Genomic DNA, 72,089 nt, shown 5'->3' on the forward strand with positions numbered 1-72,089 from the left:
TGATGCCTAAATCTGCAGGCATCATCCTGGTATAACCACTCAAAGTCCAGCAACGTACCAGTACATTGCTGGTCCTTGTTTGGCATATAGGTTTTTTTTTTTTTCATGCAGCCTGTGGGCTGAACGGAAAAAAAGAGAACCTATCAGAAATCAGCACAGGAATAATGCGTAGTATTACTCATCATTAACCGCCCAAACAACCACCCACTGAATTTAATGATGGGTATACACGACACTATCCACGTATACCAAAATAGGATTTTAACTGCAGTGCTGAAATCAGAAAATCACCACAGCTGCTATCAGCAAAGGTATCCATATATGCTGAGCGCAAACGCTGTTTGTGTCAGAATATATAAAATCAATGCGTGGTAGCCGACGAGGGACCTGCAAGAGAAACAGGTCACAAAAGAATGAAAAAACAAACAAAGGACATTGAAAAAAAGTATAGTAGGAAGGAGTAGAAGGACATATAAAATGACTGACAACAACAGTTTTTGGATTTTCATCATTAACCGCCCAAACAACCACCCACTGAATTTAATGATGGGTATACACGACACTATCCACGTATACCAAAATAGGATTTTAACTGCAGTGCTGAAATCAGAAAATCACCACAGCTGCTATCAGCAAAGGTATCCATATATGCTGAGCGCAAACGCTGTTTGTGTCAGAATATATAAAATCAATGCGTGGTAGCCGACGAGGGACCTGCAAGAGAAACAGGTCACAAAAGAATGAAAAAACAAACAAAGGACATTGAAAAAAAGTATAGTAGGAAGGAGTAGAAGGACATATAAAATGACTGACAACAACAGTTTTTGGATTTTCATCATTAACCGCCCAAACAACCACCCACTGAATTTAATGATGGGTATACACGGCGCTATCCACGTATACCAAAATAGGATTTTAACTGCAGTGCTGAAATCAGAAAATCACCACAGCTGCTATCAGCAAAGGTATCCATATATGCTGAGCGCAAACGCTGTTTGTGTCAGAATATATAAAATCAATGCGTGGTAGCCGACGAGGGACCTGCAAGAGAAACAGGTCACAAAAGAATGAAAAAACAAACAAAGGACATTGAAAAAAAGTATAGTAGGAAGGAGTAGAAGGACATATAAAATTACTGACACCACAACAGTTTTTGGATCCTTTTATTTTTCTTTCTAACTGTTCCTTTACTTCTTGATTTGGGAGGGACTGCGATCATCTGCGATCTTCTCTTCCAGCTTGGGTCTCTCAAAATGTCGATGGACATCCAACATCCTTCGAGACCCTGTGTTTATGTGCCCTACACTGTGTCGTGCTGTACCCTACGCTAATAATCCACTAGTGTATGGTAGCGCTCGAAACATTCCCCGATGCAGAGACCAGGTTGGTCAGGACATTTGGGACAATAATAACGGGTGTCACGCCTAAATCCGCGCTTGCTACAGACACGACATCTTCTTTGGGGCCATCTTTGGGTAGGGGTACTCGGGAGGACATGTGAAAAATGCCTCTCATGCAGCCGGCTCACTGCATCTGGAAGGGGAAGTTGGGCAGGCATGCCTCCTGGGTACAGGTAGGCAAGGATGATCTCTTCCTGGAATTCCCGGAAAGATCCAGTTCGTCCTGACGCCCTGTATAGGACAAAGGCGTTCAGCATAGCCAATTGGTATAGGTAAACAGACACTTTTTTGTACCAGCGTCTGGCTTTACGGGCAACTAAATACGGCGCCAAAAGCTGGTCGTTAAGGTCCACCCCTCCCATGTTAAGGTTATATTCGTGGACACAGAGGGGTTTCTCCACAACGCCAGTTGGCGTAGGAATTTGGATCGTCGTGTCTGGGTGAAGGGAGGACAGAACATAAACATCCCGTGTATCCTTCCACTTCACCGCAAGTAATTTGTCCGTTTTCAAGCAGGCTCTCGCCCCCCGACTAAGACGGGAATCTACAAGCCGTTGGGGGAAGCCCCGGCGATTAGGTCGCACGGTGCCACATGCGCCAATTTGTAAATCAAGAAGGTGACTAAATAGTGGCACGCTTGTATAAAAGTTGTCCACGTACAAATGGTACCCCTTTCCGGATAAGGGTGACACCAAGTCCCAAACGATCTTACCGCTGCTCCCTATGTAGTCTGGGCAGTTGGGGGGCTCCACACAGCTATCTTTTCCCTCATAGACCCGGAAACTAACTGTATAGCCTGTGGCCCTGTCACACAATTTATACAGTTTGACCCCGTATCTGGCACGCTTGCTGGGGAGGTACTGTTTCATAGCAAGGCGGCCAGTAAATTTAATCAGGGACTCGTCAACGCAGACAACTTGTTCGGGGGTAAACAAGGCTGCAAACCGCTGATTGAAGTGGTCTATGAGGGGCCGAATTTTGTGGAGCCGATCGTATGCAGGGTCTCCCCGAGGACGACAGAGTTCATTGTCGCTGAAATGCATAAATCGCAGAATTTGCTCGTATCTCGTCCTGGACATAGAGGCAGAGTACATGCGCATATGGTGAACTGGGCTAGTGGACCAATATAGCCGCAATTCACTCTGTTTAGTTATGCCCATGTGGAGGGAAAGGCCCAGAAAGATCTTAAATTCGGAAACCGTTATAGGTTTCCAGCCGAATTGTCTGGCAAGGTGTGAATTTGGGTTGGCGGCGATGAACTGTTGTGCATACAAATTTGATTGATCCACAATAGATCTGTAAAGATCTTCCGTGAAGAACAGCTCAAAAAAGTTCAGGGGCGTAAAACCAGCTGTCTCCACGTGGATTCCAGGTTGGGCGGTGAATGGGGGAAGTACTGGCGCTGTAGTATCGGTGGGTTGCCAATTAGGAAATGCCAGCGCATCAGGGAGGGCACTATGGGCTCTACGGGCCTGTCTTCGAATACGCGGTGGCTGCGGGCCACTACTTGTGCTAGCCACCGCACCAGCTTCAACTGCACTTAGGGGACTCGCCACGTCACCAGGTCTTACTGCAGTGCTGGTTGTACTAGGTCCAGGTTGTACTAGGCCGCTGGCGCTTGCCAGGTCGCCAGAAGGATGAGCGGCACTAGTACCCACACTCTGCTCCATACGAGCACCCTGCGATTCCTGCATCACAACAACTTCAGAATGGGGTCGGGTACGCCTGGGTCTAACAGGGACCCATCTGTCGTCGGAGCTATCTGTCAGGGAGCCGCTGCCGTCATCAGGTTCATATACTGACACTAATTCGGTCATTGTAGCTTCCCCTTCGCTATCAGATGACTCGGTCAGCATATAACTGAGAAGCTCTTCATCCCTGTACGAACGTTTGGTCATTTTGGCAACTAAATTTACTCGTACAGTGATGCGACTCACAGGTAATAAAAGCACCTGGTTGTCGAAGACTATTTCAAGCGCTACAAAAAAAACTGCTAATGCTAGCAGGGATCAGGCCTGACTCTGCTAACACAGCGGTTTTGTGTCTTGTGTTTTTTTGCAAGTGACAGTAATCTATTGATTACTACACTTGCCTGGGTGAAAGGGTTAAACGCAGGTGCTGGCCGGAATCAGTACTGATCGTGCAAACACCGCGTTTTGGGAACCCTAAACTATGGGGGCGCTAGTATAGTTCTGATCAGATCAGATATTGATCTGTTCAAACACTATACTAGAAATGGAAGTGTAGGTGCGTGCGTGCGTGCGTGCGTGCGTGTGTGGCAATCAAGGGGTTACTTCTAAACTATGCGCTGGGGATCTGGGGGGGGTGGCGGGGACCCTAAACCTCCTTTGGGAAAGAAACTAGCTAGCTAGCGCAACCTCAAGTCACAATGACACCAATACAAAATACAGTAAAAACAGTATATTATGTGTGTATTAGTGCTAATGTGACAGAGGGTGTAGGGGTTAACGGGATGTGATCAGGGGGGGATCAGGGGTTTAAATCTTTATTGGAAGGGACTGGCGGGTATCCTAAGGATAAAAGGAACGGTGGCAAGCGCTAAACCTGGTCACAAGTCACACTTATACGGGTATATAGAAAATGCTATATACTGTATACAGTGTGCGTTGTGGCAGGGGGTGTAGGGGTGATCAGGAGGGGATCAGGGGATTAAATCTTTATTGGGCGGGTGGGGGGGACCCTAAACCTGCTTGGGACACAAACTTAGTCGCCTGCGCTAATTCTGATCACAATGACACTAATACAAAAATACAAAAACACAGTATATTACGTTTGTATTAGTGCTGATGTGACAGAGGGTGTAGGGGTTAACTAGCGGTGATCAGGGGGGGATCAGGTGGGATCAGGGGCTTAAATCTTTATTAGGGGGGGGTGGCGGGTAATTCAAGTGGAAAAAGGGGGGTCGCAAGCGCTAGACCTGACCACAAATCACACTTATACGGGTATATAGCAAAATGCTATATACTGTATACGGTGTGTGTTATGGCAGGGGGTGTAGGGGTGATCAGGGGGGGGTCAGGGGCTTAAATCTTTATTGGGCGGGTGGCGGGGACCCTAAACCTTCTTGGGACAGAAACTTAGTCGCCTGCGCTAATTCTGATCACAATGACACTAATACAAAAATACAATAACACCGTATATTGCGTTTGTATTAGTGCTGATGTGACAGAGGGTGTAGGGGTTAACGGCGGTGATCAGGGGGGGTTCAGGGGGGATCAGTGGGTTAAATCTTTATTAGGGGGGGGTGGGGGGTAATTTGAGTGGAAAAGGGGGGGTCGCAAGGGCTACACCTGTTCACAAATCACACTTATACAGGTATATAGGTATATGCTATATGCTGTATATAGTGTGTGTTGTGTCAGGTGCTGTAGGGGTTAATTGGGGGGGCGATCGGGGGTGAAATGTGCCTATCTAACTGTGTGTGGGTGTGCTTGGTGCAGTACTCACAGTAAGATGTGCTCTCCTCTCACGCTGGATCCAAAAAGACCGTTGTGGTGGGAGGGCACATCTCCTCTAAGCCTGTGTTTACATTTCACAGGCTTAGAGGATGATCTGATTGGGCAGGACCGATCAACAGGTCCAGACCAAAAATGATTGGCCTGGACCTGATGACTGATCGGTTCTGAACCCAATCGAGTCATCATCGGCGGCGGGGACGCGCGGGAGCGCGCACAGGGCCGGCAAATTGTGCTGACGTAGGCCTACGTCAGTTTGCCTGGCCGGGGCTGAGTGCCGACGTAGATCGTCGTGCGCCGGTCGTAAAGTGGTTAAACAGCACCCTGCAAAACCTTGCAGAAAAAGGAAGCATCCGCAGATACCAACACATCCACTTTTTTTAAAACTTTGTAAAAATGTGCACAGACAACCAGGTGGCCGCCCTACAAACCTGCGTCATTGATGCCTGATGGCGGAAGGCCCAGGAGGCACTAAGCACCCTAGTAGAGTGCACCTGGGCAGGGAAAGGAGGAACCTGACCCCTGATGAAATAGGCCTGAATAACTGTCTCTCAGCCGTCTAAAAATGGTTGCAGAGGAAGTGGACAACCCATTACGAAGGCCATCCCTGTGCACAAATAGAGAGTCTGACTTCCTGAAAGACTTTGTAGCTGCTAGGTACACCCTAATTGCCCGGACCACATCCAACCACATCCAAGGCTTGCAAAGCAATTTCCTTCGGGTGTTTAGGCCTAGGACACAGGGAAGCCAACACAAAGTCTATATTTAAATGAAAGGCAGAGACCACCTTAGGAAGGAATGACAAACAGGAGCGAAGCACCACCTTAACCCTGTGAATCACCAGATAAGGTAGGCAAGATTAAGCCGCCAGGGCCGACACCATGCGCGCAGAGGTGATAGCAGGGGAAACTCCCAAAGGTTCTCAAAGGGAGACTTCTGGAGAACCGAAAGTACCAAACTGAGGTCCCAATGCGGCAAAGGAGACCACACCGGAGGGACCAAGTGCTGAACACCCTAAAGAGAGGTACACACCAGAGATGTAGCCAAGGGTCGTTGGAAGAAAACGGCCAAGGCCGACACCTGGCCCTTGATAGTTCAAGGCCAACTTCTGTTCAACCCCCATTGAAGAAAGGTAAAGATCCGAGCCACTGAAAAAAAGAGCGAGGAGGAACCCCAAGGGATTCACACTGTACGTCTTTCACCTACGATGGTAGATCTTCCAAGAAGTAGATTTCCTAGCTTTTAACAGCATAGGAATCACTGATTCAAACAATCCCCTATCCTTCAGCACCTGGCTTTCAATAGCCAAGCTGTCAAAGCCAACGATTGTAAAGCGGGCTGGAAGATTGGTCCTTGGGACAGCAGATCTTCCCTGAGAGGAAGCCTTTAAGGAAATGTCGGTAACCAGCCGCACCAGGTCGGCGAACAAGGCCCGGCAGGGGCAGTCCGGGGCCACTAAAATGACCAGAATCCCTTCTGCCTCAATCCTGTAGAAGTCTTGGCAGAAGCTCGAGAGAAGGGAAGGCCTAAATCAGACGATACTGACCCACGGGACCATCAGCGCATCTGTGGCGTCCGCCAGAGGATTCCGTGACCGAGTCACGAACCTATGTACCTTACTGTCGAGCTGAGACGCCAACAGATCCACCTCAGGGGCGCTGGGAAGACAACTGATGAAACACTTCCGGATGAACGCCTGTCGATTGAGGTAATCCTCCTGCCAATGTTCCACTCCAGGAAAGTGAGCGGCGGGGAGGGCTGGAACAAAACATTCTCCCCACCTGAGAATATCGGCTACCTTCAGAGCCGCTAGGACACTTCTGTGGAGATGGACATAAGCAACGGCCGTGCCATGGTCTGATTGAATGCATACTGGACAGCCTTGTAGACAATCCATCCAATGTTCCAGGCACAGCCTGGTCGCACGTAATTAAGGACATTGATTGGTAGTCTGGATTCTTCCAAGGTCCAGATCCCCTGAGCAGAACTTCTTCTGAGGACGCCTCCCCACCTGAACAGGCTGGCATCCGTGGTGACCACTGTCCAATACAAGGGTAGGAAGGATTTTGCCCTGCCAGAGCGCCGAGAAACGAAGCCACCAAATCAGGGACTCTCTCTCCTACCCCGGGTCAGCTGGATTTGGTTCTCCAGAGACTGCGGATTCTCAATCCATGTGATGAGAATCTCCCGTTGCAGGGACCCTGTATGGAACTGCGCAAACCGGATCGCCACAAAAAGGTTGACACCATTAGGCTCAGTAACCGCATACAAGGAAGGACAACCATCTGCTGGTCAGCAGGAGACATACTGCAACCTGCAGTGTCTGAAGTTTGTCCGGAGGAAGAAATACTCTGGCTAAGGCCGAGTCCAGAGTCAGCCCCAGATAGTCTAGTGTCGTAGTAGGGACCAAGGCTGACTTCCGAAGATTCAGAACCCAGCCAAACTCCTTCAGAGATCGTACGGTGATCTCCAGGTTTTCCACCAGCGCAGCAGAAGACTTTGCTCACAGAAGGAGATCGTATAAATATTCCAGGACCGCGATACCCCGCTGGCGTAACAATGTCAATACTGAGGCCAACACTATAGTGAAGACCCCGGCAACAGGGGCAAGACCAAATGGTAATGCCCCAAACTGATAATGTTCCTCTCCCACTGCAAAACAGGGGAAGCGTTGGTGACCGACAGATGTTGGAATGTGAATCTTTGATGTCTATGGAGGCAAGAAAATCTCGCTGATGCAGAGAAGCCACCACTGTGCGAATGGACTCCATCCTTAACTTCTGAACCCGTTCAAAGCAGTTCAGCGCCTTGAGATCCAGGATTGAAAGCACCTTGCCCTCCTTCCTGGGACCTGCAAGGTTGAGTAAAAACCCCTGAAAACGTTCCGCAATCGGAACTGGGACAAATCACCCCTTGGAGCAAAAGATCTTGCACCGCCCAAAAGAGGGTATTGTAAGCGGACTGGGGACAGTCGCAAGATGGAAGGAAAGGACCTTTCTGTAGGGTGAGCACGAAACTCAATCTTGTATACAGATCGAATGACTTTGTGGACCCACTTGTCATGTACCAGGGAAATCCACGGGTCCAGGAACCAGCGAAGACATTCCCCCACCCCAGAAGGAGCCTTGCCTGTGGGTCTGGAGAAGCCCACTCTCAACCTGCCAGAACAAGTTCACTTGGATCCATCAGAGTCAGCCCTGAAAGGCTTCGATCCCTTGTCAGTCGATCCTGAAGGACGAAAAAAAAAAAAAAAAAACTTCTTATGAGCCGAAAAGGAGGACCCACTTCTGCAACGAGGGTCCTTTGCCTTAGTAGCCTGTGGAAGAAAGGTACTCTTCCCCCCTATGAAACATTTAATGATGTCATCCAGGGTAACACCAAACCTGTCTCCTTGAAAAGGAAGATCAGTCAGGGCCTTTTTAGAAGCCTGTTTCGCAGCCCAGCATTTGAGCCAAGAAATACGCAGAAGGACCACCGCTGAAACAGAGCCTAGCAAATAGGGGAGCCACATCCAAAGAGGCATCACAGATAAACTGCAGCCCCTGGACCAACTGGTCCACCAGCTCAGCAAAGGCAGGGGGAGCTGCTCCCCCTTCAGGTCACAGCATAAAAGCTAAGCCCACTCGGTCAGAGTTTGAGACACCAGTGCAATGGTAAATACCGACCTTAGTGCCGAACCAGTCACAGTGTACATATTGCAGGCCACAGCCTCCGCCTTCCTGTCAGCCGGGTCCTTAAAGGCCGGGGACTCTTCAACCGGAATCATGGTTGCCTTATTCAATCTGGAGACAGGAGGGTCCACCACCGGCGGAACAGTCCACTTCTTAATAAGGAACTCCTCATAGGGGTACCGCTCAGCAAATTACTTTGGGACCACAGGGGAACATTTTGGTCAATCCCACTCTTTAGCGACAAATCTGTCAAAAATAGGAGAGGAAAAGAAACACCTTTGCCGCTCTGGATGGCTTGTGAGTACCAAAGTGAACAGACGCCTCCGTCGCAGCTTCAGCTGCATCCTCCATTTTTAAGGTCTCATGCACAGATACAATCAGTGCATCTACCAGCGCCTTTTTGTGCGTGGCTACAGGAGTGGAGTAATCATCCTCACTATTTGAGAACTCAGGGTGCATGGTCACAGACCAAGCAGAGTGACCCACGTCCCACAAATCACATTCAGGATCTGAGGAGACAGATAAGGCAGGGAAAGGTGGGGGGTGCTTTTTGCTAGCCCGTCGCTCAAAAACCACCACCACCCGGGAAACAAAGGACTCCAGGACTGCCGTCAGTGCATCAATGGATGGTTGGGACTGGAGGGCCCTGCAGCCTCTGAGAGGGGATCAGGTGGTGAAATGAGTCATTAGGGGGACACCACAAAAAAGGTAAAAAAAAAAAAACACTGCTAAAAAGGGACATCCCCCACCGCTCTGGCAGCACCACCCGGTCGCCGATAACACAGTCCACCAGACTCACCACCCAGCAGAAACCAGGCACCGCAGCCACCAGGCAAATCTGCACTGCCCATGCGGCGATCAGGAAATGAAGATCTAGGAGTCAGCAAACCACTGCAAAATGGCCGCTGGACTACACAAACATGGCCGCTGTGCATTGAGCACACAGGCTACAAGAAAATGGCGACACTACGAGGCTCCCAGGAGGGATCCCTAGGCCTCAGAAAATGGCACAGGCAGGAAGGGGGGGGGCCCTGGCAGAAACCCCAAACCAGTACAGCCCCCATCATCAACACAACACCCTGCCCCCACCCCACAGCGTCAGCGAAGGTGGGGCCGAAGGGGGACAAGATGGCCCACAGGGACCACTAGACCAATGAGGGGGGTGCCTAACGGGAATGAGGGGTGCCCTTTTTTATAAAATGTCTGGTTTGCATCCTTCCCCCCTTTTTCCTTTCCTCATTCCCTCCTTCTCTCTTTTAATATTGGGTTTGGCCTAGTCCCAGTTGTTCCAATGAATTTTTTTAATCCCATGGTCACGTCTAGGTCTCAACTTATAGTTCTTGGACATATGATTTTGCCCATGTACAGTAAGATATTCATGCCATTTTACATGCAATCTCAGATCCTGCTTCATATGATATCATTAGTTTCAACTCAGTTTTAGTTTAGGCAGTCTAGTCCCCTGGTGATTAACCATTGTCCGCTATAGGCACTTCCTGGAACCTCTCCTGGTATATATATGGTATTTTTATTTTTTTTTTCCTCCCACGTTTGTTTCAACCGGAGCGGTTCTAGGGAGGTCTCTGGTAGCCATATGGTCTCTGCAAGTGACTTTCTAGAAACATCGTTACAGCTGTTTTTATAAAATGTATACCTTTTGATTTATTTTCATCTTTTATAATATTTTATATGTCATTTATTATTTTATTATTCAGCTGACCCATGACCTAATACAGGCTTTTTTGGTTGTGTTTACATGGCCCTTCAGGCCATGTATATGTTTTTCCTTTTTGGAGCAGCTGCGGCTATTGTGCTGTTTGGTCCGGCTCTTCGTCACTTCCGGGTTCCTGACCGAGTCGGATGCGACGTCAGCTGAGGCCGGAGGTGACGTGTCAGCCGGTGGAATGCGCACACATCGGAACTTCCGGGTTTCCGGTGCTAGCGTGCATCCCAAGGAGGCTTTGGCGAGGCCCAGGTGAGCAGCTTGAGCTTCTGCCACCACTCTCCGATTGGGCTGCCAGCTGAGGCTCCGTTTCCATTATGAAATCCACCCCTGAGCCCACTGAGGAGTTTTTTTTGCTGTGACTGACTTAAGGTCTGTGGTTTACGGGTCACTAATATGATTTTAAGTCCAAGTACATAATATATTTTATTACAATTTACCATTTGTATGTTAACGATGTCTGAGTGGCAGAGCCAACCTATGTGGGAGGTCCTGTCTGCTCTGCTGCACTATCTATATGTGTAGTAAGTCATTTGCGACCATGGCTCTGATGAAGAGGGTTCTTACTTGAAAAGCGTCAGCCCCATCAGTACAGATGCCTTATAGGCCTCCTGCAATACTGAAAAGTATCCCAGTCCTGATTGCAAAAGGAGTTTTTATATGCATATTTTCAGTATACATTTGTGAGTATAATGTATGGCATGCTTTTCTTTTTTCCAATAAATGTCCTATTATATTGCGCTAGATCGGTGCACCTTTCTTTTGTTTTTCTATGTTTCTAGTCCATGTGGGTACCCATCATCCTGAGAGGGCAGCAAGAGCTTAACCACTTCCATACCGAGTCATGTAAAATGACGTCGGCAAAGTGGTTGTCTAGATCCGGGCCGCCGTCATATGACGTCGGCCCGTTCTAGCTGCTACTGCGCGCCCCCGGCGGCGCGCAGCGGCGCGATCAGGGATGAGGCTCGTCCCTCGGACATAGCCCATCACTGATCAAGGTAAACAGCCAATAGAAATTGGCTGTTTACCACGTGATCGGCTGTGTCAATCACAGCCGATCACATGAGCGGCTCCTGCACGAGCCGCTCGTTCTCTCTGCAATGCGCGCCCCCGGGGGCGCGCAGAGCAGCGATCGGGGACGAGGCTCGTCCCTCGGACAGAGTCGATCCCCGATCTAGGTAAAGAGCCAATGAAATTGGCTCTTTACCACGTGACCGGCTGTGTCCAATCACAGCCGGTCACAAATGTCAACAGAGAACACGGTAACTAGCTGTCACCGTGTTCTCCTCCTCACACACTGATCCTGTGTGAGGAGGAGATTGTGGTAACAGCTAGTTACCAACTACAGTGCACCCTAAACACACTGATTGCCCCCCCCCCCAATAAAGAGCACCTGTCACTAGCCCATCAAAGTACCCGAGTACCTGTCATCAGGTACTCAGATGACAGGTACTCGGGTACTCTGATGGGCTGGTGACAGGTATTCGGGTACTCTGATGACGGATACTCTGATGACAGGTACTCGGGTACTCTGATGACAGGTACTCGGGTACTCTGACGGGTACTCGGGTACTCTGATGACAGGTACTCGGGTACTCTGATGACGGGTACTCGGGTACTCTGATGACGGGTACTCGGGTACTCTGATGACAGGTACTCGGATACTCTGATGACAGGTACTCGGATACTCTGATGACGGGTACTCGGGTACTCTGATGACGGGTACTCGGGTACTCTGACAGGTACTCGGGTACTCTGATGACAGGTACTCTGGTACTCTGATGTCGGGTACTCTGATGACAGGTACTCGGGTACTCTGACAGGTACTCGGGTACTCTGATGACAGGTACTCGGGTACTCTGATGACAGATACTCGGGTACTCTGATGACAGGTACTCGGGTACTTTGAGTACCTGTCAACGGAGTACCCGTCATCAGAGTACCTGAGTACCTGTCACCTACCCATCAGAGTACCCGAGTACCTTCCACCTGCTCATCAGAGTACCTGACGCCTGAAGTACCCAAGTACTTGCCGCCTGCTCATCAGTACCCATCACTACTCATCAGTACTCATCAGTACCTATCACGTATCAGTACTGATCATCAGTACCCCTCAGTATAGTATCACCTATCACCTATCAGTCAGTGAGTACTACTCATCAGTACCTATCACCTGCCTGTCACCTGCCCATCAGAGTACCCGAGTACCTGTCACCTGCCTATCGGAGTACCCGAGTACCTGCCACCTGCTCATCAGTACCAGAGTACTTGTCACCTGCCCAACAAAGCACCCGAGTACCTGTCACCCTTCATACAGCCACCATGTCCAAGTCCAAAAAGGTTTATATACGTCGTCCGTTTAAACCTAAATACCGGTGTTATGGCAGCAGATAGCTGCCATAACCCTGGTATTTTTTTAAACGGTGGACAGTTGGCCTTCCGATAAGGGTGGTCCCAGCGGCGGATTCGCCGTGGGATCACCCTTCCGGGATGGCGGAAGAGGCGCCCCCCCCCCTCCCGACGCGTTCCGGTCCTTTTCCCCGCTTACCGGACCCGCCGGCAGCGGGGAAAACGATCCGGTCCCGAATCCTCACAGACAGGATGTCGAGTGAGGGCAAGCTTGCCCTCACTTGACTCTATGGTCTTGGAGGACCGGAGCTACGGAAAATGTTGTTGCCTAGCAACCGGTTTAAAGGTCCTTTTTTTTTTTTTTTTTTCATTTTATATTATAATTATTTATTTTTTTTTTTTCTATCTTTTAGTGTACTTGTGAGATCTGAGGACTTTTTGACCCCAGATCTCACAAAAAAGAGGTCCTGTCGTGCCTATTTCTATTACGAGGAATATTTACATTTCTTTTAATAGAAATAAAAATGATCAATTTTTTTTTTTTTTTTTTAAACGGTGTAAAAATAAAAAATAATAAATAAAATAAATAGTAAAAAAAAAAAAAAAAAAAAAATTAAAGCGCCCTGTCCCCGTTAGCTCGCGCGCAGAAGCGAATGCATACAGAAACCCCGCCCACATATGTAAACGGTGTTCAAACCACACATGTGAGGTATCGCCGCGATCGTTAGAGCAAGGGGAATAATTTGAGCCCTAGACCTCCTCTGTATCTCAAAGATGGCAACCTGTAGAAATTTTTAAATTGTCGCCTATGGGGATTTTTAAGTACCAAAGTTTGTCACCATTCCGTGAGCGTGCGCAATTTTGAAACATGACATGTTGGATATCTATTTACTCGGCGTAACATTATCTTTCACATTATGGAAAAAAATTGGGCTAACTTTACTGGTTTCTTATTTTTTAATTAAAAAAAGTGAATTTTTTCCAAAAAAATTGCTTTGGAAGACCGCTACGCAAATACGGTGTGATAAAAAATATTGCAATAATCTCCATTTTATTCTCTAGGGTCTCTGCTAAAAAAAAATATATAATGTTTGGGGGTTCTAAGCAGTTTTCTAGCAAAACAACTGATTTTAGCTTGTAAACACCAAATGTCAAAAATAGGCCTAGGCAAGTGGCTAGGATGCATGATGATGCTCCTTGGATGTTAGGCCCCTCTATATGGCTAGGCTGTGAAAAAGTCTCACACATGCGGTATTGCCATACTCAGGAGGAGTGGCAGAATGTATTTTGGGGTGTCATTTTTGCTGTGTACATGCTATGTGTTAGGAATATCCTATAAATTGACAACTTTGTGTAAAAAAAAAAAGTTTTCATTTTTTTCCCACATTTTCCAAAAACCTGTGGAAAAAAATGATATGTTCAAACGACCCATAATGCCTCATAGAATATACGTTGGAGTGTTTGCTTTCCAAAATGGGGTCATTTTGTGGACTTTTCCATTGTATTGGTGCTCTAGGGCCTTGAAAAGTGTGATAGGTAGTAAGAAAGTTTTATGTGTATTTATGCTCCTAGAACGCCTGAATGTGCTTCTTGGACGTGGAGTCTCTTTTTGTGGCCGGGCTGTGTAAAAGTCTCACACATGTGGTATCGCCATACTCGGAAGGAGTAGCAGAATGTATTTTTGGGTGTAATTTTTGCTGTGTACATGCTATGTGTTAGAAATAGCTTATAAATTGACAACTTTGTGGGAAAAAAAAGAAAAAAAAATTTTTTTCTTCATTTTCCCAAGAATTGTGGGAAAAAATTACAACTTCAAAAAACTCACCATGCCTCTTACTAAATACCTTGGACTGTCTACTTTACAAAAAGGGGTCATTTGGTCGGTATTTGTACTGTCCTGACATTTCAGGGCCTCAAGAAAGGAGATAGGCAGTCAGTACATCTGGTGTGATCAATTTTCAGTAATTGGTACCATAGCTTCTAGACTCAATAACTTTCACACAGACTAAATAATATACACTAATTTGGGTTAATTTTACCAGAGACATGTAGCAGTATACATTTTGGCCCAAATGTATGAAGAAAATTTTATTTTTTGCAAAATTTCATAATTGAAACTAAAAAAAAGTGTTTTTTTTTCAAAATTTTTGCTCTTTTTTTGCATATATCACGAAAAAAAAAAACCCCAGTTGTGATCAAATACCACCAAAAGAAAGCTCTATTTGTGTGAAAAAAATGATAAAAATTTTGTTTGGTTATAGTGTAGCATGACTGAGCAATTGTCATTCAAAGTGTGAGAGTGCTGAAAGCTGAAAATTGGTCTGGGCAGGAAGGGTGTCAAACTGCTCTGTATGGAAGCGGTTAAATGCCAGCAACACAGCCTTCATTATAACATAGGACCTGAGCAAAGGAGATTTGAATTGTTTTTTGGGGAACCCAGGGGTCTGACCGTACAGGGGGAGAGGGGGGACAGTTACTTAATATACCAGGAACCAGGCAGGCACCGCTCCTGACAGAACATCCTCTCCATGGAAATGGGGGGGGGCTGTCAGCTAGGAGGAATGCTGCGACTCAGGCCGAGACCTGGTCGTGTGCGACCTCGTGAAGTGTTTAACTTGCAGGCCAGCCCCCGTCCGGTGGGACTAGGTCGCGGCCGACCTAGCGTGGAGCTGAGGTCTGCATGCACTAGCTGGCCAGACTGGAGTGACCACTGGATCTAGATTATCCAGCCCGTAGCCCAGTCCAGCAGTTGAAAAAATTGCCAGGACCAGAGATCCCAGACAGCAACTAGGTCCTTACTCCTGACTAAGCAGAAAAAAACTGAGTACCTATAGCAGAGAGAGGGAGTATACACCCTGGGACTGCCCATAGTTGTAGCCAGACTTTTATTCTGCCTAATGTCCTCTTCCTGTAGGGGGCAGTGTAACCCAATGGTTAAGAAGATCAGGAGCGGTGTCCATCAATGAACAAAGGAGAAAAACTTTTTTCCCCTCACTGTAGAACATTATCACCCAATAATAGGAGGTATTTCTGCATAAAGATTTTCATGGCAGGATCACCAGGTATTATTTTAGTGAAAGCTGCAGAGTTAACATGTTGGTGTAATTTCAAAAGTTATTCCACTAGATTACATTTTTGTGATGAGGTTAATTTACAAAAGATTTACCTGATCATGCTATTTTTACCAGCTGTGTAGAAATATTATATCGGCTAATCCACTAAAGAGATAAGCTCAGGTTATCAATGCAAATACCACATGCATTATTTCTTGCACTAGGTCAAATCTCCCCAAGAGAAAGGGGTTGTTCACAATAGCTGTAGCCCTCTGAAGAGCAACCCACAGTGGATTGGTTTTCAGAGGGTGTTTAACAGGCCACGAGGAGGTGCTTATGTAGCCTTAGGGCCCTATTTACATACAGTATTTGCAGGGTTATAATGCAGCCCAGTGAAATGAATGTATACCAGTGGCCCTCTTACTGACTTGTGTAGTTTTCTGCATTAAGAACAGACCTATTTTATACTTTGTGCTATGCAGAGGGTCGGCAACCAACACTCCCAAAAGGCCTATACCAAAAACCAGGACTGTTGTAGAGGGTTGTATTTAAATCTGCTCACTACTAAATTGGAATTCCACTGTTTTTTGCGTTTATTAAAAGTCAGCGGCTTCAAAAAGTGTAGTTGCTGACTTTTAATAAACACACTCACCTGTCTCACGGTCCAGCGATGCGGCCGGTGGGAGCCTCATTCTTTCTCCCTCTTCTCCCCACAGCGCCAGCATCACTACTGTGGGCACCAGGCTGTGACAGCTTGCGGCTTCACAGCCGGGTGCACACTGGGCATGCGCATCCTGAGTGGACGGGCAATCTTCTGGGACCTGCGACGTGTCCCAGAAGATTGCAGGGAGAGAGAACTTCCACTCGAGCCACCTAGGTGGCCCGAGCAGAAGTGGGAGTGGGTACCTGTCAAAACTAGGTATCCGTTCAGACACCGCCCGCCCCCCCCCCCCAAAAAATGGCATGCCAAATGTGGCATGTCAGGGGGTCAGGAGGCCTTAAAGCGAAAGTTCCACTTTTGAAACTCCGCTTTAACGTTTGACCTGGGAAGGTCCATAAAGTACGTACTGCTCATAAAATAGATCAAAAATGGGCAGTTGTGCTACGGTTTTACCACCCCATGACCATTCAATCAAACGGTCATACAGCCACCGAACAAGATTGTTCACATGCTACTGCACTTCGCATCATGGCTGTGACTGATCTTTTGTCGTGGCTGATTATTTTTCACTTGGGGCCCAGAGTTTGACAAGGAGCAATGCTTAACAAACTCGTCCATTGAGTTAAATGAGCTGTGCTGCAGCTGTATTGCAATGCACTCGATTGTTGCACAGTAGTGCTGCATTACAGGGTTAAATCAGGAGGTGAGGAGGCAATATAACACCACCTATTAAAGGCCCTCTGAAAAGCACTGTGACCGGATCAATACAGTGGTAATTTCTGCAGATCCTGACCTAGAGTGAAGAGCAGGTACACAGCTCCTGTGGTTTGCAGCATGCAGGCGCTAAACAGGAAGAACTTGGCCAGGTATCAGAGTGGCGGGAGAGCATCAGAATGCCTCCTAGGCATGGATCTCCCACCAAAACGGAGCTTCCCTCCTCGAAGGAAGCAGACAGGCTCAGGGCGGCATTGTGTGCCAGACAGGGACAGCCAAAGGGCAGGATGAGGCCTTGAGGCCGCAATCTGTCCAGGTATGTGCTAAAAACCTCGTTGAGGAGTGCTGTGATAGACAGTTTGTAAAACACAGTGCCGTGGGCTGGCGGCCAGTTGAAGCTACCATCACACTTCCAGCACTCATAGTAGAACTATGGTGAAACTACAAAAACACGCTATAGGCACAAACCTGTAGAAGTGCTCTATTTTTTTGTATTTAAAAAAAAAAAAAAAGGGGACGACATTGACCAACTTATATCCCCTCTTCCTGCAGTTCCATACCTCTGTTATTTTAAATAGTGTGTGAGCTTCGATACAGGTTGATTAAATCACTCCCAACTCAATGTGGCAGTATTTTGAATTGGTAATTGGCCACTAAGGCCTGAGCACTATGCCATAAGAGGAAGTCACAGGCTCTCCCATGCTCAGGAGCACCAGATATTTTGCAGTGGCTGCAATGGACGGGATGGCGAGAAAGCACTTCACAGGATAGCATAGGTATGTCAAAAGGGAAAGTGGGGCTTTTATGAGACTATTATTTTGCCCTGGGTGTGCATAGACTGATAGGGTATTAGAACAATGCCATCTGTTGCCACAGGGATACCACTAGTCTGAAAATAATCCCTCATACAAATAACAGAGGAAATGGTGCCTCTAAGACACCTGTAGATAAGGGTCAAGGTGAAAGGTTCAGGATCCCGTTCTTAGTAGAGAACAAATATAGCTCAGCTGGTCAGAATATGCAAAACATAGAATGAGGAGGTGGTGAGATGAGGAGGGATTACTTCAGGATCAGTTTAACAAGATGCAGAGGATCAGCAGAGTTTAAATTAGGTGATCAGTAAGTAGGCTGGCTTCCCTCGCTTTTTCCAAGTGCGGATCTCTGCACACAGCTCTGCCAAGAACTGCAATACGAATAAATTTCAAACCACACATCTGGTTTTAAATAAAATGTTTAATTATAAAAAGATAACTTCTACTATTACCTAAAAGTAATAAATACAGTGGCGGGATGACAATACTACGGTAGGAGCAAATCAGAAGGAAAAGAGGGGGAGGAACCTGTGCCCTGTAAAGTACTCCAAGAAAATGATTTTACAGGTAAACAAAAAGAGGATTTTTGTTTGATCATACATTACAGGACACAGGATTGTATTCAGGAATGCAAGGGACATTACCAAGCAATACAATAGAGTAGTGGGCAACACAGCAAACAACATACTTAGATTTTGAACATGTTATACTTACCTGCTGTGTGTAATGGTTTTGCACAGAGTAGCCCCGATCCTCCTCTTCTTGGGTCTCCCGCTGAATGCCCCCATAAACAAACCACTTGCTAAGGGGGCACTTGTACATGCTCGCTCCTGAGCCCCACTGTGTGTGTCAATAAAACACACAGAGCGTGACTCAGCCCTGCTCACCGCTCCAGCTTCACTGGTTGTGATTAACAGCTGGAGCCAATGGCTCCCACTGCTGTGTCTGACCCAATGAGGAGAGATAGAGCTGGGAGAACCGCTGCTCTCGAGCACATCGCTGGATCAATATCGGGCACAGGGAGCTGCACACAAGGTTTTTGTTTTTTTTTTTACAATCATGCATTGAATGCATGAAGGTAAAAACACCTTCAGCCTCTAGAACTCATTTAACAGAAGGGGTTCAAGCTGGGTATTGGGCTGCCTGAAGAACCATATGGTAAAACCTAAACAAACATCGGACCAGGTAGCAGCCTTGCATATCTGAAAAACAAGTGCCTAATGCTAGAAAACCCAAGAAGCACTAAACAGACCTAGCACAATGTGCTTTGGTAAGGAAAGGTGGATCCTTGCTCTGAAGTCTATAGGCTTGAATGATGGATTGCTGAATCTACCTGGAGATGGTGAAACAAGATGCACATTATCTCCTGCAGCCCCTATTTCTTAGGACCTGGGCTTAAACAGACAAGCCAATAAAGCCCGCAACCATTAGGCAGGACAGCAGTACCAGAAGGCCCAGAAGCATGACAGTCCAAGTACCATATCTGCCTGGGCCAGTTCGATGTGATTAGGAGTGATCACCAGAATGTCCTCTGACTCCATCCTGTGGAGCAGACAAGGAGTTTCAGCAAAAGAAATGCATAAGTCAGATTGAACTGGTGCCACAAAACCACAAGGGTGTTCACTGGGAAGGTTCGGGGGATCTCTGGATCTGGACACAAACTGCTCCAATAAATAAAGAAGGAGTTCACCTTTGGAGCATGTTACATATGTTCCAACTGTTTTTAGGGTGGAACATGTAATATGTTCCAACATCTGCAGCCTCTCTCCTCCCGAAGTCACAATTTAAAAACAGGGCAGCCATGTGGGGCTTGGCCCACAAAGCCACATAGTTTATTTACAGTATCATGTGAATTAAAGCAGAGTTCCACCCAGATTAAAATATATTGTCAGTCCCCCCCTCCCCTTCAATTACCTTTTTTTGTTTTCATACTGTGTCCTTTGCCACGGTGAGGTACGTCATGTCCAGCAACACATTGGCTCCTGGGAGATGAGTGTCATCAATTCCAGGAGTCAGTGGGCATTGCTGGCTGGAAGCATCGCTGCCATTGCTATGGAAACCTAGCTGACATGCAGTGGGGCCAGCCAATATCGGACTGCATATTTGCGAGATCGTGAGGTGCATGCTTGGTAACCAGCATGCACAGAATCCAGGAAAACAACCACAGCGGCTTCACATGCCCACACTCTAGATGGGCACGATGTACAGAAGAGGAAAAAAAAACGTTTTAAATGCTGCACAAAAACAGAAAGATATCTAAATGTAAACAAACAAGTGGTGACTATACTAGGGGTTCTTTTATCCGAAAGAAATTAAATAAAAAATGTCCGGAACTCTGCTTTAATGCCTACAAGTACTGTCAGCCATTGCGGCTCATGGCTTGTAGTTCTGTAAGGGCGCTGGTGAGCGCTCTTGTAGTCCATTGATCCTCCTATTCTCAGGTAACTGCCTGCCTGTATCAGAGGTACAGATAGACCACTATCTTGAGAGTCTGCAGAAGCCTGAGATTACACTATCTGCTGATCACGGGTGCAATGCTCTGCAGGCTCTATGGGAGAAAGACCTTTTTATTTTTTAGAAATGCACTTTTTTTACCTGCAAAAAATAAGCATGTATTTATTTTTTTAAGGTGAACTTCTCCTTTAAACCTTGAAGCCAGGAGGTCCAGCTCTGGTGCTCCCCCCCCCCCTACCACCTGTAACACAAGTCTTGAAAACACCTCCAAGTGAAGAGAGGATTCCCTGGAGTCCAGGCGTTGAAAATGAAGGATGTCCGCCTGCCAATTTTCCACTCCAGGATAAGGGACGGTGAATAAGGCTGGTAAATGAAGTTCCACCCAAGCCAGAATCAGATTTGCCTCTCTATGGGCAACAAGATTTCTGGTACCCTCTGGTGGTTGATGTAAGCCACTGCTATGGCCTTTTCTGACAGACCTGGTCAGCGGACCCTGCAGTCAAAAGATCCAGCATTGAAATAACGTTTACAATGCTGGGCTACACATCTACCCGCTGTTGGTTGCGACCAATGTGTCGTGGCTGGCAGTACTGTTTAACCCTTTGTGGGAATATATCCAAAGTAAGGTATTCACCTCAGGGATTCACCACTGTTGGTGCAAACCTCACCTTCCAAGTGACAACACAGGCAGGATGCAGGATACCACCAGACTTCGCCCTCCCAGTGGGCATACTCTCACAGGAGTATTCAGAGACAGGGAAACAACAAAATGTGAATCACATCCCTGGATTAGTGGAGCACTCGGCAGCTCTAACCCACACTAAATAGCTGGTGCCCAACAGTGTCCAGTGCACAAAGGCACATTACAGGCCAAGCCAGCTTCTTCTTCACAGCAGGGTCCAGGGATGGGCTCCTAGGCTATACAGAGGATCAGTTCATCTGGAAAGCTGCAAAGCAAGCCCTGGGTATTCAGCAGCCAGTGAAAAAACCTGCTAGAAAAATAAAAAACTTTGAGAAAAAAGAAAGAAGAAGGAGCTGAGGGAACCCATTCATCTTCCAAGAACACTAGCAAAAAAGTGGCTTGTTGGGAATGGGAGGGGTTATGCAGGGCTGCCCTAACAGTTGTGCCAGTGTTCAATCTCCCGAAGGTGGGAGCATAACAATAGTTCCTGAACATCAACCTGTGTCTTGTAACATACGATAAAGAAAACAGTTTGCACTTTATACTGATTTTATTCCTAACCATTTAAAAACTCTAAACTTGTCCATCCGAGCACTGCTGTTATCGCTAGAACTGGTCACGCGAGGGTTTCCAACAGTCCGCTTGATGGTAGTTTTAAAAGCTGTTGGGGGTGGCTTGCTACTGCTAACTTTGCTGTCTTGAGCTTCAGATTGCGGCTTTCCCAAACGCTTCACCATTGCAGCCGAGGGCACTTTTCTCTTTCTTTCTTCCTCTGGGTTGGCTTTTTTGACTGTGCCAAGCCGTTGTGCTAAACTGATCTTTTGAGTGGTGAGCTTGGCAGGGGCACTTGCAGGGGGCTTTGTGGCAAGTCTCCTAATGGTGGTGATGGCAGGCTTTGGTTCAGAGCTTGTGGCTTTGGCCTTCACAGTAACCCCAGGAGTAAGCTTCTCTCGAATAATTGTGGTAGCCTTTTTCTTAAGTACACCAGCATACTGCAGAACACTGCCATCTTCATCGCTCTCTGCTGAATGATCTTCACCAAGTGCATCACCCAAACGGCTAAAGAGTCCAGTGGGCTGTAAAAGCACAAAGTAAGCCATGAATACATGGGCATTATCAAAAGTAGCTGCCTCCCATAAGCACCTTCTACTCACCTTTGTTACGGTTGTTGTGTCCGCTTTGCTCTCGGCTCCCAGTCTGTCAAAGACTGACGTTCTGGTGAAACCTATAACATGGTCACAAAATAAAAATAAACTTGTTGTCACAAAACTCGGCCTGATGTATTCTATTAGAGATTGACATGTATTTTATAGAAGGTTGTCCAAAGTGTCTTCTAGACTCCTGTGATCCCTTTCAGTCGACAGCAGGCTAAAGGTCGCTGTCAGCTGACATCACTCAGTCCCAGGCTCCAGATCGATCCCGACTTTAATGTTGGGATCCACCCACTTGCCTGGACCAGCAGCAGGCTCAGCCTCTCAGCAAGCTTTTGAGAGCAGCTGCTCCTCCCTCGCCACAGCCTGGTACTCCAGTGAGCACTGGAGGGGCAGAGCAGAGAGCCGGTGACTGATAAGTCACTAGCTTTCTGTTCACTGAAGACTGAACTGAGCGATCAGCAGTCTTTGATCACTCGGTTCTCAGTCTTAAGAGGCAGAGGGGGACGGATGCTGCATCCACCTATGCGAGTATGAATGTTTTTTTTCAAAAATCCAGAACTCCTCCTATAATATCCTGTAAATTGCCTACATTCCAGTGATAGAGGAAAAACTGGTAACACCAGTTTACAAAATATGCCAATCAAAGATGATTTGTTTCACAGCCTTGCCCTCTTTTATACTATAAAATAACCCCCAAGACAGTACATCTCAGTCAGTAAACAGTTTTATGAGCTGGCACCAAACACTCACTTTTAGCTGCCTGTTCTTCCAGAATTTTCTTTGTCCGAGGTGTGGTCCCCTTTGGCATATTAATGACATATTTCCCTTCAATCTCGGACGTCACCGTGCAACGTTTTACTGGAACCTCTGCAGTGTCAGCTGCAGGTGAAGACCCAGCTACAGAGAGAGGATGGCCAAAGGACAAAAATGTCAAATTGGCATATACCTATGCAATAATACTTAATTTGTTTGCATGAATTACACACAAACTACCTGACTGTGCATTCTTTAGAGCCACTTTGTTGGAGACTGTAACAGAGATCTTGGATGTGCTTGTTTCAGGTCTGCGGACAGGGGTAGATGGAGGAGAGTCTCGACTGTTTGCAATCATTCTTGTGGCTGCTAACAAAAAAGAAACATTGAGAGAAAAAAAAAAAAAAAGGCAATGTTTTTCACAGCAGCTTTTCTAGAAGAACCTTTGGAATCAATCATTTTCAGGGCTCAGGGAGCTCTGCTTAAAAAAAAAAAATAAAAAATAAAATATATATATATACACAATAAAAATAAAAGAACGTAGCACCTTTCACATATTTTAAAACATTAAGCACATCATTCCTAAATATTCATCAGTTCTGCACGACAAAACAGGAGTAGGACACTAAGCAGGAAAAAGCTTGACTACGCACGCCTATGGGCAGTCCCAGGGGGTATACACCCATTCTCAGCTATAGGCACTCAGTTTTGTTACAAGCAGTGTCAAAAATCAAAGAGTCAAAAATCCCATTTTCTCTTTCGTTCAATGACGGACACAGCTCCTGATTCTTCTTAACCATTGGTGCATCCCAAAGCACCTTAAACTGGGATGAGAAAAAAACATCAGAAAAAAATTCCCAAGGCTAACCCTAGCCAACAGAGCTCAACCATAAACAACTGCAGTTCACCTGAAAAACAATACACCCTCAAAGAGGACCAGGTCCTCTAAACCGCAGCCAAAAGAAGCATACGCAGATGCCAACACAACCACTTTACAAAAAAATTTTGTAAAAAGTGTGCACCGACGACCAGGTGGCTGCCTTGCAAAACCTGCGTCACTGACGCTTGAAGACGGGAAGCCCAGGAGACACTAAGCAACCTAGTAGAGTGCGCCTAAACAAGGAAAGGAGGAACCTGACCCCTAATGCAATAAGCCTGAACCACCACCTGTCTGATCCATCTAGAAATGGTTGCAGAAGAAGCGGACAACCCTTTGTGAGGTCCGTTCGTGAGCGCAAATAGAGAGTCTGACTTCCTAACAGACTCCGTAGCTGCCAGGTACACCCTAATTGCTCGGACCACATCCAAGACATGCAAGACAATTTCCTTCAGATGTTTAGGCCTGGGACACAGGGAAGGCAAAACAATGTCTTCATTCAAATGACAATCAGAGGCCACCTTAGGAAAAAATGACGGACAGAGGCAAAGCAGCACCTTATCCTTTTGAAGCACCATAAGGGGAACGACAGGATAACGCCACCAGAGCCGACACCCTGCATGCAGAGATAATAACCACCAAAGAAAGCCATCTTCTGGGGCAATATAAGCAGGGAAACCTCCCAAATATTTAAAAAGAGAAGCTTAAGTAGAGCTGAAAGCACCGCATTAAGATTGCAGAGTGGCAACTGAGCCCACACTGAAGGAACCAAAATGTCGGACACCCTGAAGAAATGTTACGCACCAGGGAGTGTGTGGCCAAAAGGTCATCGGAAAAAAAAAAAAAACTCAATACCTGCCCATGATGGTACTTAAGGCCAAATTTTTGTTCAACCCACAATTGAAGGAAGGTTAAGATCCAATCCCCTGAGAAGGAGGGAGGATAAACCCCAAGAGACACACCACACAATGTACGTCTTCCACGTACGATGGTAGATCTTCTTAGAGGCAGATTTCCAAGCTTTTAACAGTGTTGGAGTCACCGATTCAAACAAATCTCCACCCTTCAGCACCTGGCGTTCAACAGCCAAGCCGTTAAAGCCAGTGACTGTAAGGCAGGATGGAAGACTGGTCCTTGGGACAACAGATCCTCCCTGAGAGGAAGTTCCCAAGGAGCATCGGCGACAAGCATACCAAGACCGGCAAGACCAGTCTGGAGCCACTAGAATGACCGGAATCCCTTCTGCCTGAATCCTACACAGGAGTTGTGGCAGAAGTTTGAGAGGGCTGGAACGAATTAGTCAGCCCACCTTAGAATGCAGTACACTAAGCGGCAGTCTGGGCTCTGTCAGAGTCTAGATTCCCTGAGCACGTCTGTGCTGAGGACGCCTCCCCACCCGGACAGGCTGGCATCCATGGAGACAACCGTCCAGAACAGGAGGAGAAGGAAGGATTTCTCCCGTCGAAGTACCAGAGAGTGAAGCCACCTCTAGAGACTGTTGATCCTTGACCCATTTCACCAGAATCTCTTAACAGAGATCTTGTGTGGAACTGTGCAAACAGACTGGAGTTTTTCCCGAAGAAAAAGCTGACTCAGCTAAGGCTGAGTCAGACCCATATAGGCCAGTTTTTGTGGAGAGAACCAAAGCAGACGTATGAATGTTCAGGATCCCACCGAACTCCCTCAGAGTTCACAGAGCAATCTCCAGTAGTCCATCAGAGCAGTCGGAGACTCCGCTCGCAGAAGATGATCGTCCAGGTTCCCCAGTGCTGCGATCCCAAGCTGATTAAAAAAAAAAAAAAAAAGAAAATGGAAAGAAGAAGAAAAAAAAATGCCAGCACCAGGTCCAACACTCCTGTGAAGAACCAAGGTGAGAAAAAAAGTCAGCGCTACAAAAACGGAATGCTTCTCGTCCACGGCAAAAAGGAGGAAGCCCTGGTGACCAGCACATATTAGAATGTGCAGGTAGGCGTCCTTGATATCGCAAGAAGCAAAAAATTCCCCTGATGTAGGGACGCCACAGCAATGTGAATGGACTCCATGCGGAACTTCTGTACTCACACAAAGCAGCTTAGCGCCTTGGGGGTCCAGAATTGGACGTACCATGCCTTCCTGCCTGGGAACTGTAAAGAGGTTTGAGTAAAAAATAAAACCTTGAAAATGTTCAGAAGTCTGAACCGGAACAATCACCCCTTGAAATAAGAAGTCTTGCACTGCCCCAAAGAGACCCTGTAAGTGATCTGAGGACGAGTGCAGGTTGGAAGGGAAAAAAAAACAAATAACTTTGTGGACCCACTTGTTCTGTACCAGGGAGGTCCATTGATCCGGAAACCAGGAAAGAAATCCCACCACCCCAGATACGGGTGAGGGTGCCCATTCATGCAGAGGCAGCCTTGTCCGCAGGTCTGGAAGAGCCTGCTCGTGGCTTTCCAGACCAGGTCCTCTTGGAACCTCTGGTGGAGGCCCTGACTTATGATCCCAATCTTGAGATCCTGAGAGACAAAGAGGCCACTTAGGAGCCGAGGAGAATGGCCCACATCTACGACGGGGCTCCTTGCCCTTGGTAGCCTGCGGCCTCCCCTCCTGCAAGACTCTTAAATTATGTCATCCAAGGAAGTTCCAAACAGATGACAGCGCACATATGGTGGGCCAGAGCATCCGCCCTCCTCACCTGGGATTAGGGTAACTCAATTGGACCTGGAAACCGGCGAGTCCACTACAGGTGGGGCCGTCCACCTTTTACGCATTTAATCCTCATAAGGATGCTGCAAGAAAAAATGCCTAGCAACCACTGCATTTTGGACAACCCCACTGTTTGTGGCCTCCTCCTTTTTAAAGTTTTGCGCACTGACGCAAACAGTGCATCCACCAGCGCCTATTTAAGTGCAGCTAGAGGAGCAGAGGAATTATCCTCACTATCTGAGAACTCAAGGTGCATGGATGCAGACCCAGTAGTGTCTATTTACTGAGCTTAGCCCAAAAACATAAAACAGGGGAGATCACCGATTACGATCCCGCAAAAGGGGATGCCGGCCAAGGGTCCACAAAATGGACCACCTATTGGACCCCGCAAAAAAAAAAAAAGGGGGGGTCCTCCCTCCATAGATAACATAGCCCCTGTGATGTGGACGTGCAGGCAGGGAATCCTCGCTAAAACAAGGCAGGTGCTCCACACAATAATGGCAGCAAGACTGTCATTAAAAATGTAGGACCCCCACAACGCCACCTGGTCCCAAGGGAGGTGCCAAGCTCACCATATGGCTCAGCAGGCTGCAAGCCGCAGCCCAAATTTTTGTTGGGGCCCAGCCGCAATTTCACGGATCCTCAGCCTGGCAGATGCCCAAAGGAAGAGTGGGGGCTTACGTTACATGCACTGGGGCCATCCCCCCGCGGCGTCGCCCGAATCGGCCGCATGGCCTAGTAGGCCACGTCCTGATTATGAGGGCACCTGGCTGTGAGCCCCAGCAGAGTCGGCCACCAAGGGGCAGTGAAGGGGAAGGCGGCTGCCCAAAACGGGAGGCAGTGGCTTCAGCCATCCTCACAGGGGCCGCCTCACATAGGTTAAGACGAGTAGGCCGCAAAGCTGTGGCTGAAATTTTTGGCAGAATCGGCCGTGTGAGGCACATACCCGGGAATGGTAAAAACATCCGCCCCCCCAGCCCAAACAACATCCCTGCCCTAGTCACTAAGCCCCAGGATGGCAGGAAACCCTGCTCAACCCCCTGTTGCACACCAGGAAAACCCGGTCAGTAGTCACTCCAACCAGCCCCCCTTAAGAGCACGTGGCAAAGCCAGCTCAACGCCTCACCCGGGGTCGGGGGGGGGGGGGGTGGTAGGGAACCGAAAGACCCACAGTGACAAAATTTTAGAGGGGCTGGGGGGAGGAGGAGGAAGGGGAACCCGGGGTCCGACCATCCCAGGGAGGGGCCCACGTCCACCACAAAATCCTCCAGGGGTAGTGGGGGGGGGGCAGCTACTTACCACACCAGTAACAGGGTGGGCACAGCTCCATCGTAATGTGGGTGCTGTCGGCCAGAAGGAAAGGCTGTGACTCAGGCCGAAGCCAGTTCGTATGCATCCTCACAAAATGTTTAACTCGCCTGCCAGCCCCCGTCCAGTGGGGACATGTCGCGGCCGACCTAGGGTGGAGCTGTGGTCTGCACGCGCTCGCTGGCCGGACTGGGGTGACCCTAGGGATCTAGATTATCCAATTTGTCACCCAGTCTGGCACTTGAGTGTAGTTCTAACAGGAATAAAATAAGAAAAAGAGGAAAACAATTCCATTCAAAATGAAAAAAATTGCCAGGACCAGAGATCCCAGCAAGGAACTAGGTCCATATTCCTGACTAGGTAGAAAAAAACTGCTTGTAACAAAACTGAGTGCCTATAGCTGAGAGTGGGTGTATACCCCCTGGGACTGCCCATAGGCGTAGTCAAGATTTTTCCTGCCTAGTGTCCTACTCCTGTAGGGAGCAGTATAACCCAATGGTTAAGAAGAATCAGGAGCTGTGTCCATCAATGAAAGAAAGAGAAAAAGGCTTTTCTCAGATGTCTGCACTGGGAAGTTAAATCTTAAGCATCCCCTGCATTTGTATTCAGCCGCCGAGTCAATACTTTGTACAACCACCTTTTGCTGCAATTACAGCTGCAAGTTTTTTTGGATATGTCTCTACCAGCTTTGCACATCTAGAGAGTGACATTGTTGCACATTCTTCTTTGCAAAATAGTTCAAGCTCTGTCAGATTGGATGGAGAGTGTCTGTGAACAGCAATTTTCAAATCTTGCCACAGGTTCTCCATAAGATTTAGGTCTGGACTTTGACTGTGCCATTCTAACACATGAATATGCTTTGATCTAAACCATTCTATTGTAGCGCTGGTATTTGGCCCCATCCACCCTCCCATCAACTCTGATCAGCTTCCCTGATCCTGCTGAAGAAAAGCATTCCCACAACATGATGCTGCCACCACCATGTTTCACAGTGGGGATGGTGTGTTCAAGGTGATGCGCAGTGTTAGTTTTCCGCCACACCTAGCATTTTGCTTTTAGGCCAAAAATTTCAACTTTGGTCTCATCTGACCAGAACACCTTCTTCCACATGTTTGCGGTGTCCCCCAAATGGCTTCTCGCAAATGGGGACTTCTTTTGGCTTTCTTTCAACAATGGCTTTCTTTATGCCACTCTTCCATAAAGGCCAGATTTGTAGAGTGCATGACTAATAGTTGTTCTGTGGACAGATTTCCCCACCTGGGCTGTGGATCTCTGCAGCTCCTCCAGAGTTACCATGGGCCTCTTGGCTGCTTCTCTGATTAATGCTCTCCTTGCCCGGCCATGTCTTGGTAGGTTGGCAGTTGTGCCATACTCTTTCCATTTTCGGATGATGGATTGAACAGTGCTCTGTGAGATGTTCAAAGCTTGGGATATTTTCTTTATACCCAACCCTGCTTTAAACTTCTCCACAACTTTATCCCTGATCTGTCTGGTGTGTTCCTTGGTCTTCATGATGCTGTTTGTTCACTATAGTTCTCTAATAAGCCTCTAAGGGCTTCACCGAACAGCTGTATTTATACTGAGAATAAATTATACACAGGTGAACTCTATTTACAAATTAGGTGACTTCTGAAGGCAATTGGTTCCACTAGATTTTAGTTACGGGTACCAGAGTAAAAGGGGGCTGAATATAAATGCACGCCACACTTTTCAGATATATATTTGTAAAAAATTTTGAAAACCATTTATCTTTTTCCTTCCACTTGACAATTATGTGCCACTTTGTGTTGGTCTATCACATAAAACCCGAAAAAAATACATGTATGTTTTTGGTTGTAACATGACAAAATGTCAAGGGGTATGAATACTTTTTTCAAGGCACTTTATACCATATAGCTCATTTCAATGAACATAATTTTAAAGACTGCACAATTAAACTGTGTTTAAATTTACTTACGGCTATTAGCATTCCTCCGTAGTTCATTCTGCATGCTGATCTGGTTAGAAAGCTCAGTCACAGCTTTACAAATATCCTATAGGAAGCACAAAATAAAAATAAAGTTAGCTAGTTAAATCCAACGAATAGCTTTCCTTGCATGCTGCAATTCCTGCTATTTTTGCCATTATACATATTTTGTCACAGACAACCCATTACACATCTCAAGTTAGGTTAGCCATTTAAAAAAAAACTGTACTTTGCCCATGCATATAATGCAGGCCCACCAGCAGCACTCTCTATTTGCTCTCCCTCCACTGCTTTTGGCAACCAGCTCTTCTAGGTATGGAGAAGTATAGAACACTCTCCCCCTCCCAAGTGCTAATGCTGGTGCCTTATAATTTGGTTGTTCAGGCACCCAGTGCTGTCACATGGGGGCAGGGATAGATCTCAAATCCAGGTAATCTCCAAGCGGCCACGCTGCTAAATTTCTTTGGTTCGGATGGCTGAATAAAGCAATGGGGGAAGGAAGGGTAACCATGTGCAGTTGGTGGGACCCTCAGTAAAGTGAACCTGTATGAGGTTAAATTCCAGACTCAATAAAAAAAAATCACATGGTCTCCTCTAGATTTAGAGTACATGTTAGTCAGAAAATCTGTAAGCCCCTGTTCACACTGGGGCGACGCTACTTTGCCGGGCGACCTCATAGGTCGCGGCGCGCTGCTCGCCCCGTGACCTCGGAGCGGCCGGCACGGACTTCATAACATTGAAGTCTATGCAGGTCGCCCCAAAGAAGCTCCGGACCCTTTTTCTAAGTCGGAGCGACTTGTGTCGCTTCTATTAGAACGGGTCCACAGCTTCTCTATGGAAGGCGACCTACGGCGACCTGTCAGGCGACCAGGTCACCTGACAGGTCACCCCAGTGTGAACGGGGGCTAAAAGTCACAGGGGAAAAAACAAAAAAAATAAAAAACACAGTAAGAGCTCGTTTACACATGCTTTAAAACATGGCTTTGGACACGCTTTTTTAAAGCTCTCTGAATGCAAAGCACCGGTCACTAAATAAAATGGTTAGCTTACAATCCTGTTTACACTTTTCCTTTGCTTCTGCTTCAAAAATGATACCCCATTTTGCTTTAGTGGTGCTTCAAAGCCTCCATTGAAGTCTATGAGAAAACTTGCTTGAAGCTCTTACAGCTTTTGAGAGGCTTTAATTGAGTTTTAGCTTTGTTTGGAGGTATTGCAGGTAGGGCAGAAACAACTAATCGATTGATCGACAACTAATCGATTATGAAAATAGTTGTCAACTATTTTCATAATCGATTAGATGGTCAGCTGATTAGTTGGCCTGCATACAGAAAGCATTATTTGTTTACATGTCAGGAAATACAGAGAAACACACATACAACTCAGTACACCGCCCGCGCCCATACATGTCAGAAGACACAGTGCAGTACACATGCAACTCAGTACACCATCCATACATGTCAGTAAGTGCCTGAGAACCTGTGAGTGTGTGCGGAGCAATGCCTCGTGGGACATGTAGTCCTGGAGTAAGTGGTTCTAAAAAGGCATATGTTTTTTTAACTTGCTATAGGGGTACTCTATACTATACTTTGCAGCTTGTTATTGGGGCACTCTGGAGGCAGCAGGAGCCAGAAACCTCAGTGAGGGACTCCAGAAGAGGGGGATCCGGGCTGCTCTGCGCAAAACCATTACACAGAGCATGTAAAAAAAAAAAAAAAAAATCACTTTAAAGACTGTGCAGGGAAGGTCAGCATCTGAACCCAGAGAAGGTGGAAGCTGATACACTGAAGGTAATATAAGGCACTACAAATACATTTAAAGTCAACTTTTACCAGTATTGTGCATTATATCCATGAAAAAAAAAAAAAAAGTAAAGTCTCAGCTTTTAGTACTACTATATAAGTTTTGAACAATAAAGACAATTTTTGACACAAATCTGGTACTGAACATGTTAATTTTTGTTTAATGCAAGCATGTCCAACCTGCGGCCCAAGGGCCGCATGCGTCCTGGAACCTCAGGTAATGCGGCCCACTGCGCCCTGACAATTTTTTTTTTGCTGGGGAGGAAGGAAGTCAGGTCGGGGGCACGGCCACAGCAGCTGCCAACTAATGGTAGGCAGAGGCTGCCTCAGAGGGGGGGGGGGGGGCATGTGCAGTGTTTCTGACTCCTACCACCATGACCACTTTAAATAACTGAAGTGGTCTTGGTGGTTAGAGTGTTCTTTTATTATCGCTCCGAAGAAGTAAACCTCTGTATACTGATTCCATTTAATTTGATCATCCTCTAGTTGTGTTAAATTAGTGCGGGGGCGTGGCGGCGCGGGAAGGGCACAGCAGCATTTTATTACTTATATACCTTAACTATAGTATATATTTTATATGCGGCCCGAGAAAATTTCTCTACACTCAATGTGGCCCAGAGAAGCCAAAAGGTTGGACACCCATGGTTTAATGCTTAATTGCTGGCTCGCTGGCATCCTGTGGCGGGTGGCTGACTGGCACTCTGTGGTAGGTGAGCGGCTGGCTGGCTGGCACCCTGTGGTGGGTGGCTGGCACAGGGCCTGTGGATGTCTGGCACAGGGCCTGTGGATGGCTGGCTGTCTGGTATTCTGTGGTGGTGGTGTATTCTGTGGTGGCTGGCTGGCACCCTGTGGTGGGTGGGTGGCTGGCACAGGGCCTGTGGGTGGCTGGCTGGCACGCTGGTACAGTGCCTGTGGCTGGCTGGTACAGGGCCTGTGGATCTGGGTGGCTGGCTGGCACCGGGCTGCTGTGGGTGGGTTTATGGCTGTGATACCCACAGCAATCGGCAATATCGGCCAGTACCGGGTCTATCCCTAATAAAATTATATATATTTATTTTCCACCCTTCATATAGCTTCATGTTTGACTCCTAGTTAAAATGCCCATATACCCTGAGTGTATTTATTCTCATATAGGATATAAAAGTATTATATATTTTATTACTTTCGTTGATTCGCAGTATAAATGAACCCCTTATAGTAGCGATTATCTGCTCTTTATGTACTATAAAAAGGACGAATGTTCGTTTTTTTTAACCCCATTATGACAGTTGATAAAAAAAAAAAGTTATAATTAAAAAAAGCATGCTACTGCTACTAAACAGCTTAGGCCTTGTTCACACCTATGCGTTTTTTGGTGCTTTTTACAGAAACGCACTACAGTTCATTTAGCATGGCTTTCTATGGGACACGTTCACATCTATGCTTTTTTCAGCCGCTGAGTATTTGGTAAACGTCAAGGACTTTTTGAACGGAAAACTGTGCTTTTTTTTGTTTTTTTGGTTCAATAAACTTCAATAGAGAAGCTGCAGAAAAGTGAGTTTGTATTGAATGCATGTAGTGAGTTTTGGCCACAATTCGCGTTTTTTTTAATCTGCCCAACAAATTGGCCAAAAAAAAAAATGCAAATCAATTGTGCAAAAACGCACAGCAAAAAGCACTGCAGAAACGAATCAAAAGAAAACTGCATAGGGGTGAACCAAGTCTTTATGCTGGCCATACATGCATCGATTTTCTGACGAGAATATTCATATAAAAAATGTTTGTACATTCGCTGAAAAAATTTTGAAAATTTCACTTGCTTTTAACATTCAGATTTAAAATGATTTAATTCCTTTGACCAAAAAGTTTTCTATTCTGCTTCTTCAAATTTTCCTTTCACAGTGGTCGAAACAAGCATCGATTTGACCCCACTAACGATCAGAAAACTGAACGAACATTCTTGAAGGAAGACATTGTTTTTGCATGGCCAGCATAAGTGACAGCAGGTGCAAGGGGCTTTTATCAAAGCCACCCGCGCCTAGGACAAGGAAGTCTGTCATACATAATATATTACAGTTCTGTCAAAAAATTTGATTTTTGAGTCTGATGATATTTACCAGCTTTAACCTCTAATAGTAAATTCAGCATCTCTCTTCTGTCTGTTATTCTCAGGGTGGATTAGAGACTTTGCTCCCTAACCATATAGTTGGGTTATTTTTATTTAACACTGCATACAGATATTTAGGAATAAATAGTTTTTTTTTTAAACTTTACATATTAACTAAATTATACACCACACTTTTTTTAAGGTTATCTGATTAAACAATAAAAATCGGCCAACTAATCGATTATGAAAAGAATTGTTAGCTGCAGCCCTAATTGCAGGTATGAAATGTCAGCGCACGCACATGACTCCTGCCAAGCTCCATCAACTTCAATACTGGGCACTTTTACCCGAATTTTCAGCGTTCAGCGCTGGTCACACTGTTAATGAGAATTGCTCGGTCATGCAACGCTGTACCCAAATGAAACGTATAAAAGAAAGAAGAAAGTTTTCCTTACTTTGTTAGAAACATTTTTAAAAGTAATTTTTCTCCTTCACGATAGGCGCTAATGAGGCTGCACTGACTGGCATCACTGATGGGCACAGTTTGGGCTGCACTGATGATCAGTTCCCTGATTATCTGTGCAGGTTTCCCTGTGGGAAAATTCTCCTGATCGGTTCCCCTCTCCTCCCGCACTGTCAGTGTGAGGAGAGGAAAGTGGATGACTACATTTCCTTATTTACATGAGACCAACTGTGACTGGACACAGCTGATCACATGGGTAAAGAACCTAGTCAGTCATTGGCTCTTTACCGAGATCGGGAATGCGCTGTATCTATGATCGTCACGCGCCTCCTGGGGAGCACAGGCGTGGCGAGAGTGTGATAATCTCATGACATCATCCAAGAACGAGAGAGCCACCCTGCCCCTGTCATTACGGGAGGCAGTTAAAAAAAGCACTGCAGAAGCATCAAAAACACAGCAAAAAAGTATGTTGTGTTGAAGTCGATGCAAGGGTAAATGATCATGTAAAACAGGTGCATTTGGGTCATACAGCACCAGAATCTAGCGTTATTCCGTACCCAGGAGTCCACAGGCATTGCATACAGGTAGAACAAGCAGCCTATACAAATCAATGTCAGGCTGTCAGCTGCACATCTGTAACCCCATATCAGACTAGCGAACCGTCTGCTTCCAGGGCCACGCATCCATTCCTGCATGCGGCGACCACTCACTCAGATGTGCCATTACAGGTATATAGCTGTGGTGTCTGACTTCCTGACATGGATTTCTACCGGCTGCTGGCTCCCAAATAAATCCACACTCATAAACTAAAAATAGCCATTTCTCTGAAAGTACTCCTCCAGTCAGATTATACCTTCTCCTGTTCACTTTGCTTGCGTGTCCCTGAAGAAAACAAAACGCAGGCCTCTAATCTATGCTTTTGAGTGACTCAGCTACAATGACAAAACCAGCTTTAAAAGGCCAAACCCTATATATCAACACTCCACCCCATTTATCACTCACTGCATATCTTTCAACAAAACAACAGCACAGTGCCTATTTGAAGAGAAAAAAGAAAAAAGGAGAAAGAAGAAGAAGGGGGGGGGGTTCTTAAATCATTGTATCCAATTTATGCAATCTAAGAAAGGTAAAAAAAATATTTAGACATATAGAAAGTTCTGGCATTGGAACAAGCTGGCATTAGTTCCTGTTATTTATTGTGTGCCCTGAGTGTAGGGAAGCGTTAAATGTTGTCATCTAGTACTATATACATCTTCATATGTAAAATTACCTCGAAATTAAAGTGGTTACATAAAGGCAAAGTTGTCTGATTTGCCCTGCAGCTTAAGAAGACAAAGGTGACTGGTTGCTATGGACAAATTGTCATGAAAAAGTTGAAAAACCGGTTTCTCAAGGAGTTAGTCAAACTGATAACTGTTAATCTGGAATGAATCATAATAAGAACAAAAAGAATAAGGGAGTTATTACCTGATAGCTCCTTTTCCAGGAATCATCCAGGACGGTCACATGAGAGATAGGCTCCACCTCCTACAGGAAACACAAGCACACAAGTTTAAAACAAGCCGCCCTAGACTGCCCCTTCAGTTGTATAAAGATTTCCTTGTCGTCTGGCACACATGTGCTAATATATGGACTTAGTATCACATTTCTATAAGGGTGGGGGTCTACCGTCCTGGAGGATTCCTGGAAAAGGAGCTATCAGGTAATAACTCCCTTATTCCCCAGTCATCCTCCAGGACGGTCACATGAGACCCCAAAGATTCATACCTAGGGTGGGACTACCGCTTGCAGGACCTTACGACCAAAGGTTAGGTCTTGGGCGGAGACCAGGTCGATCCTGTAGTGATTCACGAACGTGGAGTCGCTGGACCAGATGGCTGCTCTGCAGATCTGATCAATGGATGCCCCAGCTCTTTCAGCCCATGAAGTGGCTATGGAGCGTGTGGAATGAGCTTTTATGTTTGTTGGTCTGGCAGATTCCTGGCTGTCGTAGGCTATTTTAATTACATTCCTGATCCATCTTGCAATGGAACTTTTAGATGCCGTTTTTCCTTTTTGTGTACCTCCAAATAGTACAAACAGATTTGAGGATTTTCTAAATTGTTTGGTGGCTTCAAGGTAGGCCAAAGTGCACCTCCTGACATCCAGGGTTGAAAATTTTTCTTCCCCCTGGTTTGTTGGGTTTTGACAGAAGGATGGTAGTATGACGTCTTGTGTACGATGGAAGTCTGAAGAGACTTTAGGGAGGAACAGTGGATCCGTTTTGAGTATCAGCTTGTCTGGGAAGACCGTAAGAAATGGTTCTTTTATGGAAAAAGCTTGTATTTCACTGACCCTTCTGGCTGACGTGATTGCCACCAGGAAAGCCGTCTTCAGTGTTAGGTTTTTTGTGGAGGATTCCGAAATTGGCTCGAAAGGTGCTTGGGTAAGTGCCCTGAGTACCAGAGAGAGGTCCCATGGGGCCACCTTTGTGGTTTGCGCTGGTCGTGTTCTGGCAATTGATTTAAAAAATCGTTTGATTAGCGGGTTTACGCTGAGTTGGTCGTCCAGAAAGACTGAGAGAGCTGCCGTATGCACTTTAAGGGTGCGTATCGCCAGCCCTGCTTCGGCTCCGTCTAGTAGGAATTCTAGTACCGTGCCGACCTCGTGTAGGTCTTTGTTCCTCTGGCGCATGTTATCAGAATATTTAGAAAAGAAGAAAGATCCGCGCTTAGGATAAGCTATCTATAAAATAGTGCGTAAAAATTCTATAAATAAAATACTAATGGCTGCTCCCCACTTCAAAAGATGCACCCCCGATGGGGGAGCGTCAGGTGTATAGGTCAAAAAGGGAAGTGATTGGCGCTGCCAGGAAAATAGGTTAATGGGAAATCTGGGTTAGGCTGCTATAGTTCAAGACCAAGTTCAACACATGCAAATGCACAAAGAATGTATGTGGGAGTGAAAACGATATAAGTAATAGGATATAAAAACACAATGGGTGTGTAATATGTGTGTAAAATTAACACTATGTGCTGATACCAAATCAATAGATAAATAGGTTCAATACCTAGTCGGCTTATTGAGACTCAACATAAATATGCAAATATATGTAAATATAGGTATAAAAATATAAAAGCATATAAAGATAGTATTGATAAATTATGGTGATATAGAGAGTTGATGTGCAAAGGTGCTAGAAAATAAATATAGTGCACTAATCAAACTAAATAAGGTGCATTCCGAATAGTCATAACCATCTATTCAATAAAGTGCAACTGCATACTCATAAGCAATGGAAATAAATAAGTAGGTGAACTATGTGCATCCCACACTGGTGACAATATAAAAACTAGTAAATAAATAAGTGCAGCCGTGCAAATAACTATATAGATTATGATATGCGTTCCTAGCCTCGGGATGGTTCAGACGGAAGTGATGTGGTCACGTTCTCGTCGCGTTTCGTCTCCAGATGACGTCAGTGTGACGAAACGCGACGAGAACGTGACCACATCACTTCCGTCTGAACCATCCCGAGGCTAGGAACGCATATCCGGCGGTTGGGACGCACGCTGATCCCAGGCGTGCACTGCGAACGAGGTAGTTGCGGACCCTATGCCATACGGATGTGCTGCATGTTGATTTTATGTGAGTACATGTCTTTTTTGGAATCTAAATAAAAGTTTTAAAGGCAATCCTGCACTATCGGAGGCTTCTGTTTTCCCCTTTCTCATATACCCGGGAATTGTACTGGAGCTCTCTCCCTGATGCTTTAACCCCTACGTGTACCGGAGCAAGGAGTGGATACGAGTGGTAAAAGGAAGGATAGGACGGAACCAGATTGCCGGTGTATGGGAGCGATCCCTGTTATCGACCCGCCATTTACCCCTGTAGGGGTACGGACATCCGGTAAGCACAGGACCCCAGGAGAGGGGGAGCACCCTATCTTCCGACCACTCACTGCACTCCCGGCTTCATAGGAAAAAAAAAAGAGCACCTTACTCCATCTTTATATGGACTATAGAACTTTATGATTTCTGTACCAGCTCTGATTGCACTATTTCTGGACAATTTTAAAATACACAGAACCTGCTTTTTGAGCCTTTGAATTTATATGGTTCTCACTTTCATAATCTATATAGTTATTTGCACGGCTGCACTTATTTATTTACTAGTTTTTATATTGTCACCAGTGTGGGATGCACATAGTTCACCTACTTATTTATTTCCATTGCTTATGAGTATGCAGTTGCACTTTATTGAATAGATGGTTATGACTATTCGGAATGCACCTTATTTAGTTTGATTAGTGCACTATATTTATTTTCTAGCACCTTTGCACATCAACTCTCTATATCACCATAATTTATCAATACTATCTTTATATGCTTTTATATTTTTATACCTATATTTACATATATTTGCATATTTATGTTGAGTCTCAATAAGCCGACTAGGTATTGAACCTATTTATCTATTGATTTGGTATCAGCACATAGTGTTAATTTTACACACATATTACACACCCATTGTGTTTTTATATCCTATTACTTATATCGTTTTCACTCCCACATACATTCTTTGTGCATTTGCATGTGTTGAACTATAGCAGCCTAACCCAGATTTCCCATTAACCTATTTTCCTGGCAGCGCCAATCACTTCCCTTTTTGACCTATATGCATGTTATCAGAATATTTGTTCCAAATTTTCCCGTAAATTTTTTGCGTAACTGGTTTTCTGCTTTTCAGCAGAGTTTCTACCACCCTTGGGGTAAGTCCCTTTCCCCGTAGGATGCCCCGTTCAACAGCCAGGCTGTCAACTTTAAGGTTTGGAGATGGGGGTAGTAAGCTCCTGACTGTAGGAGAAGATCTTCTTGTATTGGTAGGGTCCAGGGTTTTTCTTCTGTCATGTTTCCCATGACCAAGAACCAAGACCTTTTTGGCCAGTAGGGCGTTATCAGGATTACCCTCGCCCTCTCCGTCCGTATCTTCCAAAGTGTTTTGGGGATTAGCTGTATGGGCGGAAAAGCGTACCCCAGTTTGAAAGACCATGGGAATCCCAGTGCGTCTACTCCTAGGGAGTCTGTCTCCCTCTTTAAGGAGAAGTTTAGCTTCCTGTTGCTGGCTGAGGAAAAAAGGTCCACCTCCGGGGTTCCCCACCTTTTCGTTATTCGGAAAAAAACCCCCTTGTTCAGCTCCCACTCTGATGGGTCTAGCTGTTGTCAACTTAGTATGTCTGCTAGCGTGTTGAGTGAGCCCTTTATATGTATTGCTGATATCGACTGGAGGTGTATTTCTGCCCAGGAGAGGAGCAAGTATGCCGTCTTCATTAGGGTTTTTGACCTTGTGCCCCCTTGGGGTTGATGTAAGCCACCGTCGTTACATTGTCCGACAGGATCTGGACATGTTTTCCTAGTATCATCTCTTGAAATGCCTGCAGGGCCTCCCATACTGCTGACAATTCTCTCAGGTTGGAAGATGCTCTTGCTAGCTGGGGTTCCCAGAGCCCCTGTCTGACTTGCTGCCCTATATGTGCTCCCCACCCTGAGGCGCTTGCGTCCGTGGTGACCCGAACTTGTGCGTGTGGTAGCCACGGTCTGCCCCTTCCTAGGGTGAGCTTCCCGGTCCACCAGTTTAGAGTTTCCCTGACCGTTCTTGGGATTGAGATGACTTCTTCCAGGGAGTCTTGATTTTTGTTCCAGCCTTGCAACAGATGATGTTGTAGGGATCTCATATGCAATTGGCTCCACTGGACCGCCGGGATTGCTGTCGCCATCAGTCCCAGGAGTGACATGACTGCTCTCCTTTTCCCCTGTTTTTCGGTTATAAGTTGGTTTGCTTTGTCGCCCAGCTTCATTATTTTTTCTTCCGGGAGGATAATTTTCTGTTCTATGGTGTTGATGGTGTAACCCAGGAACGTGGTCACTTGGGAGGGAATTCTGCTTGATTTTTTTAAATTGATTTGCCACCCCAGATAAGTTAGGAACTCTTCTGTCTTCTGTAGGTTTGCTAGAGTTTCTTTTCTGGAGACCCCATAAATTAGGAAGTCGTCCAGGTATGGGATTATCTGGACTCCCTTTAACCGCAGTTCCTGCACTACGTCCGCTATTATTTTGGTGAAAATGCGTGGGGCGGAAGAGATGCCAAAGGGAAGCGCTTGGTATTGAAAATGGCGTGTTTTCGCGCCCTCCTGTGTGGTGAACCGCAGGAACTTTTGGTGGTCGGGATGGATTGGCACGTGAAGATAAGCGTCCTTCAGATCTAGTGTTACTAGGAAGGCTGCTGGTGGTAGAATTGTTCTTATCGAAGAGATGGTTTCCATCTTGAACTTTCTGTATTTTATGGATTTGTTTAGATTCTTTAAATTCTGAATTAAACGGGACCTGCCCGAGGGGTTCTCCCTGATGAATATGTGAGAGTAATGTCCTCTGGTGTGAAGTGTTGGTTGTATCTCCACTATCACGCCTTCGTTTAGAAGGTCTTTGATTTCTAGGTCCATGAGTTTTTTGCTTCTTGATCCTACTTGGACCTTTGTAGTTTTGAATGTGTACTGGGGTGCTGATTCGAATTCTATCATGTAACCCAGTGCAATTATCTGTAAAATAAATTGGTTTGAACAAAACGTTTTCCATTGTGGGAGGAAATGACGTAGTCTGCCCCCCACCGCTGTCCGGCTGGCGTCATTGGGTTTTGCTAGTGGATGCGGGTTTGGGGAACAGAAAATTGGTCCTGCCCTTGTTCCGGTTGAAGTTCCATCGGCGTTGAGTCTGGGGTCTTCCCCTTTTTGCCTGGTTTTCTCGTCTTGGTTGACGAAAGGACTGTTTTTCCCCTTGTTTGGGTTTTTTGAACGGGAAGCCCTTTGTTCTATCGGCTGACCTTTCTAGCACTTTCTCTAACTCTGAGCCGAAGAGTAGGTTGCCGTCAAAGGGGATGTTACATAGCTTGTTCTTTGAAGCATAGTCGCCCTCCCAGGTCTTTAGCCATAGTGCTCTCCTGGTTGCGTTGATTAAGCCCGTTGTTCGAGCGGTGAATCTTACTGCTTCTGCTGAGGCGTCCGTCATGTATGCCACTCCTTTCTCGATGAGTGGGAGGGAGTCAAGGGCTTCTTCTGCCCCTGGAACCTTGCTCAGATGACTTCTGAGTTGTTCCAGCCAGAATGAAACGTTTCTGGCCACGCAGGTATTCGCGATATTGGGTTGAAACCCCGCAGCCCCTGCCTCATAGGCTCGCCGTAGCACCACCTCCATTTTTTTATCTATTGGGTCCTTCAGTTGGCCCATGTCCTCGAAGGATAGATCCGATCTTTTCGAAACTTTCGCCAAAGATGCATCCAGTTTCGGGCATTTGGTCGCGGTGATCTGGTTCTCCTCGAATGGGAATCGTCTCTTCAGCGCCTTGGGAAAGAAAAGTTTATTTTCAGGATTCTTCCATTCTTTCTCTATCATGCTCTTGATTGCCTGGTGTATCGGAAACGTTCTGCGTTTCTGTTCCTGGAGTCCCCTGTAAAGTCTATCCCTGATGGAGACTGTGGGGAGTGTTTCTGGGATGTCTTCGGTTATATATATGGCCTGTAATAATTTTTCAGTTTCCTCCGCCGGGAACAGGTGTTTGGTCATTCTTTGGGTTTCCGCCGTTCCCGGATCATCCTCTGAGTCAGAGCTGTTTTCGTCAAGCAATTCCCCCTCTTCCGATTCCGAATCCGACTCGGAGGAGCTTGGTTGGGCTACTGGTTTGGGTTTCCCCTTAGGTTTAGGGGTTTTGCCTTTTGGTGCCGTGGAGGGCTGTTCTTCTCCTTTCATGGCATTAATTGTAGCCTGCAGGGACTGCATTGTGGCTGTCATTTCTTTTTTGAAGTCCGAAAAGGTCCTTAGCTAATGGACTTGCTTCCTCATTGACAATCTTTTTAATGCATTTACTGCATAAAAGTTTGTCGCTTTCTGTTGGCATTTTTGTGCCACATGTGCGGCAGTATTTTCTCTTTTTTGGCTTATTCAGACTGTCCGTCTGTTCCTGGCTTTTGGTCTACAGGGATGCAGGCGGAAAGTAGGGGAGAGAGGAAGAGTAGGTGGGAGAGGATTGGGTGAAAGAAAAACAGGGGTAAGCAATATAGACTTACTTCTGTGAGTCCCTTCATTTTCCTATTTGCCCCTTGCTCACTTACCGAGTGAGAGCTGGGGCTGGGTTCAGCAGCCTCTGGCAATAAGGTACGGTCCTCCGCCATTGTGCCGCCTGGAGGGGTTCACTGCAGGATATGTACGGTTATATTCTCCTGAAGTGACCGCTGCTGCTTTGTTTGGGTTGTTCTTATATTCAAAATTCGCGCCCAAACGGTCCCAGGGTCCGCCCAGTGGAAGTAAGGGCATTTGCTGCAGACTGTATGTGATTTTTTCCCTAAACCAAGATGGCTGCCGAGGCACTTCCTGTGCGGGCGCCATCTTGGTGATGTAATTTCCGCCTCGCTCCCTGTCCGTTCGCTGTTTGTTTTGGGGCTGGTTGCGAGGGGCATCATGACCGATGGTAGGCTCCCCTGGACCGCCGGAATCGAACCGCCGTGTTCCTTACCTGAATCCCCCCTCCGGGGCTGCCGAAAGGCCGGCCGTATAGTTTGCCTTTTCCAAGATGGCTGCCGAGGCACTTCCTGTGCGGGCGCCATCTTGGTGACGTCACTTCCGCTCCGGAAGCCAGAGAGCCTTGCTGTTTGTGCTGGGAGATGTATCGGCCGTTGTCATCTCCCTGAGTCCTGCCTGGAGGCTGCCGAGGTGCCGACTACACCGGGGAGAACCGTCTGGAGTCCCGGTGAGTGGCGTCAGGGCTGTGTGGCCATCCCCTACTTAGCCTAAAGCGGGGATGGCCTCTTTTGGAAACCCTCTTTTGGTCCTTCCTCTGTAGCTTACCTGTCACAGGGGAAGGTTGCTGTGGGGTTTCTGTGTTGGGGCTGTGCCCCCCACTTTTTGTCCCCCTTTCCTGTGCCTGGGACTGACGGCCTCGCCAGTCATGTTCAGTTGGTCTCAGGGGTACTCAGGGACGCCTGCCCTGGGTAATAAGAACCTGTTTCCAGGTCCTGAAAAAACAAACTGGGGAGATATCCCCTGGTGCTGTGTTTGCGGGACGCAGGAAACACAAGAACTGAAGGGGCAGCCTAGGGCGGCTTGTTTTAAACTTGTGTGCTTGTGTTTCCTGTAGGAGGTGGAGCCTATCTCTCATGTGACCGTCCTGGAGGATGACTGGGGAAAAACTGGATTTTTGTCTTACCGCAAAATCCTTTTCTCTGAGGTTCATTGAAAAACACAGCTCCATATGTTCTTTGACTCTTGGGTTACGCTGCTCTCCATAGGAGTAGGACTAGGTGGAAACAAAATTTGACAATGCCCCTAGGGCAGTCCTAGGGGGTATACCTCCCACTCCCAACTTCCTGCTATAGGACTTCAGTTTTGTAACAAGCAGTGTCAGAAAAATACATAAACCCAACTCAACAGAGGGGTGGTTGCTGTGTCCCTCAAACATCAGAGAAAAGGATTTTACGGTAAGACAAAAATCCAGTGCTCTCTTTCGTTCATTGACGGACACAGCTCCATATCTTCTGGACCCTTGGGACGTCCGAAAGCAGTGTCAACATGAGGGGTGGGAAGAACACAGCAATGCACAGAATTCCCAAAAAGGGCTAAAACATAGCCAACCAGGTAAACCAGGAAAAAACAATACACCCTCAAGAGGCAGGAACCTCTGCAACAGCAGCCTGCAAAACTTGGGGCCGAACGTAGCATCTGCAGATGCGAGTACATCCACCTTGTAAAACTTAATGAATGCATGCACAGACGACCAGGTGGCCGCTTTGCACACCTGAACCACTGATGCCTGATGACGGAAAGCCCAGGAGGCACTAAGTGCCCTTGTAGAATGCGCTTTAAGGGGGAAAGGAGGAGCCTGACCCTTAATGAAATAGGTCCGCACCACCGTCTGCCTGATCCATCTGAAAATGGTCGCAGCAGATGCGGCCTACCCCTTACGAGATCCAGCCACAAGGACAAACAAGGAATCTGATTTTCGAAGCGACTGAGTCGCCGTAAGGTACACCCTCATTGCCCGAACCACATCCGGGGAATGCAAAGCAATTTCTTTAGGATATGTTGGCTTAGGGCACAAGGAAGGCAACACCAGGTCTTCATTCAAGCGAAAACCATAAAGCAGGATGGAAGATCAGCCCTTGAGACAAAAGATCTTCTCTCCAAGGAACATCAGCTACCAGCCTTACGAGGCCTGTATACCAAGACCGGCGAGGCCAGTCTGAAGCCACCAGAGTGACTGGAATCCCTTCTGCCTCGATTCTGCGCAGGCGCTGTCGTGGAGGAAAAGCGTAAGTCAGGCGATACGGACCCCAAGGGGCGTCGGCTAAAGGATCCAGAGATCTTGCCACAAACCTCTGAACCTTCCTGTTGAAACTAAAGGCTAACAGGTCCACATCTGGAGTCCCCCACCGAAGACAGTTGTTGAAAACACTTCCAGGTGAAGAGACTATTCGCCAAGACTCAGGGCCTGCCAAATGAGGTAGTCTGCCTGTCAATTTTCCACCCCTGGAATTTGCACAACAGAGAGGGCTGGAACATAATTGTTCAGCCCACCTTAGAATGCTGGCTACTTCTCTGGCTGCTAGAGCACTTTTGTTGCCCGCTTGATGATCGAGTCCAAACCCCTTGAGCCAAATCTGTGCTCAAGACACTTCCCCACCCGGAAAGGCTGGCTTCCATGTTAACCACTGCCTAGTAGAGGGGGAGAAAGGACTTCTCTTGTTGAAGCGCCAGGGAACGGAGCCACCGAAGCAAGGATCCCCTTTGCACCCCGGCTCAGATTGTCAAGAGATTGAGGATTCTTGTCTCATTTGGTAAGAACTTCCTTTTGCAGAGGCCTGTTATGGAACTGAGCAAACGGAACTGCCTCGAAGGTGGAGACCATCAAGCACAGCACTTGCACACAAGTGCTAAGCGACGACCAAGGGTTGGACAACAGGAGCCGAAATTGCATGCTGCAACTTCAGCAGTTTTGCCTCCGGAAGAAACACCCTGGCTGAGGGTGAATCCAAAGTCAGGCCCAGGTAGGCCAGGTTGCTGGACGGAATCAGAACTGATTTCTGAAAATTCAGCGTCCAGCGGAACTCTTGCAGAATTCGCACAGTGACGTCCAGATTGTCTTAAGGCAGGCGGAGACTCTGCTCGCAGAAAAAGATCGTCCAGGTACGCCAGTACCGCGATCCCCCTCTGCCTGAGCAAGGCTAACCTCGGGGCCAACACTTTTTTGAACACCCGAGGAGCAGAGGCAAAAACCAAAGGGTAACGCCATGAATTGATAATGTTCCTCTCCCGCGGCAAAGCGGAAAAAAACGCTGGTGCCCTACATATATTGGGATATGAAGGTAAGTGTCCTTGATATTGAGAGAGGCCAGAAAATCCCCTTGATGAAGGATGCCACCCCCGTGCAAATGGACTCCATCCATAGTTTTGGATCCTGCACAAAGCGATGCAGGGCCTTGAGATCCAAGATCAGACGGACCTTGCCTTCCTTCCTGAGAAAAGTAAATTGATTTGAATAAAATCCCTGAAAACGTTCCAACTCTGGAACTAGGACAATTACTCCCTGTGATAGCAGATCCTGCACCGCCCCATAATGGCCCTGCAGCCGATCCGGGGATAGGCACAAGTTGGAAGGAAAGAACCTTGACAGAGGCAACTCGATCTTGTAACTGGACCCAATCAACTCGCGGATCCATTTGTCTTGAATGAGAGAGGCCCACAGGTTTGGAAAGAAGCGAAGACGTCCCCCCCCCCCACCCCAGATACAGGTGAGGGCACCCCTTCAGGCAGAGGAGGGCTTGTCTGCGGAACCAGTGGAACCCGCTTTGGACTCCCCAGCCCAAGGCCTCTTGGAAACCCCCCACGAAGTTAAGGGTTATCCCTTGTCCTGGCCCGCGGGACGAAAGAGCCATTTGTGAGCCAAGAAGAAAGGACCACATTTATGACGAGGCTCTTGCAACCTGTGGAAGCAGAGTGCTCTTACCTCCCCCAAGACCTTTAATAGTCTCTTCCATAGAAGCCCTGAACAGGCGGTCTCTTACAAAAGGGAGATCAGTCAACACCTTTTTGGAAGCCTGGTCCGCAGACTAGTATTTCAGCCAAATCATGCGCAAAGTGCCATAGCGGTCACAGACGCTCTGCAGGCTAAAGGGGCCGCATCCAGAGAGGAATCACAGATATACTGTAACCCCTGTATCAAATGATCTGCCAGCTCTGCCAACTCAGGGAGGATGTTGACCCCCTTTCAAATTCTGGCGCAGAAGCTTTGCCTATTCCATTAAGGTCTGGGAGACCAAGGTGATGGCAAACACTGGTCTCAGCATTGAGCCGGCCATGGTGTAAAAAAGGTATCGGACCAGAGATTCAGCTCTCTTTTCCACTGGGTCTTTATAAGATGGGGAATCCTCCACCGGAAGAAGCGTGGCTTTATTCAATCTGAAAACCTGAGAATCCACCATCGGTGGAACTGTCAGTTTCTTCAAAAGGATATCTGCTAGTGAATTGCTTAGGTATCCCAACCTTGCGTTTCAGGGATCCCCACTGACTTGCGACAATCTCATCGAAATAGGCAGGAAAAGGAAACACCTTAGATGGTCTGCGGGTACCAAATTGTACCGACGCAGAATTAGCTGTGTCTTTCAATTTTAAAGTTTCCCGCACTGTTACAATCAGTGCCTCCACAAGTGCCTTTTTAGGCGTGGCTGCAGTGGAAGAGGATTCATCCTCGCTGTCACAGCACCCAGGTTGCGTGGATGCAGACCAAGTGGGCTGACTCACGTCCGTGGCGGCCAAATACACCTCAGAATCTGAGGAGGCAGAGGAGACAGGTGAAGGGCGCTTCTTGCTAGGCCGCTTTGAAATGGCCATATCTACTTTTGACACTAATGACTGCAGGATCGCCGTCATGGCCATCAGGGCAGGCTGAGACCCAGAGGGTCCAGCAGCTTCCGAGAGTGGGTCAGGTGGTGACTTGTGCTCCCGGGCCTCCATGGTTAACCCGGAGGCCGCCCGCAATATTGTGAAAGAAAGTGCAATAAAACCCCCCTCCACCGCTGCAGTGGTAGTACTACAAGTCCCAGCACACCAGCGGCACTGCTAGCAGAAAAAGGGAACTGTACCCCACAGGGAATCCCCACCAAAATCTTAGGGAAGGATGCACAGCACCAAGCTGCTTGCCATGCGGCGATCAGAGAGAAGGAGGATATGTCGATACCACCACTAGAAGCCCAATGTCACATCACCGCTTAACAGGCTACAAGAAAATGGCCGCCGCATTGATTTCATTGGGAAACTCCGAAAACATGGCTGCTGAAGCTACAGAACAGCCATCCACAGCAAAATGGTAGCGCCCAGGACCCCCAGTGGCCCTCCAGGTACGTGTAGACCGCCAGGGACCCCTGCCATATAAAAGTTTTTTGTGAGCCACCAGCGGCGCGCTCCCACCCCCTCCAGCCCATCACTGCAGGACACACACACCTGAGAATAGTATGGCCACCCCGGGGAGGGGGACTAAAGGAGGTAGGTGATGCAGCTACTGGGGGGGGGGGGGCACCATGTGGGAAGAAAGGGCACATAGGGGGCCTACCAATCCTAGGCCTGCGTGCACCCCAACTTTTTCCCAGAGGAGAAAGAGGGGGGGGGGCACTACTTATCACACCTTGGAATCAAGCAGGCACCACTCCGGGTAGTCCACCGCACCATCTCGGAATGGAGGTATGCGGAGACTCAGGCCGTGACCAGGGCTATGCGTCCTTGCGAGGTGTTTCACTCGCCGGCCAGCCCCTGTCCAGTGAGGCTATGGGACTGGGAAGACCATAAGGATTTAGGATATCCAGTGCGTCGCCCAGTCCGGCAGTTGATTGTAGTTCTCACAGGAACAAAAAAAAAAAAAAGAAAAAAAAAATGTCATTTAAAAAAAAGGAAAAAAATGCCAGGACCAGAAATCCCAGCAAGGAACTAGGTCCTTACTCCTGACTATGCCTGCAGGAAAAAAAAAAATATATAGCAGGAAGTGGGAGGTACATACCCTAGGATTGCCCTTGGGGCATAGTCAAATTTGTTTCTGTCTACTTCTACGGAGAGCAGCATAACCCAAAGGTCAAAGAAGATATGGAGCTGTATGAATGGAAGAAAAAAAAAAAAACCTATGGATGGTCAGGTAGTGCTTAATTGCAGGTCAAAACTGAACCATATTTTCTACTTACCTGTTGGTGAACTACCTTTGCATGTTTCAGTATGGCTATCACATCTCCCACCACTGTTATGCCCAACTCATTCATGATGTCCTTGTTCAAATCCAGCAGCATGTTCTTGCTGATCCTATGGTAACAAAAATGCATTTCACAACTCTGTCTTAATAGCAGCATGACCCTTCTTTTCCCATTGGCATCCAATTAGCGTCAACCCTATCATCCCGAGGTGCTGCTTCCAGCTAGACACTGATGCCAATCCTGCAATTATAACCCCTTTCAAAAAGTGTGCACACTTCAGTTAAAATTGAACATTAGCCATTATTTTTTTTTTTAGCAGGTTTAAGAAAGGTTCAAACTTCAGTCAGGTTTTCCTGCTGACTGTTACAGCTTTGTGTTTATTTCGGTTAAGGTAATGTCATGGGAAACGAGGGGATAGGAAGTTTGCCTTAAAAAAGAAAAAAAAAAATGACACCAACAGCAATAAAACCTGACAGAGGTTTCTACCCTTCCCCTACTCGATCCAAAAAGTAAAAAAGTGTTTTTGGCTGAAGTTTAAATTTTATGAACATGAAAACATTGGAAATTAATTTGGGTTTTTTGAACCAGTTAGCTGCAAACTAGGCTGAGCGAATAGGATTAGAGTTACTTGATTTGAACACAATGATACCCACGGGACATCTGTTCACAGCAGAGATACATCTTAAAAAAAAAAAAAGTTTAAGATTTAATGAAAAAAAGATTACAGGACCATCAACCACTTCAATACTGTGAGCACTTTTACCCTCTTTCTGCCCAGGCCAATTTTCAGCTTTTAGCGCTGTCGCACTTTGAATGACAATTGCGCGGTCATGCAACACTGTACTCAAACTAAATATTTTTAATTTTGTTCACACAACTAGAGCTTTTCTTTGGTGGTATTTAATCACCACTGGGTAGAGCTGCACGATTCTAGCTAAAATGAGAAATCACAATTTTTTTTTTTGCTTAGAATAAAGATAACGATTCTCGGCATATCATCATCTTTTACATTATACAAAATATTTGGCTAACTTTACTGTTTAGTTTTTTTTTAATTCATTAAAGTGTTTTTTTTCCCCACAAAAACTGCGTTTGAAAGACTTCTGTGCAAATACAGTGCGACATAAAAAAAAAAAGATTGAAACGATCACCATTTTATTCTCTAGGGTCTCTGCTAAAAAAAATATATATAATATTTGGGGGTTCCAAGTTTTTTTCTAGCAAAAAAACTGAATTTTTGTAAAATCTTACCTGTAAAATTCCTTTCTCTGAGTCCTCCGACAGTCACCGCCTCCTCTAAGTCATCACTATTGGGTATTGTCCACCTATCCGTAGGAATAGCTAGGCATATAGACTTAGTCAAAAGACAAAAGGCATTAGCATATACACACCCACGGGGGCTGTCCCATCTGGTCAATGCCCCCCCTGCATCACCACTACCAACTCAGTTTGGTAGCATAGCAGTAGGTAATAAGAACCCCAAAAGAGGGGCGGGGGCGGCGACTGTCGGAAGACTCGGAGAAAGGAATTTTACAGGTAAGATTTTACAAAAATTCCGTTTTCTCTTACGTCCTCCGACAGTCGCCGCCTCCCCGTATGCTAATAAAGGACAATGCGGACTTCCTGAGCTGCGGTGAATCACTAATTAACTGAGCTAGATATAAACCTTGTAGAGTCCACGGCTCTCCAGCACCTGAGGAAAGAGCGCACCGGGTACATCGACCCCGCGCATGCTCAGAAACGCGTCGTGCCTGCCGTTCCTTTGCTGGTTGTATTCACCACCCCTGGTGACGGGAGAGCGTCCATCCATCCACGGAACCTTGCAGCCGTCGGTCACCTCCATCTGACCGCTTATCGTACACTGAGGCGGGAGGCTGCCGGCTTTCCTTTCCTCCCATTCAACATCATCTCAGCCACGGACGGCGCTTTGGAGTGGACATCACCACCTCCCTCCCCCCAGAGGATGTTCTAAAGATCTGATGAAGTTACACAGCCTGACCTTCACTTATGTCTTGTGAGTTACTACACACATTGCTTCTCATGTATCAATAAATTGTCTACACTTAGAGCGCTTCTCCTTTTTGTTCTTTTTGCTTAAACAGAATCTCCTCTTGGTCTGTGGAAGAGCGGCTCAGTGTTTATGGACTACACGTCGATCCCATACAATACAGTAATTTTATTCCATTAGCTTTACTCAGTGTTTTGCTTTTGTCCCTTTCCCCCTCCCCCCCCCTCCCCTCCCTCCCCCCTTTTTCCTTGTTATTTGATTCATCACACCCATCCCCTGTGTTGGAGGTTTTTAGCGCTCTGGTTTCATATATGCTTCAGGTAAACCCTGATCGCCCTGACAACATCCAAGGAATGCAAAGCAATCTCCTTTGGATGCTTAGGCTTCGTACAAAGCGAAGGCAGGACAATGTCCTCATTAAGGTGAAATTCAGAGATCACCTTGGGAAGAAAGGATGGGGTTGGTCGCAAAACCATCTTATCCTTGTGAATTATCAAATAAGGGGAGCGGCAAGACAACGCCGCCAGCTCCGACACTCTGCGAGCCAAAGTGATCGTCACCAGAAAAGCAACCTTTTTTGACAGCAGAGGCAACGATATCTCCCTGATATTTTCAAAGGGAGCATGCTGTAATGCGGACAGAACCAAGTTCAAGTCCCACGGAGGTAAAGGCTCCTTCCTGGGGGGAGCCAAATGTCGCACACCTTGAATGAAGGTGCGCACCAAGGAATGAGATGCCACAGGGCGTTGGAAAAGGACAGCCAGTGCTGACACCTGGCCCTTTATCGTGGCCAGCGCCAGGCGCTGATCCACTCCAGACTGGAGGAAAGCCAAGATTCTCGACACCGAGTAAGAACGAGGGGAGACCCCCCTGGACACACACCAGGTGAAATAGGCTTTCCAGGTACGGTAATAGATCTTACCAGAGGAGGATTTCCTAGCCTTGATCAGGGTAGGGATAACCTCAGGGGATAGACCCTTGTCCTTCAAGACCTGGGTCTCAACAGCCAGGCCGTTAAAGCCAGCGACTGTAAAGCAGGATGGAAGATCGGACCCTGAGACAGGAGATCTTCCCGCAGAGGCAGGCGCCACGAAGGTGCCACTGCCAGGTGAACAACGTCGGCGTACCAGGACCGGCGTAGCCAGTCCGGTGCCACCAGAATCACCATGTGCGGTTCCAAGGCCAATCTGCGAAGGAACCGGGATAGCAACTGAATCGGAGGAAAGGCGTACATCAGACGATACTGATGCCAAGGGGCCACCAACGCATCCGAGGCATCCACCAACGGATCGCGCATCCTTGCCACGAAGCTTTCCACCTTTCGGTTTAGCCGGGATGCGAACAGATCCACGTCTGGGGATCCCCATTTCGCACACAGCATCTGAAAGACCTCCGGGTGAAGGGACCATTCCCCCTGGTCCAGGGTCTGGCGGCTCAGATAGTCGGCCTGCCAATTTTCCACACCTGGAATGTGAACTGCCGAGATCGCCGGGACATGAGTCTCGGCCCAAGACAGAATGTCGGTCACATCCCGGGCCGCACGAGCACTCCTGGTGCCCCCCTGGATGTTGATGTAAGCCACCGCGGTAGCATTGTCCGTCTGCACGCGAACAGGCAGGCCCCGGAGACGATCCGACCACTGGAAGAGGGTTTTATCGCTCGTAGCTCCAGCACATTTATCGGGAGGGAGGACTCTTCCTCCGCCCAGGTGCCCCGGGCAGACAGGTTGCCCAGGACTCCACCCCAGCCCGACAGGCTGGCATCTGTGGTAACCACTGTCCATACCAACGGACGGAAGGACTTGCCTTCCGTCACCGACGGGGACTGGATCCACCAAAGAAGAGCCAATCTGGTCTGGCGACTCAGGGAGACCTCCAGATCCAAGGACTGAGGAAGTCTGTCCCACCTGAGGTGGTATCACCCACGAAGGCCGATACCATCAACCCCAGGCCCCGCATACAGGTCCTGAGTGACGAGGACGGATTGTCCCTGAGGGACCCGAGTTCGTCCCGCAAAGTCCGGAGCTTGTCCTCCAGCAAGAACACCTTCGCCTGAGCGGAATCCAGAATCATTCCCAGATAGGGAAGGTGCAGCGATGGAGACAACGTCGATTTCTGAACGTTGATAGTCCATCCGAACTCCTGAAGTGTCTGTACCGTGGTCAACAGATCGCGCACCAGGTCCTGGCTGGCACGTGATCTCAGAAGTAGATCGTCCAGGTAACCCAAGACCGAAATGCCCTGAGCCCTCAGTAGGCCCAGAACCAGCGCCAGCACCTTGGTAAACACCCTTGGTGCCGAAGCGAGACCGAAAGGTAACGCCACAAACTGGTAGTGATCGTCTGCGATTGCAAACCGAAGGTACCGCTGATGACCCTCGAAAATGGGGATGTGCAGGTACGCATCCTTCAGATCTATCGAGGCCAGGAATTCCCCTGGACTCAAGGAGACCACCACCGAAGGGAGAGACTCCATACGGAACTTCCGAACCCGCACGAAGCGGTTCAGCGCTTTTAGGTCCAGAATAGGACGCACTTTGCCCTCCTTTCTGGGCACAGTGAACAGATTTGAATAAAACCCCCGAAACCTGTCCCGATGAGGCACCGGGACAATCACCCCCTGAGCAAGAAGGTCCTGCACCGCTTGATGCAAGTCCTGCAGACGCCCCGGAAGCAGATGAAGATTGGAGGGAAAGAATCTGTCCGCCGGTCGGGAAAGGAACTCGATCTTGTATCCTGATCAAACAATTTCCAGAACCCACCTGTCCGATATCCGGAGCAGCCAAGGTTGGAGGAAACCGCGCAAACGTTCCCCCACCCCAGAGACGGGTGAGGGCGCCCCTTCAGGCAGAGGCGGATTGACCCGCCGCGCCGGTATTGTCGGACTTCTGCTTACCCGCCCAGGGCTTCTTCTGACTGCCCTGGGCCTTGAAGGGCTTGCCCTTGGATTGGTTCCGTAAGGCACGAAAGGACCCCTGAGTGGATCTGGGCGCAGAACCCCCTTTGCCACGAAAGGACTTGTTCTTCGGGTTCTGGGGCAGCATAGTGCTCTTGCCCCCTGTGACGCCTTTTACCAAGGTGTCCAACGCCTCGCCAAAAAGACGAGAGCCAGCATAGGGAAAATCAGCAACTGTTTTCCGCGAGGACTGGTCGGCCGACCAGCTCTTCAGCCATATCAGTCGCCGGTTAAGTACCGCGACACTCGAGAGGTGAGCCACCAAGGGAGCCTCATTCAGGGCAGCATCACACAAATACATGACTCCTTGGTGGATCTGGTCCACCATTTCCAGCCGGGCAGGCGGCACGTCATCAGACACTAGGTTGCTTCTAAGCATCTTAATCCAATCAGCCACCGCCTGAGCCACCATAACGGACGCGAAAACGGGTTTGAGCAATGAACCCGCCACCATATAGGAATGGCGGGCTAGAGACTCCAACCGCCGGTCCGTGGGATCCCGGAAAACCGGGGTATCCTCAGTAGGAACCAAGGTAGCCTTGTTCAGCACGGCCACAGTGTGATCTACCTGTGGAGGCACACACCATCGCGATTCCGTAGCCGGCGCAAAAGGATAAAGCAATTTGAACCGACTAGGTACCAGGAATGGACGTTTTAACGTGCGCCACATTTCATTAACAGTGTAATGAAATTCAGCTGGGCAGGGGAAAACCTGCACAGACTTGCGGGCCCTGTGCGTCCCAAATGAGGACACAACGCCCGGAGGACTGGGCTCATCCTCCAAATGTAAGGTATCCTTAACCGAAATAATCAACTCATCCATGGTCGCCCGTTCTTCAGGTGACCCTGGGGAGGATGTATCAACACCCTCCACCTCAGCCTCCCCCTCAGACCCCGGGGGGTCTAGGGATGAGCGGGACCCTGAAAAGGGCGCGCTCACAGCAGCAGCAACCGCAGCAGCAGCCATATCCCCATCTGAATCAGAAGAGAGAGACAGCCTGGGCCGTTTTCTCGCAGCCTGTTCAGACATCAGCATTTCCATATTTGCCACTAAAGTCGCAACAACAGCAGCCAGATCAGGTCGCAGCGGGGCCACAGGAGAACTGGGACCCCCCACTAAAGCTGGAGGAAACTTGCTTTCCTGAGAATCCATGGCTCAAGATAATAAAAAACTACAGTGCAAAAAGTGTACTGTCCCCTTAAATAGCGCTGCGGAATGCGCAGCCCACCGCTACTGCACCGCTATGAAGACCCCCAAAGGAGAAAATAAAAAAACTGAGCCAGAAGCAGTATACAGAAGAAGACAGAGAGACAAACTGCAGAGCCTGCAGATCGTTGCTACCTGTGCCCTTGCTGCCTGAGAGGAAAAGGAAATGCTGCTGGAGGGGGCTGGCTATAAGCCAGACCTCAGGGAAAATGGCTGCCCCATAGGGATGCATAGGAGGCTACGCCAAGATGGCCGCCGACATGCGGCCGCACCGATCGTTCTACCGCCCACAAAATGGCGGGGGATGGCGCCAAAAGGACCTGCATACTCGCCCCAGAGAGGCCATACACGTGTGCACAGTAAAACATGGCGGACCGCGCAAATTGTCCCCCGCAGCGGTCGCCGCACATCACATAAGTCTGTACCCCCAAACATGCACCTAGGTGACACAGGGACAGGGACCCCCAGCAAACATACAGATCTGCCACAAAACGAACCCCGCAGGGATCGCACAGGGAGTCACACAGGCACAGACATGGGGACACACAGTAACACAGACTGCCACCCCAGACAGAGGCCCCACACAGAAAAGTACTTACCTGTACCCGATGGCGTGGGGGAGCCTCTATGCACGGATAAACCTCTGTCCTCATCTGACAGGGAGTGCCATGAGCCAGGGACATGACACTGCAGCACCGCAGACGAGTCCTGTGAGGTTGCCACCTCACGGCTGCATCCCTGCAGCGAACAGGGATGGGTCGTTCATAATGCCAGGGCGAACCATAGCTGAACGCTCGATGGCGGGCTGGGGGTCCATCTGACCCTCAGTGCCCTGAAGAACCAGGGCGGTCAGTCCGAATCCCAGCACCGCATGATCCATCTTCATCTGAAGAATAAACTAACACTAAAGCTGACAAAATAAACAGCTAGTAAAGTAAGAGAAAAAAAATGACATTTTAAAGAAAATCAAATAAAAGATTTAGGAAGGCTGAGACCGAAGCCCCAGCACAAGGTAGCCTGACTATTCCTGATGCTAGGCAAAGTAAAACTGAGTTGGGAGTGGTGATGCAGGGGGGGTATTGACCAGATAGTACAGCCCCCATGGGTGTGTATATGCTAATGCCTTTTGATTAAGTCTATATGCCTAGCTATTCCTACGGATAGGTGGACAATACCCAATAGTGATGACTTAGAGGAGGCGGCGACTGTCGGAGGACGTAAGAGAAATACTGATTTTAACTTGTCAGAAAAAGGCTGGGTCTTTAAGAGGTTAAACTGCCCTCCCTCAGACCGCATTCACACTGAAGCTGCACGACTTCGGGGGCGACCTGTGAAGTCACGTGCACCGCGACTTGCACGGACTTCATATAATGAATGTCTATGCAAGTCGCTCCGAGGTCGCCCCAAAGTAGTACAGGACTCTCTTTCTAAGTCGGAGCGACTTGTGTCGCTCCTATTAGAACGGGTCCTGTAGCACTGCATGGACCGCGACTTGACAAGTCGCCTGACAAGTCGCGGTAGTGTGAATGGAGCCTTACAGCCAAAAGTTAATTCCTTTCATCTAAAAGATACATTGTAAAGAATTTTGTTTCTAGTTATCTAATCAGCCTTAATGTGGATAAACATTTGCGGGGCTCTTTTTTTGACAGCTGTGGGTGAGCAGAGAATGGCTCAGTAAGAATCAGGGACATACCATTTTAAATCGTGAGGGGGGGGGGGGTGAATCGAGATCGTGATTTTTTTAGCGATTAATCGTGCAGCCCTACCACTGGGTTTATTTTTTGCTAAATGAAAAAAAGGAAAAAAAAGAAAAAAAAAAAAAAACACAAAAGAAAAAAAACATGCATTTTCTTCATTTCCATTATCAAAATTTGCAAATAAATAATTGTTCTTCATAAACTTAGACCAAAATGTATTCTGCTACATTTCTTTAGTGAAAATAAACCAAAACAGCGTATTAGTCAGTAGGAAAGTTATAGAATCCAAAAACTATGGTATATATCTGAAGATTGATCAATCCTGATGTACTAAATGCCGCTCTCATTTCTTAGAGGCCATAAAAACGTCAGGACAGTAAAAATTACCCTTTTTGAAAGTAGACAGTCCAAGGCATTTAGTAGTAAGAGGCATGGCAGGTTTTTTGAAGTTGTAGTTTTTTGGAAAATGCACTTTTTTTTTTTTTATACATTCGGTCACCAGTGCTGTACTTATACACTGCTCAAAATAATTAAAGGAACACTTTTTAACCAATGTATAACATCAAGTCAACTCATGGGATATTGATTTGGTCAGTTAAGTAGCAGAGGGGTTGTTAATGTCATTAATGCCAAAGCAGCTGAAACTGATTAACAACAGGTATACTAGATGGGTAACAATGAGACGGCCTCCAAAACAGGAATGATTTTACAGGTGGAGGCCACTGACATTTATTTTCCCTACTCATATTTGACTGTTTTTCACTAGTTTTGCATTTATCTAGGGTCAGTATTACTACTGGTAGCACAAGGCCATACCTGGACGCTATAGAGGTTGCATATGCAGTCCAACTCCTCCAGGACGGCACACCAATACGTGCCATAGCCAGAAGGTTTGCTGTGTCTCCCAGCGGTCTCATAAGCATGGAGGAGATTCCAGGAGACAGGCAGTTACTCTAGGAGAGCTGGACAGGTCCATAGAAGGTCCTTGGTCTATCAGCAGGACCAGTATCTGCTCCTTTGTGCAAGGAGGAACAGGATGAGCACTGCCAGAGTGCTACAAAATGACCTCAAGTAGGGCACTGCTGTGAATGTCTCTGACCAAACAATCAGAAACAGACTTCATGGGGATGGCTTGAGAGCCCAACGTCCTCTAGTGGGCCCAGTGCTCACTGCCCAGCAGCGTGGAGCTCGATTGGCATTTGCCATTGAACACCAGAATTGTCAGGTCGGCCACTGGGGCCCTGTGCTTATCACAGATGAGAGCAGGTTCACCCTGAGCATGTGACAGATGTGAAAGGGTCTTGAGAAGCTGTGGAGAACGTTATGCTGCCTGTAACATCGTTCAGCATGACTGGTTTGGTAGTGGGTCAGTGATGGTCTGGGGAGGCATATCCATGGAGGGACGCACAGACCTCTACAGGATAGACAATGGCACCCTGACTGCCATTAGGTATCGGAATGAAATCCTTGGACCCATTGTCAGACCCTATGCTAGCGCAGCGTGTCCTGGGTTCCTCCTGGTGCACGACAATGTCCGGCCTCATGTGGCAAGAGTATGCAGACAGTTCCTGGAAGATTAAGGAAATTATACCATTGAATGCTTGTCTGACCCAAAGCCATTAGAACACCGATTATACATTATGTTTATATCCATCCAACGCCACCAGGTTGCATCTCAGTCTGTCCAGGAGCCCATTCAGGCCTGCTCCAGATCTAGGAGGAAATACCCCAGGACACCATGTATCGTCTCATACTGAGTACCATTTTGAGTTGCTGCAATGAAATTTCAGAAAATTCCAGTAATGCTTGCAGATTACTGATCCTACCCGGAAGTGGGAGCAGGTGCATGTCAAAACTAGGTACCCGCTTCCCCCTCCTCCCCCCAAAAAAATTGCCAAATGTGGTAGGGGAGGGTGCGAACAAAAACAGAGCTTCCCTTTTGGTCTAGCTCTGCTTTTAGTAGTAAATGTGTATGGACTATTTTTGGAGAAAAAAAATACAATGTTTAGTGTCACTTGAAGACCAGTTACAATATGAATCTATTAATATTAAAAATGTATCATAAAACATTTTCTAATGTACTAAGCTGTAAGCTTTAGGAAACGCAGCCTGGGGTCCCATCCAAAATACATTAAAAATATTAAACAGGTTGGAGCTTGGACATTAAAGGGCTGCAGTTCCCCCCCGAAAAAAAAAAATAAAAAAGTCTGATATGCCTGGCATACTATAAAGGTTTCACTTTAAAACAAGATTTTCACTTTGGAGGAGTAGAAGGATGTTGACTCAAAGAATGAGTGAGCTAGACCAGCCTTTTTCAACCAGGGTGCCCAGGCACCCTGGTGTGCCTTGAGGTTTCTTCAGGGGTGCCTTGGTAAAATGCCTAAAATTGCACCAAAATTATTTACAAGCCGGTGGGTGGATAAAGCTTTCCTTTTAGTTACACAAAGCCACAACCTTCTAGCTGCCAACCTCCTAACGACCAATGACATCATCAATTGATAAGGAGGATGTCCATTTCCTACATCCTCCTTGTTTGACCCCCCCTTGCCTCTCTCCATCAGCTTTGGGGTCTCATTAGCTAAGTGATGGAGAAAAACTGAGGGAGAAGAGAAACACTGGAATACTAGTCAGTACCAGTTTGCAAAAGTATATTTGCTTTGGAAGAATAAATCACCTTTAAAGTTTGGTGTCCTACATTTATTGATGTTGATGCATTAGGTAAAACTATCAGAATATTTTTTACATTTTAGAATGGGGCGCCTTAAGACTATCCATAATTTTAAAGTGTGCCTTGACTGAAAAAAGGTTGAGAAACACTGAGCTAGACAATGAGGCGGAACAGCTGTCTCTTCTCGGTACTTCTAATGCTTTGTTTACCCACATGGCAGCATAGTGATATTTTCTCACCTGTTGTCCACAAATGTCACAGCATAGTTGACAGCAGGTCCTGCAGGAATGCTGGCCTCCTTGAAGAAGCCAATCCACTCTAAGGTGGCTGAAAAGATAAAAAAAAAAAAAACACTTTAAGGTGAACTTTTTCGGCCTTGTTTAAATCTGTGTTGAATGCACATTGCAGACATGTTTTGCACGGGTTACCATTGAATGCCAAATCGTGTTTTGATGGAAAAAAAAAGTAAGAAAAATCATACAGCAAGCAGAACTCATAATCAAATGCAGTTAAAAATTTCAACTAAGAATGGTGCCCAGCAGCCCAAGCAGAATAAAAAAAGTTGCCAAACAATTGGTAGTGCCCGCATGTAGTCTGTTATCTTTCACAATGCCAGGAAACTTGAGGGCTACCAATCTGCATACGTCAAATCCCAAAGCAGGGAGAGGCTATTCTAACCTGTCCATTCCAACACAAGAAAGTCAAAAGTTGCACTTTGAGCAGCCCATATCAGGGTGATAAACAGTTTAATGAATTGTAGTAATAGTCAGTAAATAGTTAAACAAGAACAGAAATACTGATAACTGTGTCTTACCCATAGTTACGGAAGCCATGATGGGACCACTCAATGGATATCTGAAAGGCAGACAGGGAATATTAAGTTCCAAGTAGCATCTTTTATCCAGATATAGACAAAAATAGTTCCATACAGAAAAATGAAGGGCAGAAGGAAGCAGTGAACACAAAAGATGGAGCATGATCAATACAGAAAGAGTTTAGTGGGCTGGCCGGGCTGCATGCCCTCCTCACTCAGAGCCACACAGGACAGCAGCTGGGAGACTAAAATAAATCCTGACTCAATGCATAGATAGCTCCTCAGGACTGGGATGAAGCTCTGATACATGCAAGCATGGAAGACTCATGATAAAAAAGTGCAGAACTTCCCCCATTGCAACCAGATTCCCTTTTCTGTTGTCCCATCCTGCGCTACATGTATGAAAGGGGGAATCTGATAGGCGGCTATGGGCATCAAGAACAATTCTTCCTGCAGAAACTTGTGATCATAAGGTACAGGTTTTACACACCACTCAATGCCCTAGCTCAGAATTGTGTTGGTGTAGGAACAGAAAATAACAGCAGAAAAAGACTAAAGGCCCGTACACACGTACCGATCGTCGGCCGACGGAACGTCCTACAAATGTTCGCGGCTGGTGTGTTTGTTGTTTGTCTGTTGAAAAGTGCTCCAAACTTGCCCAGGACATTTGTCTTCCGACAGAAAATGACGTCACTACGTTCCACGCACGTTCGCCGCTACAAAAGAGGAAGTGAGTGTTTGGCCGTGACCCTTCTGGGCATCTCGCGCTGATTTCGGTAGCATTTGTTTGGTTGACGACATTTCGCTATTTTCCGAGACATCGTTCGAGAATTTATTATGGCGACCGTGAATTCGTCCGTTGCTGTCGTTAGTGTTGGAGTTTTGGCTCTGAGACGACGTACGAGCAATAGGAAGAAGAAGCGGACCTCCTGGACGAAAAATTGGTTGCTTAACCGTGATCAATTTTCTCATATGTCCTTGCTGAGGGAGCTCCAGGAAAATAATCCTGATGACTTCAGGAATTATTTGAGGATGACGGATCCCATCTTTTACCGTCTTCTTGCCCTGGTGTCCCCCTATATTCTGAAGCAGGATACTTGTATGCGGCTTGCAATTACTCCTGAGCAAAGGTTAATTGCGACGTTGAGGTATCTTGCAACAGGGAGAAGCCTGCAGGATCTGAAGTTCACCACAGGCATCTCCCCCCAAGCTCTTGGAGTCATCATCCCTGAGACCTGCTCTGCCATCATCAAGGTCTTGCAGAAGGACTATATCAAGGTATGTTTGATTTTTTACATTACATTACATGTATTACTAGTTTCACCCGAATTATGATGTTTTTGGATGTACAGCAATTGACACAGGCCATTATTTGTAAACTACCCTCTGTCCGCATGCACATAGTAGTAAAGATGTAGATTATCTTTAACCATTTGTAAAATTACCCACTAACCACCCCACCATTCTCTCCTATGTGTCCCTAAACGCATTGCCTGTTAACAGTATTTTGAATTTGGGTCATTTTATTGCTTTCCCTCAAACAATTATTCCTTGGCCAATGTTTTAGTACCTAGTTAATGATTTATCTAAAATACATCAGTCCATCCATTCCCACCTATGATTCTGTATGTTTATGTAATGATGTTAAAACCTTCACTGACCACAAGCCCTAATTGATGTATAAATGCCCAGTTTTACTTACCCATCCCCCCACCCACATGCTAAATCTCAAAGTCAGCATATACCAAAGCTCAAGTTCAGAGGTCTTCAAACTATGGCCCACCAGTTGTTCACGAACTTCAATTTCCATCATGCCTAGTCATGTCTGTGAATGTCAGAGAATTACAAGGCCTCATGGGATGTGTAGTTCTGCAACAGCTGGAGGGCCGTAGTTTGTAAATCTCAGCTCTAGCTGGTGAGTATAATGGGCCATACACACTAGAAGATTGTCAGAACAATTTATCCTTCCGATTTACCAAAACCAAATAATATGAGGTCCAACAAACACTTTCAAATCCTATGCAATCTGGTAGGCCCTTGCACTACATAGAAAAGTTAAATCTGCACGAAAAAGTCTTCAGAGAATCTTCTAGTGTGTATGGCCCTTTACAATATAAGAACAATAGGAGGTTGAAAAGAAATGTATGTAGATGTTACATCCCCATATCCAAACCTTTGCCTTCCTGTTGTATATTTTTTTAGCAAGTTGCATAAGCATTTAACAGACAACTGTGTGTGTAATTAATAATGTGATGTGCTCAAGCACTAATTTTATTTTTTTTTTTTTTTTTTATTTTTTCCCCACAGTTTCCTTCAAACGCAGAGCAATGGCTGGAGATTTCTGATCAATTTCTGGAGAAGTGGAATTTTCCCAATTGTGGGGGTGCTATTGATGGGAAGCACGTCCGCATTGTCCCCCCTCCGAATTCCGGCACATTTTATTATAATTATAAAGGTTTTTTTAGTATAGTCATGCTAGCCATAGTTAATGCAAACTATGAGTTTATTTTTTTGGATATTGGCAAAAATGGCCGCAATTCGGATGGGGGAGTTATTGATCAGACGGAGTTCGCTCGTCGTCTAAAGAACGGCACTCTGAACCTGCCATCCAGGGAGCAAACTGTTGAGGGTATGAGCTTTGTGTTTATCGCAGATGAGGCTTTTGCGCTTGGGGAGCATCTCATGAAGCCCTACCCTCAGAGGAACCTCACCCCAGACCAAAGGATTTACAACTACCGGTTGTCCAGAGCTCGCAGAGTTGTGGAGAATGCCTTCGGGATAATGGCCAACCGGTTCCGGATATTCCTGACGTCCATAAACCTGGCACTGTACAAAGTGGATAATGTGGTCTTGTGTTGCTGCATTTTGCACAACTTCCTACGCAGGAATGCACAAAATTATGTATTGCAGCAACTGGATACTGACCCTGCTATGCCAGGTACAAGTGGAGAGGCCCAACCTTCTAACCAAGTGGAGTCCATGACGTCAATGGAAGTTGGACGGTCAGCATTGGCATCACACAGGGCCCGTCAGATCCGCCAGGAATATCTGGACTATTTCGTGGGGAGAGGAGCTGTGTCCTGGCAGCAATCACTGTCACACACCCATTAATCTTGTTAAAGATTGGACACACAAGATAAATGTCAGAGATATATTATTTTTCAACACATTAAACAAAAATTGCAATGATTCTGTATTGTGGATTATAATCATTTGGGCACATATGCCAAACACAATTATTTGGGTTAATCATGTGTTATATATGTGTGACTTTGGAAGGGTTAATACATTCATCAGTGTGTTTCTTGACTGTAGTCTCTCACCAGCTGATCCAAAGTGATGATGGCCATGTGTTATTTTTTAGCCAGTGGTGTAAATACAAGGGCCTTCTGCACCCCACAAAATGTACACAAACCCTGTCACATTGAGAACTAGGTCACACCCAAGGTTCATCTAATGTCACCTTACATTGGTGTTCATTGTCCAGAAGTTGCCCATACTATATATTTCATATAATACATTAGGGTATTAACAAAGTACCTACACCTGTTATGTTGTGTTCATTTATGACATCCTTCTCACTGCCCACCAATGTTAGGATATGTCAGTGTTATGTGAAACTTGATCATTGTTCATCTCAAAGTGTTATATATATAGGTAATGGAAAGTGAACTAGAGCAACGAACAAGCAATACACTATAGATTACACTGATCTCCCTACACTGATTGCTACTGGCAATATCAATGCCATATTGAATCCTAGGACTGCTAGTACCTTGAGTGTTGAGTCACACTTATGCGATGCGGGAAGTCTGCGACTTTGCAGCCTTCCAGCATTGCATAAGGGTGACCCGCCACTTACTTTTTCCACAGGATTGTATTCCACAAGTGTTAAGCACTGTGCGATCCAATCCAGATACATCAGAAATAAAGGGTCATGTGCGACTTGTATGCGTGTTCAGTGCGAATGTAGCCATACAAAGTGTATGTCTCAATTCACACTGCACATCTGATGGCATGTAATATCGTAGCGCACTGCTCCTTTATTACATGCGATCAGATGTTCATGCGAAAATCAGCTATACAGTTTGTATGGCTCAATTCGCACTGCACTCGCACAAAAGTCGCACATGATGCATTTATTCAGCCGCATCAGGATAGGATCGCACAATCGTTCAAACTTGTGTGATCCGATCCTGTGTGAAATGTCAGATCGCACTGTGATATGCGTTAAAACTGGGGGTATCTTTAACATTTCATTGACACCTCCAGCAACTCGCATATGGCAGTGACCAAAATGCTTTCATTAACATGTAAATATGGGAATAGGACAGCCATCATACATTTAGTGCTTCTTTACACAGCTTTAGACCTCGACCCCCCAACTAAAGTCTAATAAAGAATTGAACACACATTGTTGAATGTAAAAACGTTTTAGTATCAAACATTCACAGGGTTAGGGTTAGGGTTAGGGTTAGGGTTAGGGTTAGGGTTAGGGTTAGGGTGTTGTAAAGTGCTTTTCCCAAACTTGGGTACACTCTTTAACATCTGAGTGTAATTAAAATGCCCTAAAACATTCTAAAAAAATTGTAACATCAGGAACATCCCAATACAAACATTAAAAACCTAGTAAAATTGTGGCTTAAAATTTGCCAATCATGTCCACAAAATTGCGCATTTTGATTTGTAATGCCGTTGCAGTCTCCTTTATTTGTTCCAGGTCTGCGCAGCATTGGAGAGCCTCACGGGTCAATTTGGCTAATGTGCAACTATGTAAAACATGGTCTGTAAAAATTAAAAAAAAATGAGTCAATGTGAATCACCTACATGAGGTCATAATAATAGAGAAACATTTGGTGTCCAGGTAATCTTAAATTCCTCTCGAGTTAATACCTACCCTGTTCTTATGCTCTTTTGCCCTAGGCTCTTCTTCTTCCTCCTGTCCTCCTCCGATGCTGTTGCTGATGATTCTGCCGGTCTCCTGAGCTTACTATATATTCATTAGGGGTGTGAACGCATGATGACGTCATTGTGAGGGCATGGTTGTAATGTATATATATTAAGATGCAGAGACCAGAGACGGGCAGAATGCACGGCAACAGCATTGGAGGAGGACAGGAGGAAGAAGAAGAGCCTAGGGCAAAAGAGCAGACAACATAAGAGCAGAAGATTGGACAGCAGAAGAGTGGAGAGGAGAAGATCCAAAGAGCAGAGTGGAGAAGACCGGATGAAGATATTTAAGAACATTTCATAAACGTCTCCTGTCGTTATTCACATACACTTCCATTTATGTGGTTAATGTGTAGGGGTACTATGTACCCCATACCCATTCACATAGTGATTGGGGTCTGGGATCTGGGGGCCACCCTTTGTTAAAGGTTGCTTCCAAAGTCCTAGGAACCCCCTGGCCGCATGACCCCCCAAAACCACCAGACAGGGTTGTGGGGATGAGGCTCTTGTCCTCCTCTACATGGGAGTAAGGTGCTTTTGGGTGTGCGGTGCAGAGGCCCCCTGGCCCAAAGCAACAAAACCCCCCCATGTTGAGGGCATGTGTCCTGCTGTGGTCCAGGGGGTGTTTGGTCCGCTTGCTCGTTCTCTTTCCTGGCCTGACAAGCTGCATGCTTGTATAAGGGTCTGGTAGGGGTTTTGGGGGTAACCCACGCTGTCTTTTTGTTGTGGGCATACCCTCAAACTCAATACCACACACAAAAGGCCTGGTTGTGAACTTGGGGGGACACCCACGGTGGGTTGTTCAATTTTTGGGTGTAGTTCCCCCTTTAAAAATCTTCACAACGCAAGTGGCCCCGCAAGTCAGAGCATCCTGATCCGACTTACGGTGCGACTTCCATTCAAATAAAGAGGCTCCCATAGGGAACTAGTGTTGTAAATTGGAGGCTAAAAATAACACTGATAAAAATCATTCTGAAAAAACCTACGTGGGCACACAATTGGCTCTTGGACACTTGGTCCTGGTTCCTCCACAGTTTCGGAACTGGCTTCCATGCTGCTTGGCAAGTTGCCAGGAGATCGGGCTTCTGACCTGGCTGGGGATGCCACATCCTGGCATGATGCAACATCTGCAATGTAAATTTGTAAGGGAATACAAGAATATAAGGTTAAACAATCATTGCAAATACACATATTTCTATGATACCACTACACAAAAATCTGTGACTACCAACCTTCTTGTTGCTCTGGTGTCTCATCACTTGTTGGCTCCACCAGGATTATTTCCGGAATAATGTCTTCATCTACATAATACAAAACATTGGCCATATCATAAAAGTCACAAGAGGTACATTTGTTAGGACATGGTGCCCTGCTTGATAGCTCTTTTAGTAACAAATATGAAGACATGTACATGGTTATCTACGAAAAATATGGTACATTAATGTTTGACAGTGCATAGGAACCAATTACCTTTAGTGGAATCTGTGCCACCTTCTGTGCCCATGTCCTCATCTTGTTCCACAACTGCCGATGGAGCTGCCAAACCTCTCCTCCTCCTTTCCCATTGTTTGGCACGGAGTTTACGTTTTTCTCCTATTTAAAGGTTTGAATAATAATCTGTGATTAATAGGAATGTTTGCTGAGAAGATTCGTGCAGGAAAGAACGTTCGTTGCAACACAATACATATATTTTTAACTATGGCTTCCTGACTTTTAATGTCATATACTAAAACATCAACAATAGATCGATCAAATCACGACATGACAACTAAAATGAGTAATCTAACTTTTTACATAGACATTATAATCTAGACATGTTAATACAACATACACAAAATTATAAAAAACATATTGCATGATTAAAAAAATAAAGAAAAAATAAAACTTACTTTTTTTCAAAATCCGATGGATTTGGGAAAGCTGATCCTGCTCACGGTGTTTGAGGTCAGACCACCGTTTCCGAATCTGATCTTTCGATCGCTCGACACCGAATTTTTTGACCAAACAGGCCACCACCTTGTCCATGATGCCATCTTTCCTGGCATTGGGCCGATCGTAATTTGCCAACTTTCCATCGTAATCCATTTTTTCTAAAATGGAGACCATCTCCACCATTTCTGGCTTTGACATGGGTGTAGCCCTTGATTTTCGGGTGGCCCAATCACTTCGGCCCCCACTAATTGAGCTCCCAGATTGTTGAGACATGGTTCCTAATTAAACAATGATTATTCCACTGCCTCAGGTGTGAGTGTCGCATGTAGGCCTGATCTTCGGCACGTACACACCCCTGCACAAGCCCGCCACTGGAGGAGGAGTTGACGCCTGCGCTGTATTTAAAGGACGCCAGATCGTTCGGCCGACGATTCGCTAGCGGACATATCGAGAGTTGGAGCACGATCGAGCGGCGAATCACGACTTTTCCCCACAAACAAAGGTACGACTCTTTTAATAGAAAGTGTGTGTTTTGGGCCCTATACAGCTTTTATTAGGAATATCTTTATTATGTGCCAAAATACATGCTATTTTAATATGTTTTGTGTTGTTTTGTGTCTTGCAGGCATATACTGTCCTGCAATATGGTGGACAATTTCACCACCCACAACTTTTTAATAAGTTTTATTGATGAGTTCAGGCAACTGCCCTGTTTGTGGCAAGTGAAGTCCGCAGATTATAAAAATCGAAAACTCAGAAAACAGGCCATGGAACATTTGGTGGCCTTCTACAAGCCCGTCTGTCCTGGGGCAAATTTTACTTATATCCGCAAAAAAATAAACAGTATTCGCACTGCCTACAGGCGGGAGTTAAAAAAAATAGAGGAGTCCACCCAGTCTGGAGCAGGGGCACGGAATGTATATGTACCACGGCTGTGGTACTTTGATAACATGCGGTTCCTGGCAGACACCATGGAATCCAGGCCGTCAATTTCAACACTGCCTTCTACTTCGGCAGAGGGCTCAGTGTCGGTTGATCCAAGCCAGGATGAGGATTTCCTGGAGGAGAGTTTTACTCAGGTATGGCATTTCACAATATATTGTCTGCTAAAATGTAATCATGTAACAAAATTATAAGCTAAACCATAATTGACCCTTTAGGTAAACGGGCATAGCAAGGGGTTGGCATGACAGGCAACCGCCAGGGGCGCAGGCCAAGGGGGGTGGGTCACAAAAACATTGGCATTGTTTTATTGTTTATTTTAACAATCCACTCAGCCTGCACACCCCAGAACCCCCAGTTTGCAGGCGGATTCATGCAGGTGTAAAACATTGAGAGCAGCTTCATGCAGGTGTAAAACATTGAGAGCTGCTTCATGCAGGTGTAAAACATTGAGAGCAGCTGAGCCAAAAGACCAGGAGACTGAGACTGCCTCTCACTGCATCCCCAGCACCCCTCCGGTCTTACAAACACTGCTGCATCCCCAGCACACCTCTGGTCCTAACAAACACTGCTGTAGCCTCAGCATTCCTCTGGCTCAACCTTTTTTAATACAAAACTAACAAACTAACAGCTCCTGCAAATGATCCATCCATCCTTGCTTCCATGTCTCTGGTCTCTCACTCTGGGTCAGCAAGGCAGGTGGCTTCCTTATTCATGTTTCCCTGCACTGCTTCACCCTCAATGCCCTACATCAAGTCCTCTGCAAGTTCAGGCCCCTCTCTCTCTGCAACCCCCTCCTCTCTCTCTCACACCCCCTCTTTCTCTCCCTCTCTCTATCTCTCAACCCTCTCTTTCTTTTTCACACCTGAGACAATGATTGCCCACTAGAGAGCTCTACACTGGGCAAACAAGGGGCAAATTAGAAACTTTTAATGCCCTTTAATTTTTTTTTGGGGGGGTGGGTTACAGTTTTACATTGATCTTGGGGGGGGGGGGGTTGTTGCCAAATACAGCTCCTCAACAAGGGCACTGGAGACCCTAGATATGCCACTGTATGTAAAGTCTGCTATTTGTTCACAATAATATAACAAACATGCATTTTTATATACACTATAACATTCTAATCAATTGTTCATTTCATCAACAGGGAAGTGTCACTGAGGAGGAGCCAGGTTGCAGCCAGGAGCCTGGGGAGCCTGTGGAGCCTGAGGAGCCTGCGGAACTCTTTCCACCACCACCTCCTCCTGCCAAACGGAGGCAAAAGAGGAAGCACGTGGATGACATCACCGACGAGTTTATCCAGGAGGCCACCATAGCCCTACGTCGGAAACCGGAGGCCAATGAGTCCTTCGGGAATATGACTGCCAAAATCCTGGATAAGGTGGACCTCAGGCAGTGTCAGTATGCCAGAAAAATTATTCTGGATGTGCTGCAAAACGCTGAAAACGGCATACTTACTGAGCACAGCCACGCATGCCAGGAGCACCCGTGCCCTCCACCTCCACCTCCACCTCCACAACACCCACCACCTCGCCAAATGCCACATGGCCAGTGGCAATATGGCCAGCAGGATCCAAACCTGCCCTCATGGCAACCTGATTACAGTTACCAGCAACTTTAATTTGTGTAACCCCCTATTATTTATTTTACCCCTGTTTGCCAGTTTCTAGTTTAATTTTGTCCAAATGGACCTTTTTTATGTTTAGTTTATTATACGGAAAGTATTGATGTTTGCTTTGGTTTTTTTTTGCTGAGATCCAAAAAATAAAGAAAATTGAAAATAAAAAATGGCCTATCTGAATTTGTTAACATGTTTAATATTGTGCATAACCTGAAAAATATGTTTTAGACATTAATTCATAAAAGAATAAAGGGTCATATCAATAGTTAGATCTTTGGTGTGAAAATACAAAAATAATGGTGAAGAGTTCAAATTATTTAATTCTAAAATTTGATAGAACAGATAGAATAGACAAACATTATCTTCATCATAACAGAACACATGCCTTTTTATTAGAAAAGTATGGCATTATGAGCAGCATCTTCCTTCTTCTCACATTTATCAAGATGAGCATGTGCTCCGCATTTCACCTATTTCTTGGACTTCCGCGAGCCGAAAGTTCTTTCTGAATAAAATGTTGAGTTTACTAGAGAAAATTCTTCCGGGAACTCATTTGGTTTGATCATGCGTGTTGGGATTTGTAGCTGTGTGTCGGCAGAATTGTGTACTGACAGGCGAACAATCGTCCGTTCTGGTGTCGGCATACAAATATTTTCATGTTTGCAAGAAAGACTTTTGTCCGCGGATTGTGCGCAGACATCTGTCGGAGGCACCATACTAACACGCGTACAATCGGCAGATCCTTCGTCCACCGACGTTTGTATGCCGACGATCGGTACGTGTGTACGGGGCTTAAGGCTGGCCATACATTATACAATTTTCTTTAGATTTAGCTTCAACTATGTAGTACAACGGCCTGCCTTTAGGATACAATTGAAAGTGTTGTTTAGTTTTGACCTCATATTATATTATATGGTTTTTGGTAAATCTAACAGAACATTGAACATGTATGGCCAGCCTAATTGCTCCATTGAGTTCAACATTTTTTATTTTGTTTTTAAAAACTTTTTGTCTAAACTCTAAAGCCAATCAGAAAATCAGATGAAAAACACCACTTTTGAAGCGATCGTACGATAATCTGATCGTTAGTACAACTTTCGAGAGCCGATCACGACTGTTCATGCAAAATTATCCGAAGGGACAAAAACCAAAGTTTATTGCCTCATACATATACACAAAGTTTGAATAAAGTAAATCATCTTAACAAGAATGCAAGAATAAATGTATTTTATTTTTTTTTAAATTAGAAATCAGACCCTCATGGACCCCCTGAAACTCATCAATGGACCACTTAGGGGGCCATGGACCCCAGATTAGGATCCCCTGCTCTAGTGAAAACCAAGAATCTATATAGTAAAATCAGGACCTCCTTCCTCTGCTGGTGACCCCTCTTGTGATATAAATATCTAAATAAAGGGGAATCAGGAACCTCCTTGCTCTGATGGTGATCCCTCTAATGATATAAAGATCCATATAGGGGGATTTAGGACATCCTTTCTCCTGCTGGTGATTCATCTAGAGCAGAGGTCTTCAAACTGTGGCCCTTCAGTTGTTCAGGAACTACAATTCCCATCATGCCTAGTCATGGCTGTGAGTGTCAGAGTTTTACAATGCCTCATGGGATGTGTAGTTCTGCAACAGCTGGAGGGCCGTATTTTGAGGATCCCTGATCTAGAGGTATAAAGATCTTTGTGGAGTAATCAGAACCTCCCTTCTCCTGCTGGAGACCTCTCTAGTGATATAAAGATCTATATAGAGAAATTAGGACCTCCTTTCTCCTGCTGGGGATTCATCTAGTAATATACAGATCTACAGTGCATCCGGAAAGTATTCACAACGCTTCACCTTTCCACATTTAGTTATGTAACATCCAATGCAGCCTGATCAGTGCCCATCCAATGCAGCCTCACCAGTGCCCATCCAATGCAGCCTCACCAGTGCGTGCCCATCCAATGCAGCCTCACCAGTGCATGCCCATCCAATGCAGCCTCACCAGTGCGTAACCATCCAATGCAGCCTCACCAGTGCATGCCCATCCAATGCAGCCTCACCAGTGCATGCCCATCCAATGCAACCTCACCAGTGCATGCCCATCCAATGCAGCCTCACCAGTGCATGCCCATCCAATGCAGCCTGATCAGTGCCCATCCAATGTAGCCTCACCAGTGCGTGCCCATCCAATGCAGCCTCACCAGTGCATGCCCATCTAATGCAGCCTGATCAGTGCCCATCCAATGTAGCCTCACCAGTGCGTGCCCATCCAATGCAGCCTCACCAGTGCCCATCCAATGCAGCCTCACCAGTGCCCATCCAATGCAGCCTCACCAGTGCGTGTCCATCCAATGCAGCCTCACCAGTGCGTGTCCATCCAATGCAGTTTGCAATGAAGAGAGAGGAGAGCCACTGGATTACACAGAGCGGGGAACTCCAGCTTACCCGGCGACAGCTGTCATACGAAGTCCTGCCTCCTATGATAGACGTCACCAATGTGCTGTCTATCATAAAAGCCAGTCCAGGAGGCGGGGCGTCGTATGACAGCGGCCGCCGGGTAATCAGGAGATCCCCGCTCTGGTTGTAATCCGGCGGCGCTTGCCCCCCCTCCAAGGCAGCCTCTGCCTACAGTTAGTTGAAAACCGCTGTGGCCGTGCCCCCGACTCAACTTCCTTCCTCCCCAGCAAAAAAATAAAAAGATTGTCAGGGGACAGTGGGCCGCATTGCCTGCGGTTCCGGGCCGCAGGTGTGACATGCGTGGTTTAAACGTTTATGGAAATGTACAAAGGACAGAGCATTTCAGTATGAGGGTACTAACAGCCATCTCAAGACCAACTGAGAACCACATGTGGCTCCCAAGCCAGGGCAATGCAACAAAATGAAAAGGTAAGCCGGTTTCATGTAAGAATCAGACACCATAACTAGAGATGCACCCTAATTTGGGCAGCCAAAACATAGCGGCCAAAAA

General features: G+C 46.6%; 1 protein-coding gene across 1 annotated transcript; it reads right to left on the minus strand.

The window, feature by feature from the left end:
• Positions 1-21,395: 21,395 nt before the first annotated feature.
• On the minus strand, positions 21,396-59,726 carry LOC309560803 (uncharacterized protein C19orf47 homolog). The gene is made up of 8 exons (XM_082264481.1): positions 59,686-59,726; positions 59,111-59,198; positions 48,332-48,446; positions 29,727-29,802; positions 23,143-23,271; positions 22,900-23,046; positions 22,150-22,220; positions 21,396-22,071 (listed from the first exon to the last, which is right to left on the minus strand). The coding sequence occupies exons 1-8, from the start codon at positions 59,702-59,704 to the stop codon at positions 21,535-21,537; spliced, it is 1,182 nt and encodes a 393-aa protein (XP_082120607.1). The 5' UTR covers positions 59,705-59,726; the 3' UTR covers positions 21,396-21,534.
• Between the last annotated feature and the right edge of the window lie 12,363 nt (positions 59,727-72,089).

The sequence above is a fragment of the Pelophylax lessonae genome (genome assembly GCF_965119305.1).
Source record: "Pelophylax lessonae genome assembly, chromosome: 7".
Lineage (NCBI taxonomy): Eukaryota > Metazoa > Chordata > Amphibia > Anura > Ranidae > Pelophylax > Pelophylax lessonae.

Bases quoted from the DNA above. Each gene is read 5' to 3' on its own strand.
- LOC309560803 (XM_082264481.1), bottom strand. The intron at 48,447-59,110 runs GTGAGAAAATAT...TTGTTACCATAG, and splicing joins GTGACATTTGTGGACAACAG to GATCAGCAAGAACATGCTGC. The intron at 22,072-22,149 runs GTGAGTAGAAGG...GTGCTTTTACAG, and splicing joins ACACAACAACCGTAACAAAG to CCCACTGGACTCTTTAGCCG.